The 72,089-nt window shown below is 43.9% G+C and overlaps 3 protein-coding genes across 5 annotated transcripts in view; 2 read left to right on the forward strand and 1 right to left on the reverse strand.

The window, feature by feature from the left end:
• The window catches only part of kdm5c (lysine demethylase 5C), a 23,926-nt gene extending 5,989 nt beyond the window's left edge, over positions 1-17,937 (forward strand). For 2 of the 3 annotated variants that reach the window (XM_083768895.1, XM_083768894.1), the window contains exons 7-29: positions 1,568-1,630; positions 2,699-2,822; positions 2,998-3,302; positions 3,750-3,908; positions 4,000-4,119; positions 4,573-4,731; positions 5,279-5,460; positions 5,773-5,935; positions 6,401-6,520; positions 7,311-7,505; positions 7,650-7,831; positions 10,014-10,138; positions 10,250-10,397; positions 10,656-10,746; positions 10,914-11,296; positions 11,662-11,800; positions 12,056-12,235; positions 13,748-13,867; positions 14,579-15,325; positions 15,620-15,662; positions 15,763-15,962; positions 16,163-16,351; positions 16,802-17,937. In XM_083768895.1, coding sequence (XP_083625021.1) covers positions 1,568-1,630; positions 2,699-2,822; positions 2,998-3,302; positions 3,750-3,908; positions 4,000-4,119; positions 4,573-4,731; positions 5,279-5,460; positions 5,773-5,935; positions 6,401-6,520; positions 7,311-7,505; positions 7,650-7,831; positions 10,014-10,138; positions 10,250-10,397; positions 10,656-10,746; positions 10,914-11,296; positions 11,662-11,800; positions 12,056-12,235; positions 13,748-13,867; positions 14,579-15,325; positions 15,620-15,662; positions 15,763-15,962; positions 16,163-16,351; positions 16,802-16,810 — 4,146 coding nt within the window. In that variant the 3' untranslated portion in view covers positions 16,811-17,937. The remainder of the gene's footprint in view (positions 1-1,567; positions 1,631-2,698; positions 2,823-2,997; positions 3,303-3,749; positions 3,909-3,999; positions 4,120-4,572; positions 4,732-5,278; positions 5,461-5,772; positions 5,936-6,400; positions 6,521-7,310; positions 7,506-7,649; positions 7,832-10,013; positions 10,139-10,249; positions 10,398-10,655; positions 10,747-10,913; positions 11,297-11,661; positions 11,801-12,055; positions 12,236-13,747; positions 13,868-14,578; positions 15,326-15,619; positions 15,663-15,762; positions 15,963-16,162; positions 16,352-16,801) is intronic. The other variant, XM_083768896.1, reaches the window with a different exon arrangement.
• Positions 17,938-21,363: 3,426 nt separating this feature from the next.
• Positions 21,364-47,622, reverse strand: LOC310861466 (PDZ domain-containing protein 4-like; the record flags this gene model as incomplete). The annotated part of the gene is made up of 9 exons (XM_083768911.1): positions 21,364-23,118; positions 23,338-23,687; positions 28,475-28,576; positions 31,210-31,272; positions 31,377-31,475; positions 31,877-31,964; positions 32,591-32,880; positions 33,393-33,470; positions 47,563-47,622. The coding sequence occupies 9 exons, from the start codon at positions 47,620-47,622 to the stop codon at positions 21,432-21,434; spliced, it is 2,817 nt and encodes a 938-aa protein (XP_083625037.1). The 3' UTR covers positions 21,364-21,431.
• Positions 47,623-62,170: 14,548 nt separating this feature from the next.
• LOC310861483 (protein-serine O-palmitoleoyltransferase porcupine-like) lies at positions 62,171-71,086 on the forward strand. The gene is made up of 15 exons (XM_083768944.1): positions 62,171-62,233; positions 63,937-64,079; positions 64,495-64,687; positions 65,111-65,154; positions 65,560-65,741; positions 65,862-65,992; positions 66,431-66,451; positions 66,792-66,806; positions 66,916-67,041; positions 67,129-67,229; positions 67,683-67,759; positions 67,909-67,972; positions 68,819-68,904; positions 69,276-69,386; positions 70,075-71,086. Exons 2-15 carry the CDS (start codon positions 63,944-63,946, stop codon positions 70,174-70,176), a joined length of 1,389 nt encoding a protein of 462 aa, XP_083625070.1. The 5' UTR covers positions 62,171-62,233; positions 63,937-63,943; the 3' UTR covers positions 70,177-71,086.
• The last annotated feature ends 1,003 nt before the right edge of the window (positions 71,087-72,089 follow it).

A 72,089-nucleotide genomic window follows, 5' to 3' on the forward strand; every position in this document is an offset into this window, starting at 1 on the left:
GTATATATTGAAATCAACAGCAACTACAGAAATGTGTTCCTCAGAGTACAGGTCTCTACCAGTTCAGGTAGTAGAAGTCAATCTTAGTCAATCCGTATGGAATGTAAAAAAATCTGAGACCCGCGTTGATCACATGACTAAGAGATAATGTGTACCGGTTTGCGTGATGTTTTGAGCTTTTAGATTTACTTTTTTCACTGAACACCAGCATAGGACGTAAGCATAATTAATTATAGGCCTGGGCTATTTGTTTTTAGTTTTCGCCTATAGCAAAGGAGACTTTTTACCCATTCCCAATTTCATAAACCCACTAGGCCACTACCTATCATAGCAATCTGACGAATGGGCATTGTTATTGCTAATTTCTTTGCTATCATTCCTTCGTGAGCATTATAAGTGGTCGTGTTTTGAAGAAGCACATGTAGTATTTGTATAGTTCCCTAGCCTAAGGCATTATATTGGTAATTCTAAACACTTTCACAATTGGCCAGAATTATGCCCACAAACAATTATCTGAAACAATGTCCAGTTATGACTTATAAATCTACATTCTACTGTAGTTAAAGACAGACATTTGTCACTTTTCTCAAACTAAACTGCCAGTTCAAACTGGGGAAGCTGCACAGAAAACTTGAGAAAAGTGTCTAAACGAGAAGTTAGTGTTACATTTCAGTTCAGCTCCAGCTTTAGAATCACAAGTATTTGAGACAATAAATCTCCTTTTTTCTTTTTACCACATTAACCCTATCATTGTGGGCATGTCACATTAGGTGAAAATAGCATGTATAATAGCCCTGTGAGCTTGTAGATCTTTTCTGCACAGATGGGCAAAAAGGGTGGGATTAAGTATAGAACACTGGGGGACCCCAGTTATCACCAATGCATATAAGGTTTTAAGTGGTTAAGGTAAAAGGAGACAAATGCAATGTAACATTTTCCACTACCATAACCTCATAAGACAAGCTATAGTTAGCATTTTCTAAGAGACCTTTTAGAAAAACATGGGGGACCTTTATCATTTTTGTGGATATCTTTGCAATATTTAAATGTTAAACATGTTTTAACACAGTCAGTTAACCGCATCTGTTGGCCTGGGTGAAAAGCTGTATCAGAGTTGTAGGGAAGGTAAAAAGCTCCGATGCAAAGCCCTTATGATGCTTCCTGAAGGTGTCCTGTAATCTCCTCCCTACACGCAAGCCCCCAGTAAGGCTATCCAACGTTGAAGATGCCACTACCTACTGGCGAAATGTGGAATTGCAGCACTTTCATGGAGGTGGACGGACGTTCATGACGTCAAGTGCGCAAGCCCGGACCTCAAAATTGAGGTCTGGGTCTAGGCTAGGCTAAACTTCCGCTCGCTCGAGCCATTGAGTTATAATTATACTTCCGGCAACACCACTGAAATTAATAGCGGGAGGGGGGGGGGGGGGGGCTAACCCTCCGGTTCGGTCTCTATCCTTTTATTACTCTATGCCTACACTGCCTGACTCTGGTTTGGTCTCTACCTCGCTCTCATTCCCTTCGCTCCTCTTGTCTTAGTCTGTTGTTGCTGTTGTCTTCCCTGCAGGGTCCAGAGGAGCTCACCCCTCCCCATCCTCTCACCACTGGCTCTCAGCTCCTCGCTGCAGCGGTACAAGCTCACTCTCCGCCCCTCTCTCTCTTCTCTCTCACTCTGTTTCTCTGTCTCTCCTAGCACTCTGAGTGTGTACTCCTCTCTGGTGGAGATGATGTGTAGCTCTTTATTATTATTATTTTTTTTTGGAGAAGAAATAAATAACGATTTGGTGTAGAGGGAAGTCCCTGGTCAACACATTATATAGGGTATACGTGGTTGAAATGATAATACTGCATAAACTTATTATACCATCTTTGATTTCAAATCAACAGCATATATTGATATATTAATTTCAGCTTTTAGCAAAAACACAGCTGTTGCCTATAATAAGATCTCAGGAAGAAGTCTGTTTTATATGAAGTTATAAATGTTTTTGATAGTTTGGTATTGCAAAGTCTTAAAGTAGTTGTAGTCACACTACGGACCCCTGACACCAGCAACAATTATGGATTTCTGATCGCATCTAACATTCTGTCTCTTTAACTTGTACTGTACTCTATCTATTCGTACTTGGCTTGAATGCTTTCTTGCTGGACAGTCTGTGTGCCTCTCTATACTGCTGTTATGCCTTGCTGTCCGCCCACTGCTGCAGCATTGTGTGGCTGCATGCTTGAGTGCATGTCACTCTCAAAACTCAGTAGGTTCAGTTTGTACATGCTTTCCCTAAACCAGTGAACACTGTCTCTTGAGAAGATGCGTGGAGGTGTTTTGTATCTGAACAATGTGCCCCTCAGCAGTGCCAGTGATGACTGAAAAAGATGATTACATTTCTTCTTTGACAACTAGGTATTAACAAGCCTCCTGGCTTCGCAAGGTGTATTTAGTGTAGCTTGATTGGCCCTTCTCTAGTGAAGAGTGGTGCATGTTGGTGATTTAAGTTGTGACTGGTGGTGGGTCTTAACATTCTAGCTGTGCTAATGTTTCCCTTCCATTCTAACCTACATAGCGTCATCCCTCGTTGTGATGCAGTGTTCTAACTCTGTTCTGTTCATTGGCCCAGGCCCTTGCTTTGCTGTCTGTGTGCTTTGGAGAGTTGTGTGTGTGTGCACACCCCTCATGCTGACCACTTGGTTATGCCTACAGCCTGAACCAACTGAGGAGGACATTGAGAAGAACCCAGAGCTGAAGAAGTTGCAGATCTATGGGGCGGGGCCTAAGATGATGGGACTGGGCCTGGTGGCCAGGGAAAAAGGCTTAAGAAAGAAAGGTAGAAGGTCTTCTTTTGGTGTTGAAGGTTGTGCAGTTGATCTTTCGCCCCCAAAAAGTCCTAACCTGCTTGGTTACTGTTGTAACTACTACAAGCCGGTTGTAGCCTTTCACAAATGACATTTGCTTTTAAATTGACTTTCACTAAATGATGATGACGGCTGTTGTTTTTCCAGATGATCTTCCTCAGACTGTTACAATTAGGGACATTGCGTCTCCTCCAGCAGCCTCTGTCCCCAGCGGTGATGCCCCGGTCACAGAGCCACCAACTGCAGCAGCTCCAGAGACGCAGGGTGACGATGACAGCGCGTCCTTCCTGCCACCGCCTCCTGCTACCATCACCGTTAAGACGGAATCCAATACTGAAGTGAAGATGGACGACGTAGAGGAGGAGGCTGTGAAGGACGAACTCAAAGAGGAAGATGATGGACCTTGTACTAAGATGACCATGAGGCTCAGACGCAACCTCGGCAATCAGTTTGTAAGTAGAACAGACAATGGCAAACGGTACATGAGTACTGTTGATTATCTTCTTGATGATTATTCTGTAGACTACTGTTTTGTTTAATCAAATAATCTTGAAGTGCGTTAAAACCACCACCAAATAAATAAATATATACTATATATTTCTTGGTTCCATATTACAAAATGAAACATATTTCTTACTGCTGATTTAAATGTATTGAACAATTTCAAGATGTCAGTTTGGATTCACATAATGTGTGATGAGCATTTGCCACAGTTTTGTACTTATCTTCAGTTATTTTATTATGTCAATGAACTGCACAGATTGACAGATTTGTTGCAGCTCTAAATGCCCCTGCCTGCAGGCTCCTTCAGCAAATCTCTTCCTTGTAAAATATATGAGGCGGATTCTCTTACACTCTGGTTGTTTCGTTCCTCTGATCTCTCCTCCTTTTTTCTCAAGGTTGATTCGTTTGTGTGTCGAATGTGTGGCCGTGGCGATGATGATGAGAAGCTCATGCTGTGCGACAGCTGTGATGATAACTATCACACCTTCTGTCTACTGCCGCCGATCACGGAGCCTCCCAAAGGAAACTGGCGATGCCCCAAATGTGTGGCAGAGGTACAACACTTGTCTCAGTACTAGGTGTATTATATTTTGTTTTTTTCTTCCCTTCGTCAGCTTACATTGTGTTTTCTCTGGTTCTCCTCAGGAATGTAAAAGGCCAAACGAAGCATTTGGCTTCGAGCAGGCGACAAAGGAATATAACCTGCATACCTTTGGCGAAATGGCAGATGCTTTCAAAGCGGATTACTTCAACATGCCTGTCCATGTAAGGACAACACACATGCACACAGTCTGTATTTCACCTCACTGTGGAACATTCTTGACTGGCGATAGTGTTGACCCACTAATCGTCCCCCAACTAAAGCAATATTTTGTTGTGAATGTTGAAATGGTAAACATGTGTAAACAGTCTTGTCCAAAATTGGGTCATCCGATTAAAGTGGAACTCTGCTGATATTTAATGTGAATCCTGTCAGTCTGTTGTGAGGACGACGGGTCACAATTTGACATAACGCTCAATACGTTCTCTGGGTCGACAGTTTGCTCTTTAAAATCACTGGAGGCCTATGTGTAATTGTGTTACAATGAGTTTTACTTGGGCTGGTGGCATATTTGCACTGCAGGCTCTCTAAAACAGGGGACATAACACTAGAAGGATTCACATTAATTCCTCTGTAAACGCACTGGATGTGAGAGACTGCGTGTTGTTGCGTTGCAGATGGTTCCGACAGAGCTGGTGGAGAGGGAGTTTTGGAGGTTGGTCAGCAGCATCGAGGAGGATGTGACGGTGGAGTACGGAGCCGACATACACTCCAAAGACTTTGGTAGCGGTTTCCCCATGAACACCGGCCAGAAGGACCTCACAACAGAAGAGGAGGTATGTGAAATGGTCTTCAAACGCTTCATCCAAATTGCTTTACGTTTAAGCAAGACTTCAACCTGCTCACCTGAGCTAAGTTGCTGCCTCACATACGGTATGCTTGGATTCTTTAAAAACGGTCTATTTGTAACTGTTGCTCTGAGAAACGAAATAAACTTGTCAAACAGATGTTAGCAAGTAGTTGGCCTACAAAATTGATTTGTATCCATTATTGTGGGCTTGTGTAGCGCGTCCACTATTTGTTATAGTAATTATTCCCAGGGCCATTTTCCCTCTGGGCACGTCATGTGGCTCATCATCGAGTAGAGAGCTACTCGAGCGCACACTGTTTCTTCAGGAACAGTATTTTCTAGTTTGTATTATTGTGGCTTTAAATTAGCTACTGTTGTAAACGATAGACAGGATGTTGAGTAGGGTTCCACAGTACACGTTTCCAGAATTTTGAATTGGCCTTTACAATTTGTCTTTTCTCAGTTCTCTGATAATCTTGTTTGATTGAGACTTAAGTAACCCTAGTGATGCTGCTGTCTTTCATCTTCATCAGGAATATGCTCGCAGCTGTTGGAACCTCAACGTCATGCCAGTCCTGGAGCAGTCTGTTCTGTGCCATATCAACGCAGACATCTCTGGGATGAAGGTGCCCTGGCTCTATGTGGGCATGGTCTTCTCAGCCTTCTGTTGGCATATCGAGGATCACTGGAGCTACTCCATCAACTACCTGCACTGGTAATGATCTCACATGGTGCCTACCCGACATTTAGTCATGTACTAATGATCTCACATGGTGCCTACCCTCCATTTACTACAAATGATCTCACATGGGGCCTACCCTCCATCTACTGGTAAAGATCTCTCTGTAATGATCTCTCAGGGTGCCTAAAGTAATTGTAAAACTCTTAGTCATATGCATTCTCTGAGTTAAATGAATACTTCAGAGTTCATGTTTGTGCTGCTGGCTGTAGAGTAGGTGCTATCTACAATCCATAGGAAGGTGAAAGGTTGTTGAATCCAATCATTTCCTCCTGTGGTGTTGTCCAGGGGTGAACCCAAGACATGGTACGGAGTTCCCTCCCACGCCGCTGAGCGACTTGAGGGAGTGATGAAGAAGCTGACTCCAGAACTGTTTGAGTATCAGCCTGACCTCCTCCACCAGCTGGTCACCATCATGAACCCTAACATTCTCATGGGCCATGGTGTGCCGGTAGGTGTATACACATGCACGCATGCACGCACATATTACACACTCACGCACACACGTCCCACTTGTACACACACACACAGACACACACACACACACACACACACACACACACACACACACACACACACACACACACCATGATGCATAAGAACATCAAACTTAATTTTGACACCATATGTTGTATGTTAACCCTTTTTGGGCGGGAACCCCTTTTGGTGTTAGCATCGTGTTATGCTTTAGCTATTGAAAAATAGCAGATCTACAACCTCATACAAGCTTGTAGCACGCCACCGAGTGGCGCGCTACAAGCTTGTAGGTCTGCTATTTTTTGAAAAATCGAAGAACGACTGACATAGAAACATAACATTTTCAGAAAACTGTCAGGATGTCAAAATGGGTTGCATGCAAAATTATAACACAGGCATTCTAGCTCCAATCACTGACATCCATGCTTTTGATTGACAGGTTGTGCGGACCAACCAGTGTGCTGGAGAATTTGTCATCACCTTCCCGAGAGCCTATCATGCCGGCTTCAACCAGGGATATAACTTTGCCGAAGCTGTCAACTTCTGCACTGCAGACTGGGTAAGACCATACACATTCTGACAATGACACACACACTGCTGTGTCCTCAAACTCAACACACAACACGTCACATTCAGAGGTTGTAGAACTATTTTTGGCGCCCAGATGTCCCCCTTTGTGTGGGACAGTCTCTTTTCCAAGACTTTTCAGGCATCCCACAAATTGAGACCATGTCCCACTTTATGACTGGCAGGCATCAGTGTTCAAATGCCCTAATAGTTAGTCGCCTAATAGTTGGCTTTCTGTTGTAATTTAAGCTCTCAAATTGCAAGATTTGTTTTTAAGCCCATTTAAAATACCATGATAAATATCCACTAGGCTACAGTACCATGTCACGCATGACAAACATTTGCATTTTAAAACAAAATGTGAGGACGCCAGAGGGGTTTAATAACAAAATGATAGGCAATATTAGGCCTATGGTCGAATATTATGACATAAGGCATTTTAATAGCAACCTTAGTGTTAAGTTGCTAACCCCGTCCCATCCCCCATCCCACTTGTTCCACACAAGCAAGACTTCTGTCCCTCCGATGAACAGTCTGGATCTGTTCACCCTAGCGCACAACTAAGTATAACTGAAGGCGAGACTCTGTTTTCATGGTGTTTCGCCAGGTCGACTTGGTTTTGAGATGAGGTTTCGCCATAATCTCTGAGAGGTTATGGGCTAAGATTAGGTTTAGGCATAGTTTTTGTGAAGTTAGGGTTTAGGCACAACCTGGGGAGACACCAATGAAAGAGAGAGTCCCATAACTGAAGCATGCTCTGGCCTTCCCTCCTCTCTTCTCAGCTTCCTGCGGGTCGTAACTGTATCGAACATTACCGCCGCCTCCGGAGGTATTGCGTTTTCTCTCACGAGGAGCTCACGTGCAAAATGGCGGCTACCCCAGAGCGGCTAGACCTCAACCTGGCCGCAGCGACACATCGGGAGATGCTCATCATCGTCCAGGAGGAGAGGAAACTACGGAAGAGCCTGTTGGAGAGGGTGAGCTTGCTGCTGGAGTCCACCCTTGGCAGCAGGGTTGTGATGCCTACATACTTCAACTACTTTAAAAAACAACAACAAACGTGTTCTATTCATATTGTGTGACGAAATAGTAACCCATGTAAAACCTTATTTGACCACCAGGGCATTACTGAGGCAGAGAGGGAGGCATTTGAGCTGCTACCAGACGACGAGAGACAGTGTGATTGTTGCAAGACCACCTGCTTCCTCTCCGCTCTGGCCTGCTCCAACTGTCCTGAGCGCCTGGTCTGCCTCTATCACACCCAGAACCTGTGTAACTGCCCCACAGATAAACTCTACCTCAGGTATTCATCATCATTCACTTCATGCTCTCGTAACAGGAATAACAGAGAAGTTGATATTTTATTAACAAAGTCATTACCACTTTTTGTACTAGCTCCCTAGCAGTTTTATTTCTGTCAACACCACAAACCAACTGAGACATTGAGAAGACTAATAATAATAACTAGAATTACTAGTGGCTGGGCTCTGTGCTGCTAGTGTTGCTCTATGGAGCAGTGTAGAGTAGGCGTGTCGCAGGCTGCCTTAGAAGGGCGCGTTCACGACATTGAGGGGTAAGAAACCATGCCGGTCACGTGGTTCATGTAACGCGTGTCACTGTGAAGGACTGGCCAGTCTGGCCCCAACATGACGATTTTGACATAGGCTGTTGACTGTTGAGCTTCGCAACAACAGCGTGTTTCACAAAAGTAATATTTGCAAAGTAAATAAGACATTTGAGTGAATGCAATGTAGCCTATGTTAATTCTGGGAGCGTGCAGAAATTATTTTGCATAGAGATGTGTGGTAAAAGTGTGCTTCGGTCGGAGATAGACGGCGGATAAACGGCCATGTGCTCGTGTATAGTGGTGGGGAAAAAAATCGATTAGTCAATTAATCGCGATGCCATCATGGGCGATAATTAATCGATGCACAAATGTCAAACATCGATTATATAATGTATTTTTTTTACCGGAGCAAAAGGCCGGAACTAATCTGCGACTGCGCTGCGTCGTCGTACCGGACTGTTACTTTAGAGTGACGCACACAGCGCTCGCACACGCTTTAGCTTTCAACAACCAAAACAACGAGTTACCAACGCGGAGGGGAAGAGAAAAAAGATGACAGAAAGGGAACATTTTGGATCGTATGAGGTTGAGGGGACACGAGAACTCGATAAAACTCACACCATCGACCGCCTGTGAAATGTGGCCGAGATGGGACGATGTAGTGTGGCTCCAAAGTGCTAACATGGCCCGGAATCCGTCGCTCCCCACGACCGAATGTGAACGTAAATCCTTTGCAATAAAAGTGCCGATGGACTTCGTAATTCTAGTCGCCTTTTCTGAGTGCATGGGCAGCTGTCCGTGTGTTCGGGATCGGGATGGTTGTCTTGACTGCATCTCTGGATGTCAGTGGGCAATATGGTCTTGTACACGTTGTGAGTTGTATCGAGTTCCCGTGTCCCCTCAACATCATAGAATCCAAAATGTTGCCATACACTTGTAAAATACTTTAAACCAAATGCTCCTTAATGTGTGCAAACAAACAGAAAAGTGCAACATATAGTCTCAAGAACTGACCCAAAGCTTCCTTAATGACACTTCAGTAACTGAAAATTAAATCCCTGAATAAGGAAACAAAGAAAAGCACCTTTTTTGTCCTAACAAAGAATAAAGGCAATTTGACAGAGTGCTGCTGACCTCAACCGAAATCCTGCCCATGTATTTCTATGACATGACATCTTATGTCATTATTAATATATATTTATTGTATGCTTGTACAAACTCATTCTTTTTTTTTTAAAGAAAGCTGCTTATTGCTGTTCTGTATTTGGCCACGGTCACCCATCTGAAAATATTTTCTTCTATGGACCCCCCCAGAAGCAAAGATTCGAGTTAAAAACATGCACTGTGAAAGAATATATATATTCATAATCATTATAAAGCACTTTGTTTATTAGTCACACAGTGACTGAGTGATTAACAGTGAGTGATTAATCATGATTAATCGGGATTAATCGAATCGTAACATAGCCCAATTAATCAGGATTAATCTGGATTAATCGAATCGTGACCCTCGGAAACGATGTGTAATCGCATCGCCAGGTACCTGGCGATATCCGCCACTACTCGTGTACCCCCTGTCTATTAGGGTAGCAGGATAATATTGTTATTATATTATTATTATTATTATTATTAACTGAGACATTGAGAAGACTAGAGCTCCTATGAGTATTTCATGGAGGCAGTTTCTGAAACTACACAAAATGTCTTCCTTTCCGTTTAAAGTTTTTGGTTGTGGTATTTTGCCTGTAATTCGAAACCTCTTTCAATGCTGGATAAAAGCATTGAGAACTGTGTTTCCCACCTGCTCCAGATACAGTGTCTCACTGCCTTCCTTGTTTGGCTTTTTAGTCACCCCTCGAAGCACAAAGAGGCCATAGCCTCTCTGACTTGACTGTTATCATCCCTCTTCCCTCTGCAGGTATAGATATACCCTGGACGAGTTATTGGCCATGTTACACCGGCTGAAGGTTCGCTCTGAGTCATTTGACTCTTGGGCGAATAGAGTAAAAGAAGCACTTGAACAAGAAGAGGGAAACAAAATAGGTAACGATGAACTCACACAGTCCATACATACAACACCTTAATGTCTATGCAAAAGGATGCTTTAAGATGGTTAAATGACATGCAGTGACACAAAGTGGATTGGAATTGCAGGGATCGATGATCTGGAGGCACTGAAGAAGGAAGCAACGGAGAAGAAGTTTCCTGAAAACGAGCTCCTTCAGAAGTTGAACACTATTCTTAAAGACATTAAACACTGCCAGCAGTCGAGCACTGAACTCCTCAGTAACTCCAAGACCAGGTAACATGCCAGGGCTGTACATTAACATATATCGATACTGTGATATATGGTTTTAATAAATTAAGCCATATTTTATAGCCAATCTGCAAGCTCACAGTGCGTTACAACACTGTGTGTTGGGAGCTTCTAGATGGTCTATTATAGCTTAATGATGGCCAGAAATATTCACACTCTGGATCCCTGAAGGCTCTCAGACTTATCACATGACTAGCCGTGTCTGTTGGCCTTTATTTATTTAGTCACACACTCTGATTTCAGTGAAGGCAAGATGTCTCTGGCAGAGCTGAAGTCCTTAGTGGACATGATGCAGAACCTGCCCTGTGTGATGAGTCATCTGGAGGAGGCACAGGTGAGGACAGCACATTTATAATAAAAAAACTTTTTAGTTTTTAAGCATTTGAACCCTATAAATGTATAAACCGTTTCTGTAAAAAACCTTTCAGAATTAAAAAAAGAAAAAATGCCGATCACTGTTTTGCTTCATAAAAAAACAAAAACGTTATGTTTGTGTTCCAGGCGATCCTGCGGACAGTAGAAGAGTTTCAGGGTAAGGCACAGCTTCTGGTTAACACCAGAGACTGGAGGAGGGAGCCTCAGCCCCCGGAGCAGCTGAAGGCCCTATTGGAGCAGGGGGCTAACCTGCCTGTGGACGTCCCAGAATGTGAGTTGCTACGGGGGCTACGGGAGCAGGGCTGCTGGCTAGGCGAGGTGAGGCGGGCGCTGGGTGCGGAAGGAGGCGAAAAGGGCGAGGTGACCTTGTGTGTCCTGAGGAACCTGATGGAGGCCGGCTGCAATGTGCCCCAGAGCGTCTCTGTGGAGACGGCTATGGCCGAGCTGCAGGAGCTGCTGACCATCGCAGAGCGCTGGGAGGAGAAGGCCCAGATCTGTCTGGAGCAACGGTGAGACAAAACACACACATACACTCACAAGCACACGCACGCACACACTGGCCAGCCTGTGACATTAGTCATCTATGATGTAAACATATTACTCCAAACTTGGGCAAGGTTTCACTTTCGAACTGATCTGAGCTCCTTTGATTTAGATTATGAAATGAAAGTAAAATATCTTCCTACTTCCAGCCAACATTTCGCGAGATTAACTCACACCGGCAAAAACAATGTCCCCCTTTGCCTTCGGCCTGGCGAGGATAATAAAGTTTGATTAATAAATACTGTGCATGTGACTGTCAGGCTTTAGTCAGTTGTAAACCAGTGTAGCTTGTTGTGAGTTTCAGTATTTGGTTCTGATTTTGTGTTTGCAGGCAGAAACACCCTCTCTCTACGCTGGATGCCATCGTGAATGAAGCCCAGCTGATCCCTGTCAAGTTGCCCAACATCCTGGCTCTTCAGGACTGCTTAAGCAGAGCACGCGCCTGGGTCACAGACCTGGAAGAAATTCAGGTTAAAACATACTTAATACACTGTCAATAACATGACTGTTAAGCGTCGTTCAACGGTGTATAAAGTAGGCTTTACTCTGCCTCATCTGGCTTCTGTTCAAAATCACCTCTATTGTTTTACTCTGCTGTAATGACTAACACGTGACTCATAATTGGGTTGGAGTCTTCAGGATCATTTGTCACTGGCCTTTTAAAGTCAGTTTAAAGGGGAATCCTGGACAAATTGATGGAAATGTCACGTTACATTTTGTTGCAGAATGGGGAACACTACCCGTGTCTGGACGACCTGGAGGGTCTGGTAGCCATCGGACGGGACCTGCCGGTCTGCATGGAGGAGCTACGGCAGCTGGAACTGCAGGTGGCCAGTGCTCACTCATGGAGGGATAAGGCCACCAAGACCTTCCTGAAGAAGAGCAGCCAACACAGCCTGCTAGAGGTCAGTTATCACCCAGCGCAAAAACAGGTTTCAGAGGCAAGGACAAAGAGCTGCTGTACAAAAGACATGCAACAGAGAGAGAGAGAGAGATAGTATTAGTGCTGCCTTGTTGCCTGCTAATGAGAGAGAGAGAGAGGAGAGGAGGGGGGGGGGGGGGGGGAGAGGGGAGTTGCACCACTCAGTTCACAGTCACACGGGTGTGATTATTTTCATAGTTTACTTTTCCGTGATTATTTTCCAAACTGTTTTGAAATTACTTTATATTCTTCCAAGATATGCAGATTAGTTTTATTTTACTTATTGTTTTCCAAAAAGACATCGCACCCGTGCGAACGGAGCGGTGGAACTATACTTTTATTTTTTATTAGAGATGCACAATATAATCGGTAGTTTATCGGAATCGGACACAAAAATCGGTATTCGGTATCGGATCTGTCTCAAAATAATGCAATTATTTTCACCGATATTGATGACTCAATTATAATGTGACCGTCAATTGCTAAATTCTACATTAGTGTACTCATCTCATTCAGTAGTGAAAACAGACAATTGGAAAAAGAGTATATTTATTGTTTGATTGAATACTTTATTAACATGCTTTGGGCCAAGCACCTAGGGCCTAGGCTTGTTTCCATTGTGGTCCTCTGTATAATGTCAGAATCCGTATTGGCAGATATGACCCTGCAAATAATCTGATAACAGTCATAATTCCATAATCGCACACCCCTAATTGTTATAGTTACTGTGTATTATTAAAGCAACAAGTCACGAGAGGTCTCAGGTTACCGGGTATTTTACAATGGCTCGGAGGTGTAGGCAGCTTTTTTAAGAAGCTGCAGGGTCAATAGGTCCTACACAGACAGTGGTCAAAGGTCCTACTCAGACAGACATTATTGCGAACGCAGTGAGCCACTTACTATGACAGCAAGGGCTGAATGTCTGTGTGTGTGTGTGTCTGTGTGTGTGTGTCTGTGTGTCTGTCCCGCTGTTACACCACCCGCCCGCCACCAGAGGGCGCAGCTGTAGCACACACACACACACACACACACAGGGCGCAGCTGTAGCACACACACACACACACACACACAACCACACACACACACACACACGAGCTGCGTTCGCTTCCCGCGTTTGCGCGTCTTACTTGTGTATTCAAACGGACATATGGACAGACAGACGCACACATGGCTGTGCATTGGAGACGGTGTGCCACCGCTAAAAGAAACGGGAGGGTGATATGTTCCTATGTGCTGGTGCAGCACCTGTCTGCAAGGAGTGTTGGGCAGTAGGAGTAGGACGAAGGCTTTAGGTCTTCCCTGGTGGGGGTTCCTCACTGGCAGGTGAATCGTTAGGATACGACAGCAGTGAGTGGGAGGAATCAATGGGCATAACGACCAAAGCCTAACGTCCCTATTCATTCATATCATAATAGGCGATAAAATTGATTAAAGTTTGCAGATCAGCTATTGTACAGTACAACAAAGAATATTGAAGTCCATTGTTGCCTTGCAGGTATTATGTCCCTGTGCAAAGAGGAAGGAGCGGGTAGACGGCACGGAGCCAGTGGACGACGACTCGGACACCAACACTCTGGGCCTCTCCGCCCAGGACCTGAGGGACCCTGGAGCCATTGTGAGTCATCCATGTTCTCACTCTAAGCATAGTGGACAAACGTTAAATCATGTGATGTCTGGTCTTTTCCTGTCTTTGTTTATGGAGTGGATCTGTGTGTGTGTGGGGGGGGGGGCACAATCTCGCCAAACACTGGACTAATAAGTCCTTTACACCGGCTTCTTTAAGGAGTCCCAAATTAAATTATTATTGACATGAATTCATACATATTTTAGAAGGTAAAAGCAGATGCTTAGGCATACATAGAAAATAAAGTTTACATCTATATAAATGATTAAACCCAGAGAAACTGACCTGCACTTCTTAACCACTTCTTAACCTTTAATCCTCAAGTCTCTATTTTGGGCATGTCATTATAAACAATAGCTTTTTTGCTACGTATGTGCTGTATTTTAAGTGTACCATTACTATTAAATAAGTAGAAAAGGGTGGTGGATAATATTGGGAAGGTACAGGAAGGATGTGTCTAAAAATGGAAACGGTATTGCTCGTCCAAAAAAAGGTATGCTGATGTTAATTTGTGGGGGGACTGGAAAAAGTTCAGTTAAAAAATTAAGCTTATAAATACATAGATAGAGCTAGGTTAATTTATCAGAAACTAATAGGAAAACTGCACAGGATGAAATGTATTGTGACTGGGACGAATAATAATGAAGCTGTGCATTGTCTCTATGCTGGGCCTAACATTGACCTCTCTCACCCTGACTGTAGGTGATGGCATTCAAAGAAGGGGAGCACCGGGAGAAGGAGGCTCTGTTAAGGATACAGAAGGTGAACATGTGTAAATCTGGACTTGAAGCTACGGCGGCTCACACGGGCGACAAAGAGAATGGCAGGTGGGAAGACGCCATGGAGCTCGATGCCTCCAGCCCCGCTCAGAACTCTGTAAAGGAGAACGGCAACGCCGGCCCGCCACAGTCGGTATGCGTGTGCGGCGGGCCGCCACGCGACCCTGAGCACCGATGCCACCTGTGCAAAGACTGGTTCCACGGCGGGTGCGTACCCTTCCCGCCCCTGCTGCCCCTCACGGGCCCGATGCCCGCCAACCCCCTCTGCTGGTGGGACTGGGACTCACGCTTCTTATGCCCGCGGTGCCAGCGATCGCGCCGGCCGCGCCTGGAGACCATCTTGGCCCTGCTGGTGGCGCTACAGCGCCTGCCGGTGCGTCTCCCAGAGGGGGAGGCGCTGCAGTGCCTGACAGAACGCGCCATCAACTGGCAGGGCCGCGCCAAGGACGCACTGGACATGCCCGAGCTGCAGGAGGCGCTCAAAAGGCTGCAGGAGCTCCGGGAAACTCTCTGCCGCCACGAGGTGAACGGAGGAAATGCAGATAAGAACCAGGCAGAAAAGAAGAACGGGGTGATTGTGCTCTCTGACTCGGAGGGCGGAGAGGGAGAGGACGACGTTATCGACCTGACAGAGTCGCCCAAGAAGGACAAGGAGATGAACGGCACACAGGTCTGCTCCTTCAACCCTATTTTGTACATTTTCTAAAACCGCAAAAGTACAAGCGTTACAACGCGTGTTGTGAAGCTTGCAATCTATTTATGAACATTTTAAGTGATTAAGTGATTAAAACTAAATCACCTTTTGTCCTGAATTCCCACTTTGTCTCTTTTTTTTCTTTTCATTGCCTGTCAAACACTTTAAGATATCCAAAAGTACTATACAAATACAATAAAGATTATTCGTATTCATTTTCTACCCAGTGAGTTTCTAACAGTATCACAATGTTATGTCTTGCCCCCGCAGACTGGATGTAAAAATGGCATCAGCAAAAAGTCAGATGTTACAGGTGAGTTACGTGTATTTGATAGAAATATGCCTTGTTTCGTTGTGTGTTTAAAAGCATCTGATAAACGTGCTCCCTCTCTCTGTCTCTCCCTTCCCACCAGATGTGGCTTCTCTTCTTCCCCTGCTGCCGTCGTTGTGCGGCCAGGTGGTGGTGCTGTCGCCATCCACCAGGAAGCATTTGGAGGAGCTGCAACTGGAAGGGGACGTGTTGGAGGTGTCCCTGGACCAGACCCACACCATCCACAAAGTCCTGCAGGCCGCCGGCGAGCCAACCAGAGACGCTCTGCACTCTCTCATCCAGGTCAGTTATTACACCAAACCTTTTCATTTCCAGGACCCCCGGTATTAGGCCACGGACCCCCATAACACTGAGTGTGATTTTAGCTGGGGACCCCACTTACTGCATTAGATGTCCTTCTGATTTTTGATTAGCTGTCGGTAGTTAGTTGTAGTTATTGTTCTTTACTCTGATCACATACTGATAATGGTGTCCTCTGTCAGATCGAGCTACAGGAGCAGAGAGGAAGCAGCCGCGGACGAGCCAAGGACTCCAAGAGGAAGAGGAAGAGCCAGCGGGGGGGCAGCGGGGGGACGGAGGGAGACCCCCGCTCACAGGACGTCTCTGAGTCCAAGAAAACTCGCTCCCTCTCAAGCCCCTCCCCTCACGTACCCAGCCAGGTCCAGCCAGAGGTAACCACGCTCCCACCTCCCCTTTTTTCATACAGTTTTCTTTTCCGTGATTATTTTCCAAACTCTGTTTTGAAATTACTTTATATTCCTCCAAGATATGCAGATTAGTTTTATTTTACTTTACAATTTAGTCTCACTTTGTCAGATGTTCAGATATCGCCTCCTACTGTCTGGTGACATTTAAATTCAATATATGGACTACAACTGGATGGAAGGAAATTAAAAAAATAACAGCATTGCAAATCCTATGCAAAGTCAATGACATTAGGGCATATTAGGGTTTTCAAAGTAGTGGGTGTAGGTTTGTTGCAGCTGGTTTTCTCCACCGTTCAATCCTGTTTGTTGAATTTAGATTTCCTCCGAAATATCCAGTAGACATTGTTGTTTAATGTCTGGCTGTGCAAGACTAAACAACTGTTAATTTGATATCGTTCTTGTGTGTTTTCGCAGACTTTGTAATCGACGGTGGAACTCTGTAAAAAGAAGAAGAAAAAAACGGTCAGACTTTGAAGAGGAACCTCCGTGGAACCAGGAGCCAATGTCACGATGTTGAAAGAAGCAGGTCCCCCACCCCTCCCTCTCCACCCCTCTCACCGCATTTAAACACTAAGAGAGTGATCATTTCTGAGCCTCCTTCGTCTACACTCCAGACAAACATCCCCCCCCCCCCCCCCCCTTGTCTTCACACTCGTCTGACCTCCCGCTGTGCTCCCCACCCCTCCCAGTGATCGTGTTTAGGCGTGCACAGGGCCGATGTCGTAAGAAAAGGACAGTTTTATTATTGGTCTTAAGTCGTCTCCGAGGACAGCCAGTAAGCTATGTTTTCTGTTTTTTCCAGCCAGCTGTATTATATGATGGTTTAAAAACTGAGCCTGTTCCAACATGGGACAGTGCATTGTCAGGTCACCTGAACCCCTCTCAAGTAGGAGGGTTTTTTGTTTATTTGTTTGTTTTTGAGGGGGGAGGGGGTTAGACTGTTATTTTGGTTTTGTTTCTTGGGGCATGATTTCTACAGCTGAAGGTTTTGACAGCTCGATCATGTGCTAACACTTGTAATTTGTTTTTATATTATATATATATATCTGGTGTTGGATCAGGCTGTTTGAAGGTCACATGCTCTTTGATTATGCCCATACAATACAATAAAGTTTTTTGGGAAGTGTGGAAAACAGGCATTCATGTTTTTTGGTGCTACTCTCCCAAATGGATACCTTTTACCTCTTACCTCTTACCTCTTTATCCCCTTTGTTCTTCTGTCTCGTGTAAGGACACGTCACTTTTTTTAAGGCATATTTGACCCCCGTCCCTCTTGACTCTGATGTTTTATTCTGTCCTTTACTATCTGACCCTATGCACTTCTCTCTCCCTCTCCCCCTCTCTCATTCTCATCTAAAAGTAACTTCACATTAACTCACTTTATTGAATTTTATTTTGTTTCCTGGGTTCAAATGCTTATATTATTATTATTGTTATTGATATTGCAGACACACGGTTGTCATGAGTTTGTGTATAAACTTTTCATTTCATTGTTGCCTTTTGTTTCTTTTCACTCTTGTTAGAAAATAAAGGTTTAGAATTGTTTAGGATTTTGACTCTGTTTTTCTTTTCCACTTTAAACCTCTTGTCAAGAAGACGAATACAAGATGAGTATATGGGTTAAATGGTACAAACCTAAGATTATTGCCAGTAGACCATCTATTAATTAAATTAAACTGACAACAAATGATGTCTTATGCTGAGCCGACGGAAACTAGTGGAGGCAATTTAGCTACATAACAATTAATTAACCAATAACCTGGTTGAAGCTGTAAACGGAAATTCCCCCATGGGATTAACCCATTTTGGACGGGAACCCCTTTTGGTGTTAGCATTATGTTATGCTTTAGCTATTGTAAAATAGCAGATCTACAAGCTCATATCGCGCCCGAGTGGCACGCTACGAGCTTGTAGGTCTGCTATTTTTGAAAAATCAAAGAACGACTGACATAGAAACATAGAACACAGTTCAAAATGGGTTAATAAAGTATAATATATACATTAGGATGAAGACAAAGATGAGCAGGGTGAAGGAAATGAGGAGAGAGATGAGGTTGTGTTTCTAAGTTAACAATGTATTGCTTCCTACCGTAAAATCACAAAACATCTTTCAAGTGAGCCAACTTGGCCCACTCTTAGACCTTTTTCAATGTTCACCTTTAATTGTCCCCATTTAATATACAAATTAAGTTTATAAAGGCATGATAATGAGTCCTTTATATGCACTATACAGTACATTAGCATTCAAATAAACGTAATCAGATCATTTATTTTACCCTATAGTCTATATTATGCTAACACCATTTTTGGGTCCATGAATTTTGTCATTTTCAAGCACAAAACTTCTATTTTTAACAAGCATTATAATGGAGAATGGCAAAAGTGCAAACAATGCAATTTTGAGGTCAATGACCCTCAAGGTCACCAGAGGTCAGTCAGAAAGTGTTTCCACGTCTGAAATAAAACCTTGGGGTATATGTAGATGATGCACTGAGTGAAAGTTTATGCTTTAGTCATTAAATGCACAATTGGTTTGCTTATCTGCCCCACTATGATGTAGATGAAACGTGTTGACAGACTACAAACCACTCACATGATCATTTTATTTAGAAAAATCTTCCACTGTAAAATGCCAGACATTGAACATCACATACATTATTGAACAAACAAATGCACAATTTATCTACTTTAAGAATTTTACGTTCCTAGAAAGTCACATCATCACGTCCACAAGTACATACACCTAGTGCTTAAAAATGCTTAATATTGAACATGCATGTTAATTGAATACCAAAGGACCAGACTTTGTAACTTCATATTGTTTATGAATAAGTCACGAAGAGAAAAATCTATGTAACATTGTTACGCTTGCAAATTGAATGTATTTATGTAACACCTTACAAAATGGCTGACACCCTAAGTAGTTCAAATGTGAGCGACAACACAGCTGAAGAAATTGGAAGCACTGAAATGTGCCTGAAATGTACTGTAATTCTGCAAACTGTTAATAAATATTTCAATCAATCAATCAATCACTGATGGACAATGTGGGGAGGGGCTCCAAAACATTCACTGTCTCAATAAGTTTGTCAAGGTGTAAGCAGTGTTGCTGAATTCTCTTCATGACTTTTCAGCCAGAGAGGGCCAGCACATTCACCTGCTCTTGCTTTTGACGCTTTTGACTTTTGCTTTTGAAGTGTGGTGATTATTTTCTACTATCCAAGTCATCCCGTCAGTAACAAAAAATGTATCAGCCTGTAGCCCTCATTGCAATTAATATGAAATAGAAATGCTTTTTATGTGGTTATTTGATAGCCTTTATCATTTTAAATTCTTAAGAATTTGTGTTGGCAAGAAGTTAAATTTAGCGTGATCATACAGTTATCGTGTTTTATGCTTTACCAATATTAGTACTAGGGCTGGGCAATATGGCTAAAATCTAAATATATTTTTGGCAAAGGCAAAGATGGCAAAGGCAACTCTACAACTCTTGCTGGTTAAAACAAGGAAAAGACATTTGTGCCATATTATATTAGGATATCCAAAATCCCAGACGATATCTAGCCTCATATCACAATATGTTCATATTTCCCAGCCCTAATTAGTACCTCATACTGAATACTGAAAGCATTGATGTCCAGATCATCTTATTTCTTTGTAAAGGGAAATAAGAAACTGCATTGATTGATTGTAATCTCACTTCTTTTGGCAGGTGACTGTTGGAGCTCACCACTGAATATCTACTAGTTGCTTCCTGTGCGTATCTGTCATTTGCTCTGTGCTTCAGTGCTTGTTTCATTAGTTGTATGTGCCCTGGTAGATTGTTATGAAAAATGTGTTATACAGTTAGACTGCCTATAAGGAAGGCACCGTTCAACAATTAAATAATCATTATCAAAAGGCTTCTGTGACCTGAACATCCTCTTAATGTCTCCTTCTGTACAAACGGGACAGCACTTGTAAAAGACAAGAATGAAAACAATATTGTGTCCAAATGGCAAACTTGATAAATTAGCAGAAGACAGTGGCAGTGATTCAGGAGGTAAAGCGGTCATTAGGGATCCCCGACCACCTGACTTCGACTGTTGAAGTGTCCTTGAAGGCACCGAACCCTTAACCTATAAGTTCTCCTGATGAGCAGGGTGGTGTCTTGCATGGTTGCTTCCTCCGTCTGTTTGTGAATGGGTGAATGTGACACACAAAGCGCTTTGGAGAGAGGAATTAGAATTTGATTTGAGAGGCGTTATAGAAATTCAGACCTTTTTCTGTTATATGGCGACAAGCCGCACGCTTTTCATCCTAATGTTCTGGCAGCTGCATTGTCTTGTTCTCACTTGAGTTTATCTCTGTTCTTGTCAAGTTCTTATTGACATGACAACACCAACAGCTTGCAAAAATGATGGGTGAATGTTTATTGAGCCACTCTCTCTCTCAGCCTAATTTACACCACACGACGGTGTCACTTGCCGACAAGGGCCGATCTAAGATTAGTTCTTGCCGACCCTGACAGACAGGGGACACCTTCATGTGATCGAGTATAATTCAGGTTTATTAAACAGCAGCATATCCTCTGCTTCATGTACAGCGGTAGATCACAGATGGTGGTATATTAATTTGCGTTTGCCGCAGCCTCCTGGGTGTTCTTCCCCTTGAATAACTGATCCATTCAACATGCTAATATCCTCCTGCAAATCCTGCTCCCTGCCTGTTTGTGAGTCTCTGCCTCTGGTGCATTGATCATGATCTGGATCAAAACACATGTACAAGTAGGCCTATCTGCTTAAATCGCCGGTTCTCAACCTCAGGTCTGGGGACCACCAGGGCGTCAAAATGGATTCTTGTGGATTTGTCACTGAGAGTATACAAATTTAACCGTTCCATTTGTACACTCTCAGAGTTGAATGAACACAGATTGTGGTCCCAGAGATAAAAAACAAATCGTATCAAATGGGGGACCTAATGCATATTAAGCTGGGGGTCCTTCAAATGAAAAAGGTTGAGACTGTCTTAAAGGAAAACACCTCTCTCTCTCCTCTCCCTACGCTCAGACTGTGGTGACGGACAGCAGGGGATTGTAGACCTTCTTCCCGTCAGCGGACCTGCTACCATGGGCCAGCAGCTCCTGGATGGTGATCCAGTTGTCCAGTATCCGCCGGCTGCGCTTCTTCATGCTTCGCCGGTGGCAGAGCTCCAGGATGGTCGGCCCCTGCTGCCCCGTGGCGGCGCTGCTGCCCTGCTCCCTGCTCTCCCGCTCTCTCAGGCAGTCCAGGCGGCTCTGCACCATGAACTCGCGGCGGCGCCGCTGCTCGCGGGCACGCAGCAGCTGCTGCTTGCGCTCCTCCTTGCTCCAGTAGCGGCCCATCTTCATCTCGCTCACGGCGTCATCGTCCGTCGTGGTGCCGCTGCGCTCCTCCCGGATCTTCATGGCGCGCGCCTTCAGGAGGCGGTCACGCACGGGCCGCTTGGCCACGTAACGCGAGCCGTCACTCCGGATCTTCACCTTCCACTCCATGCGGGCGGGCGAGCCGGGCAGGAGGGGAGGAGGGGGTACGGGTAGCGCCGGGCCCTGGGGGACGTCTTTACACGTGCTGCCCAGGCTCATGGGGCTGCCATCGTCTCCGCTGAGCAGGATCCCCTCCCTGGCCGGGTCCCTGGGTGTCAACAGACCGTCATAGGGGGAGGGTGACCTCAACTGCATGCAGCTCTGGTAGCGCTGAGGCAGCTTGGTGTCCATCTGACGACGGGACAAGTAAGGGCTGTTCTCCGCACTGCGTCCCCCTCCCGTCCGCTCCGCCGTCCCGTTAGCCTTGGGGTTTCGCCGCGCCCCCCCATCTGAGGCCCTCCTGGCCCCTGGGTCCCGTGACAGCGAACGGAATTTTGTGCCGGGGCTAGAGGTCTTGGCGCCCTCCGCCCCTCTCCTGTGTGCGTTGGGAGAGTAGAGCTGGTTGAGGTTGGCCTTGTCCCCCCTGCTTCCCCTCTCTTTGTGCCGACTGGACGCCGGGAGCCGCAGGGTGGCGGAGGGGAGCGACTCGGCCCCGTCCAGGCTCTGGGTGGAGGGCGAGGGGTGCTGCTCGTTGACCAGGGGAGTGCTGCGGCAGCTCTCCCCTCCAGTGTTATAGGCACTGGTGCTGTCCTTGTCCGAGCGCTCCCTCTCCGGGAGCTCGTTGATGTCTGACAGCGCGTGGTGACAGGACTCCTCACTGGCCAAACGGCCGGCTCCTCCTCCTCCTACCCCGGCGGCGGCCCCGCCCCCCTCCTCCTCCAGAGGCCAGGCCTTCAGACAGCGCTCCCTCAGCTGCTGCATCTTCTGGGCCCTCAGGATGTTGCGGCACTTGAACTCCAGGTGGCGCAGCTCCTCCTCCAGGAGCGCCATCTCGTGCTGCATCAGGCTCTCGTTCCTGTTGACGTCCAGCGGCGGCACGCCCCCTCCTTCCCCCTCTCCCTGTCCCGCCAGGAGCAGCAGCGCGTGGCTGTTCTTCTCGTAGTAGCACTTGATCTCCAGGAGCTCCCGGTAGCGCTCGCACTCCTCCTCGGTCAGCCCCGGCATCATCATCATCCTCACGGGGTCTGCTGCCGTGGTGTAGCAGCCCCTCTCCCCTCGGTCCAGCCCCTCGCCACCACCACCACCCCCCACCACACACTCCAGCCCCAGAAGGGAGTCTGTGCTGAACTGGAGGTCCCGGGAGTGCAGCAGGGGTGGGGTGTCCGCCCCGCGTCCCGAGGACAGGAACCTGTGCACAAGGACGTCACATTAATCACATTTTAAATTGAGTGGAAAGCTCACAACATGTTGCGATGAGCTTATAGATCTACTATTTCCTCGATTTTGGCAACATTTAGAAAATGTATGATTCATGAAAAATCTTCAGTAGAAACAATTCTGATGATTATGTAAAAATGTAAAATAATCCTGTTTAGACAATGATGTAATAATTGCAACTGGCCTATACCTGCGCATGCTGCCGGGCGTGTTGGTAGCGTTGGTGTTGGAGGCGGTGGTGTGGTCATCTCCCAGGAGGTCGTGTTCTGAGGACTCCTCATAGCGCGTGCTCTCGTCCGTGCGGCCCACGCCGCTGTCCAGCTCCTGGCTGTTGCTCAGCACCGTCTGCAGCAGGTTCGAGGAGTCTCCGTTCAGGGGACGCCCGCGGACGCCGCCCACCCCGCCGCCACCCCCTGATCCGGTGGCCGGGATGGAGGAGGGGGAGGTGGCGTTCCTCAGCATGTGGGCGCTTGGGAGATGATGGACGCCGTTGTCCAGTGACTCCAGTTCCAGCTCGTCAGGGTCCAGCTGGTTGTCGTTCTGACCCGGGGTCACATGGTGATGGTGGGGTGTGGAGGCAGGCGTTCCGTTCCAGGGACAAAGGAGAGACAGAGGAAAGTGATGTTAGAAGATAGAAAGGAAACTGTTGAATGAAGAGCAAACAGACATGATTAACCACATAGCCCGGCCTATAGCATCCCTATTCTGGTTATGTCATCATAGGCGAACATACAATGAAAATAGCCAATCTACGAAAAATAATAGCCAATCTACAATAAAAATAATAGTCGGCTGGAAGGGGACCAAGTACAAACCCCTGGGGGACTCCGGTCAATAATAGAGTATAAGGTTTAAGTGGTTATGTTATGGTGCTGCGTCAAACCAAACTCAGCTTCTTCTACACAACGGTAGAGTCTGTTCTCCTATACGGCAGTGAATGCTGGACCCTGAAGCCAACCCTGCAGAAGTCTCTCGATGGGTGCTACACCAGAATGCTGCGTGCAGCACTCAACATCAGTAAGAGCACACATGTTACCAACACAAAACTGTATGATGGAATGCCAAGGGTGAGCCAGAAAAGAACAGCCAGGAGAATGAGACTAGCAGGACACTGCCAAAGACACCAAGAGCTGCCAGCCAGCAAACTAGTGCTGTGGGAACCAACCAACACACGGGCACCGGTCACAAGGACGTCCCACATTAACATATGTGGATGTACTGTGGATGACAGACGGCTCGTCTGAGGACGACCTTGAGTGCTGTAGTATAAAGACAGTATTGATTCATGCCACTAGATGGAGCTATAGCAGTGTGAGACATTTTGCTGTAGGACTGGTCTGTCTGGAAAGTGAACTCGGATAAACACTAAACAGACTACTGAGACTAGTTTGTTTACAATGACAGGACTTTTTGTTTCTCCAAGCATAAATAATTTTAATTGTCTGTTTAGTATTTTTCTTTTTGTTGTTGCAGTTGAGAGGTTTCAAAAATGATCTTTGCAGAGTTCCTGAACAACAGTCCATGTTGTTGGGTCTTTTTTCCATGCCCCTGGGAGAAGCTGATCAAAATTTAATGCAAATGCTCGGGATTAATTTGGTAAACATTCCTCCCTTTTCTCAGTGGAATTGATCTCGTCTAATTTATTTGATTCTGATGTGAATTGCTCTCAGACCGTGAGATGAGAACATTGATTATCTTCATCTTCATTCTTATTCGAGCAGCTTCCTTCCTTCCTTCTCTCTCCCTCTCTCTGTCCACCTCTCTCTCCCCTGACAGCAGATGAAGCCTTTAATCTGCTCATATCGTTCTCTCTAATGATGCTGCCATTACCTTGTCTCGTAGCCTACTCTTGCACAGTGCACACTGGACATAACTATAGAGCTTAGAGCTACAAGCCCACGAGGCGTGGCAGCCGCTGAAGCACCCCCTCCCCCCAGGCACATCCCCCCCTCGAACAGGAGGGGGGGAAAGAAAAAAGGAAATTAATATATATATATATGAATAATATAAATGTCACGTTATTATTTATATAAATAAAAAGTGGACTGGTTGGAGGATAAAATAAATAGTATTCTAGTTAAACTACACTTTGTTTTTGGTTTGCTTCTCTGCTCTGCTGCTGACGCTATTTCCGGTTACCTTTACGCACGGATTTGAATTTCTCCGGTCAGCCTGTGTGTTGTATGTTGTTGTTGTCAACATATGACTCAGAAGAGAATGAGTGATTTCTTTGGTGGGTCCAAGCCCAAACCAAGTCTAGTTCATGAACCCTTCATGAGTGTTCAGCAGGGGAGTGCTAACGTTGAGAAGTTGTCGGAGGAGGAGGAGGAGGAGGACAATAATTAAAAATAACAACAGCAGCAGCAGTGTTCAGCCGGGGCCGAGCTCGAGTCTACCTGCACGCGGGCGGCCACGACCCCTGCACCTGCAGCCATGAGCCAGGCGACTACCGTTATTACCCTCACGTACATAATGACATTTTGGACAAGTAACACACGTTGGATATACAGTAAATGCCATGACGAGCGAATTAACTACCCCGGAGCGCAAGAGCACATTTGGGGTTTAAGGTAAAGCATCTACTATTTAACTAGTCTATATTATTTCTCTAATAGTCACTATTGCAGTGAGAAATAATATAGTATTTACTAATTACTATGGCCGCCGTGCCAACTGAACTGCTGAATGCTGCTGCAATTTAATGTTAGATATTAGATTCTGACGGGGAGGGATCTATATGATGAATGATGACATACTACAACACCCGGGGTCGCCGAGCCCAAGTGCTGCGCTGTCAGCTCGCCTTTTGGATAATAGGGCTTAGTGATCAAATAAAAATCCAATCATATTCTGTTTTCATTCATGTCATTAATTGTACTGGGTTCGATCCTGGTTCAGGATAATTAATGTTACACTATAGGCTAGCTCTGGTCCATAGCCCTAACATAGCTAACATTATAGGCCTATATTGATGTGATTATTGCCTCACTATTATTATTGCACTGAGTATATTGTGTTCTCACGGCCGGCCCAGGCTGAGCTGTGCTGTGCCAACTGTTGCTGAAAATGTTATATTTTTCAGACTATCCACCCCCTTTAACAACTTTCAACCTGGTGTCCCTATTTATGGCATGTGATAATTATTTGTACAAATTAAATAAATAGTGAAAATGGCTTATCTACAGGCTCAGGATGTGTAGCAATGCAACATGTGGGCTTGTACAGTAAATGAGCTATTTAAGCCATTTCTGAAATGCATTTTAGTGGTCAAAAAAAGAAAACCAATGTAATTTATTGCAATGGTTGCCAGTTTTATTCCAGTGAAGTTGTACTATTTGCCTATTCTTTATTGTGTTCTATGTGTTGGGGGGGGGGGGGGGGGGGCATTAAAAGTGATCTGCACAGGGGCACTCATGGGGGTTAATCCGGCCCTGGCTATAATTTATATATTTTGTTTTGATATCGGCGCCTTGCCAATGTCATGTGTAGCCTAAATAGGCCTTTGTTATAGGTTTGTTCATATACATGCACGCGCATTTTTTTAAACTTTATTCCAGTTAAGTAAAAAAAAAATATATACTTTAAAATTAGGGATGTCCCGTTTCCGATCCGATCTCGATACCACAATTTCTGTGTTTCTGTGAGCCACAATTTCAATTTCTGTGTTTCTGTGAGCCGATACAGAATACAGATACCAGCTCTAGAATAATATTTATAATTTAAAAAATATCTTATTTAGAAGTCCACCGACCGGGAATAGTGTTTATAGCTATCTAGCTATATATCTGTTGTGTTTATAGCAGACTCCTCACACAAATGTGCACTTGCAGTTTGGGCAACTCCAAAGCAAACTCCACATGCCCCAACATTTTAATTACCTGCTATAGTGTCAACCCCTTAACCCTGTGTCGGATCGGTGGTTAGACTGGCATATTCCCCGATAACGATATCACCCGTTATGACCAAATGAGGGCCGATCCGATACCGATACAGTATCGGGACATCTCTACTTAAAATAATAGTACTTGAGACTGAGTAAATGTACTTTACAGATGTAAATGAAAAGAGACGGTGATTTTGCCAAATGTGGATATGCATGACATACAGCAGGCTCATGCATATCATAAATTGAATACAGATAAATCTCCCCAGATACTGTAATAGTACAAGGGCATTATTTAAAGTGAAAGTGGTGTGTGTGTGTGTGTGTGTGTGTGTGTGTGTGTGTGTGTGTGTGTGTGTGTGTGTGTGTGTGTGTGTGTGTGTGTGTGTGTGCGTGTGCGTGTGCGTGTGCGTGTGCGTGTGCGTGTGCGTGTGCATGTGTGTCTTTGTCTGAGAATCACATTTTAATGACTGCCTCTTAAATCTGCCCTCTGGCTCCTTCTGCACAAATGTGGCTGGCATACAGATTTGTGCATTCCAAATGCGCACATGCGCATATTGGTGCGTGCGTGCATGTCTGTAAGTGTGTTAAGTATATGTGAAAGACCGAGTTTGCAGTCACTGACAACCCATCTGGCGCTGCATTTAAAGTGAGTGTTAACAGGGCTTTTGCAGAGGTGTGTATTGCGTTGTGTTGTGCGGTCGCCAGTCGGGTTTGCGACCTTCAGGGAAAAACATTCTCCAATTCCCCTCGCCTTCCAACGGTCTCTCTATCTCTATCTGTTCTCCTGGCTCCGTTCCATATGGTCTGTTCTGTTCTCTTGCTGTGTTTGTGTGCGTCTCACCTTTCCTGTCTGCATACACAAGTAAAGTAGGTAACAGAGGGGGCCTCAGGCAGCCATTTAATTCCACGGTGCAAACACTGACACAGTTTTCTGTGTATCCCTGTGGTCTGGTCCCTGTGTTTTGATGCGTAAAAGTGCATGCTGACCCTTCGCTTAAGTATGATTAGCTAGACGGCGGTGTCACGCACTGGAAATAGCAAATTTGGTGGGTTTTGGTGTGAGACACCGGCTAATTCAAGCCTTTAGGTTAATATGCTTTGTGCAACAAGTGTCAAATGATGCCAAGTCAAGCCAAAATGACATGGGTGTGGCATACCTGGAATCTTAAGTTCTTAAGTTAAGTAATAAGACCTGGTACTTAAGACACGCAAAATACAGCCCACATTTCTGTTACGTTGTTTGGGACACACCGGCTGCATAATTGCTGATACTCATGTCGCCAAAAATGTTAAAAACTCTCAATGGTTACGTAGAGTATGTTTGTTGTATTGGTCTTGGACAAATTGGAAGGAGAGCATCCCCAAAGCAGCATAATGACAGCGTGTGGCAGTGAACCTGAGTAGATAAGAAGGGTGACGTGTCCGGCGTTGTGTCTCTCACCTCTATTTCGGGCCGAGCGAGGAGCAGAGAGATGTTGGTGCTGTCCTCTCTGGTGAGAATGGCCACGGCTTCCTTCCTATTCTGGATGTCCATACCGTTGATCTGTCAGAGAAAGTCATCAGAAATCAGTACCAGCGGTGCCTTCCTGGAAAGTGGACTTTAAACAGATGGTGGTGATGATGAATCAGAAGCTACAGTATACTTTATTGTCAGATGTCACTGTAAAATAGTTATTTCCATTCCAAGTTATCACCTACAAATATCATTCAGACTTTAAAATGTTCCTGTGAAAGATCTAATTCTAATTCTGTTTTAATGTCTTTTTATTATTCTCTTTCAACTTTTTCTTTCCACTCGTGAATAAAAGATTCACTCTGCTGCTCACACCCTCAGTGATGTTCCTTAGATCATCAGGCGTTTCGGGGTCTTTCAACATCATACACCTTCCTCAGATGACCCAGCAGGCAGAGTTGATCAGACCCTGGCTTGTGTCCCAGCATCATTGGCCCACTGATCGCTCCTCCTGATCCAAAGCCATCTGGAGGCTATCTCTCTGCAGTGGATTTGATGGCTTGTCACTTTGCGACCTGTGATGCCAAGTAACGTGTACTGTACACACCTTGCACAGTGCACGGCCAGCAAAGCCTCTACCCCCCACTTCAGAATGCCTTCCAGCCTCTTCTTTGGCATTGCTCCACCAGCTCCTGGTATACTTGGACCGCTTCCGTTTGTTCGCATCCTCTATGCACTCCTCCCAAGGAACTGTCAGTTCTGTCAGTAGCACCATCCTTGAAGAAACGGATGAAAACACGTCTGGCCTCAAGGACGTTGTTGTGACGTGGTCTGGAAACTTGAGTTGCTTGCTTGGCCTGCATGTCGACTGGCAGCTCCCATTCCAACGCTGAGTTGAGAAGGCCGGCTGCTGATGTGGGCTGTGACTGCAGCTGCTCAATAGCCCTGGCGACAGCCATGTCCATGTTGCCATATTGTTGCTTGTTGTTGTTATTTACTCTTAGCCTTAACCCATTTTGACCTGAGATCAGATTAAAAAAATGTCTTCTACATCCTGACAGTATTCTGAAAAAGCTATGTTTCTATGTCAGTCGTTCTTCGATTTTTCTAAATTAGCAGACCTACAAGTTCGTAGCGCGCGCTATGAGCTTGTAGATCTTCTATTTTTCAATAATAATGCTAACACCAAAAGGGGTTCCCGCCCAAAATGGGTTTAAGTAGATATACTTTGCACCTTTTGCACCTGTTTCGTACCTCTGTTGTATTTATAATGTATTATGCTTTGTTTTCCCTGCATAATGTAATATAAGGTATTCTAAGTCAGCTTTTCTTCTTTTAAAAATTGGATTATTGTCTCCACCAGGCCGAAGGCATGTGGGGAGAGTATGTTTTGCACTCCGTCCGTCCGTGTGTCCGTCCGTGTGTGTGTGTGTGTGTCCGTCCGTCCGTCCGTGAGGAGCTAATCTCGGCCACCGTTAACCCGGTCGATGCCAAATTTTGCACACACACTCCCTGGATGCCAACGATGAACCTCTGCCCCAAACTTTCCACAACGGCCTGTTATAGCGCCACCAGGAGGCCGCTTTGTGCTAAACAAGTTTTTGCACAGTACACCTACAGATTTTGTCCAAACATCACGCAAATTGGTACACAGTCTCTCTACAGCCATTCAACCAAACCGGTCTTTCACATTTCTCAGACTCCATCCTGATTGGCTAAGATTGGCTTCCAAAGTTCACAGGAGTGCTCAGTTTCAAACAAAATGCTGCAAATCATGAACACATCGCGGGATTTCCGTGAAATTGTGCACCCACATTCCCACTAGGCCGAGGACAAAATGCCACATGAACAATTTCAACTCAGCCTCAAGGTGGCGCTATAACTGGCCGAAAACTGTTTTTACCTCTAACTGCACGGATCTGTGGATAACTTTGTATGCCAACTCCCTAGAGGCCAAGGAAAAACCTTTGCCTGGAATTTTTCACATCTGCTCTTTATAGCGCCACCAGGAGGCCGACATATGTAAAACACATTTTCTATTATTACTCCTTCAGATTTTATCCAAATTTCACGCAAATCGGTACACATGATCTCCATAGTCATGTGATCAAGACAGGTTTGTTTGATTTCTCATATTCCATCCTGATTGGCTAAGATTGGCTTCCAAAGCTCACACGATTCGTCCATTTCGAAAAACCCCCACAAATCACAAACACAGTGTGCAATTTCCATTACATTATACACGCACATTTTCACTAGGCCGAGGACGACATGCCACAATTTATTCCTCAAAATCAGCCTCACGGTGGCGCTATAACAGGCCAATTCCTGTTTTTAGCTATAACTGCATCGATCTGTATACAACTTATGTATGCACACATGGAAAAACATTGTACCTGCATCCCTCCAATACGAACCTCCGGCCCAAATCTTCCTCAACAGCCTGTTATAGCGCCACCATGAGGCCACAACCTGACCTGCCCTGGTGGAGACCTGTGCCGATTGGCACTTTGTCTAGTTATTATTATTATTGTATTTACATTACATTGATATGTATTCATTAATATGCAGTGTCCCGTATAAGTAAACAAATAAAGTAAAGTAAAAACTGTCTTCACCACAGGTCTGGTCATGCCAGCCAACGGTTGCTGGGTGAGATCGGATGTACATTATAGGACTACCACACTATTACATGATAGGACTACACTATATCTATATGTTACCTGGAGTATTCTGTCTCCCTCTCGGATGCGACCATCCATGGCAGCGATGCTGTTTGGGTTCACCTATAAAAAGAGGCAAATAGGTCATTGGAAATGTTTTTATGACATCAAACAATGTCATTATATAAGACTGAAGCTGATATGTGTACTGTATGTGTTATCTTCACCTCTCCAACATAGATACCCAAGTCTTCCTCGTCATCGGTTCTGTAGCACACTGTTAACCCTAGTTTATCCTGCTGACGAGATTTATAGAGCTCCACCTCCTGGAAGGAAGACAGCAACACATTTACACACCAGTAAGACGCCTGAGGGCAATGAAGCGCCTGGGTGACAGCAGACTGCTGGGCGAGCGCTGGCGCTTTTGCATGTGGTCACAGTAACCACTAAATGTCTGACATTTGTAACAAAATAAACCGCTTGAAAATTGGTTGAAAAATCGGCGCGTTATGGTGATTTTAATTGTGGAGAGATCTCCTGGCTTAAATAGTAGTTACATGGGGCATACATGGGCATTAGGAGGCTAGGAGCCACAGCTTGACACTGACAATATGGTGGCCGCATTGACTTATCGCTTTAGTGTGTACAGCAGCAGCAACAACGCCGTATCCAAGACTCTATAATATGGTATCTGGATGTGACTGTAGAACACTGAAGGGTTCCTTGCCTCGTATTCCAGGTCATCCTGTCTGTCCACCTCATGCTGGCTGATGTCAAAGTAGTCGTTGGGTTCATAGTATTCTGGCTCTATGAAACTGCAGAGACACACAGGACATGAAATTTCAACCTGAACTCCAGTTCTGCCCAATACAATGGTCATTCACGTCCATATAATTACATGTTACAATAATGCATGATCCATTAGTCATACATTCTCTCTCTCTCTCTCTCTCCTGTCCCAACATACTGTACATGAATTGGCCTTGAATCATTTCATAGATGCCCCCTGTTCTCCATTTTCCACACCCCTCCCACACTAAAATGCAGCTTGGTACAATACAGTAGTTGAGTCCAAACTCCCAAAGGCCAACAAGTAATTGGGACAGGATTTGAGGGTTCAGGGTACAGTACATGTGTCTTGGTGTGGATTTCTACTTTAAGGGGGTCCTTGCAAAATGCAAATAAAACATTTTACTAGTTACTAGACTCCTAATATGCCATAGTGTTGTGGTAAATAAGTGTCATACATATTCTGGAGACTTGGCATTCAGTAATTGGATAGGCTATTATGGTCAAAATAAGAATATTATAATAATAATATAAAAAAAAAGAAAATCGAAAGTTTCCACGGACAAGACCAAGTCTTTGCCACGGACACATTGATGACCCCCTGCCCTCTCTCTATGTATCTCTATGTCTCTCCCTCCCCCTGTCCACTCACAGTTCATTGAGCAGATATGGTGGCAGTAGGGGTGGCAGTGGAGGGGACGGGGGTGAATGAGGTGGGGGCGGGGCTGCACAGGGATGCATGCTGGTCTTGCCCAGAGTCAACATGTGCTGGAAGCTGATGTCCGTCTGGGTGCAGCTGTCCACGCAGTCAGCCGCCCCCATGGTCACGGGGGCCACCGGGAGTCCCGGGGCCCCAGCAAGGCGCGCCCTCCGCCGGGCCCCTCTCCTCAGCCCGTTGCACAGAAGGGGGTTCCCCATGTCCAGCGTGGGGTTGCCATTGAGCTGTGGAACACAACCACAGCAAAGGTTAGATGGGGTCGGCGGGAAAGATTATCTGAGGACTCAACTTATGGGTGACACTTTAAGTGCATCGCTGAAGAAGACATGTTGACAACATGATGGAGACATGACACCACATCAGCACTTCCATCAGACAGCAGGGGTTAGTAGTCGGTAGGGACGCACAAACACAGTGCAGCGAGGGGATACTATGGCTGCGAAATGACACATACACACGCACCCATGCACACACATGCACCCATTCACACACACACACACACACACACACACACATACACACAAACGCACACACACACATGCATACACTGAAGTGTGTCCTGAGGACAGATCAGTCAGACAGACAAACTAAAGGCTAGCTAGAACAATGCACTTCGACAGACATATACTGTAACTGTGTGACAAGTCTATTCGAACAGACAACCAATTAGCTCGGCTTCCGCCGTGCACACAAAACCTCTGAAAAGAGGCGGCTACATTTAAAAAGGTTGAAACACGGAGTAACAGAGAGGAAATACTGAAACCTTTAATCGACCATCAGCATCAAAAGACAGCATGTTACTGATGTGACCCTTCTGTGGAGAGAGGAGGGGGAGACGGAGGGAGGAGAAAGGGAGGGAGGAGGGGGAGACGGAGGGAGGAGAAAGGGAGGGAGGGAGGGAGGAGAAAGGGAGGGAGGGAGAGAGGAGGGGGAGACGGAGGGAGGAGAAAGGGAGGGAGGGAGGGAGGAGGGGGAGACGGAGGGAGGAGAAAGGGAGGGAGGGAGGAGAAAGGGAGGGAGGGAGAGAGGAGGGGGAGGGGGAGGGGGAGGGGGAGGGAGGAGGGGGAGGGGGAGGGGGGAGGGAGGAGGGGGAGACGGAGGGAGGAGAAAGGGACGGAGGGAGGAGGGGGGGAGGGAGGAGAAAGGGAGGGAGGGAGGGAGGAGGGGGAGACGGACGGAGGAGAAAGGGAGGAATGAAGCAATGATACAGTGGAAGATGCATAGCTTTCATACCTTCTAAAATTACAGTGAATTGTATTTGAATTATAATTCTGTCCACTCTATAGGCCACGTGATTGATAGCCTCTGTTACACTTGGAGCTCTCTCTTCACAGGGGCTGACATGGTCCACATCATGTAGGCCACACATTTCCATACAGCACACCATCGCCTGTTACCGGCTTACCGCCTCAACGCCTGTATACATTTTTTGTCTGCGCTACATCCCGCAGCTGAACAACACAATTCCTAAATATCTCTGTGAGACGTGGCCCCCTGTGTGGGCTGGATCAGAGAGAGAGAGAGAGAGAGAGATAGGAGTGGTGAATGGGGAGGGTTCAAAATAAGGGATTAGTCATGAGGAAAATCTGCTTGAAGCAGTGGGGTGCTGGCTCAGGGTGACACTGCTACTGATGCTGGTCAATTGAAAGAACGGCCACCTGCGTTAAACCGGTCTGCTAAAAGGTGAAAGATAACCACCTCCATTAACACAAGGGTGAATATATTATAGAGAGGTTTGTCCTCATTCGTTCACTCGGCACATTATTTCTAGGTTTGCACGTCAACGTGTCAAACGCACTCCAAGTTGATTTCCTATGAGACACTAGTGAGACAGATGGTTGAAGCAGAGCGCTCTAACTGTTGTTGTAACAAGCTACAGGCACGAGAGCGTGTGTGTGTGTGTGTGTGTGTGTGTGTGTGTGGTGCCACGTGTGTGTGTGTGTGTGTGTGTGTGTGTGTGTGTGTGTGTGTGTGTGTGTGCGTGCACACTATCATTAAAAAACATTTTTAGAGAGGTTTACAATTAGAAAGGTTATGGTTAGGATTAGCCTACATATCTACAAGCTGACAACACATCGACACGTTGTCAGCTTGTGTTCTCGGCTTTAGGCAGCCCTAAAGTGTTGATGTCCTCACAAGTATAGTCATACAAATGTACGTACTGTATGTGCGTGCATGTGCATGTGCATGCGTGTGCGTGTGCGTGCGTGCGTGCGTGCATGCGTGGACACTCATGGAGGCAGACAGCCATTGTGTTGTGCATTCATGGTGTACACACTACACACTGACCTTGGCTGTCTGCATGCTCTCCACATCTTTACAACCTCTAACACTGCCTCGCCCTGCTCCATTTTCTTGTCCTCCCTTCAGTAATTGTGTGTCAAATCAATGTTTCTCCGTGTAGCCAACCACCTTGCCAGATTTAGCTACATTATATATATATATATATATATATATCCTTGTTAATGTGGTTACCATGCATTACCATACATACCAAAAGGAAGCGTATTCAATGTGACCAGAAGCAAGGATCAAACATAAACATTTAAACATGCACCGGCTTAAAAAACATCTGTATTGTCAGGTGGAAACCTTGTATGTGCAGTCATTGTGCGCTTAGCTACTCTCAATTTCACTATTAAAATATCAAAAATAGCTCACAACGCGCCACGATGCGAGTCATGCAATGCGTTGTGAGCTTGTATACATTTGCTATTTTCACTACTTTTGTGCGTATGATGAAATTGGACAAAAAAGCATAAAAGGTTGACAGATGGAGATACAAGGTTTCTACCTGAAGGCAACAATTCCCATGCCTTCCTTGACACACCCTCTGGTGTTTCTACACTTTCATTTACAATTTCCCGCCATCTGCCTTTCAATTCTCCCACCCTCTACCCACCTCTCTCTCTCTCTTTAGCTCTCTGTTCTCTTCTCCATCCTTTCTCTCATCCATATAGTGTAGAGAGACTGTGTAGATTCTACATATAGTCTCTCTCTCTCTCTCTCTCTCCATGCTGTCTCAGCAGTTCTCTCTCTCTCTCTCTCCCGCCCAGCCCCTCCTCTCTGGAGGAGACAGAAACAGGCTCCTATGTGTTACAGCCCATCCCTGTTTGTCCTTCCTTTACACTAATGGCCCTTCATAAATCTCCACCGGCTCTCTCCAACCTCTTTTAACGAGTTCCTGCAGTCCAACAACAAATAAGACACTTCCTCTCTCTACATGACCTTTGTGTTATGGGGAATTAATGCTGTTTGTGTTCTGCTGGAGTGTGTGTGTGTGTGGGTTGGTGGGAGTGGGGGGGGGGGCAGGGGGGAGATAACACAAAAACAAAATCACCGCGGCATCACAACGTGGTTTTCATTTGTTTTTCTTGTGTTTTCTATCTCATCCTCTCTATCGTCGCTGTCAGGTGGACAGCTACATATGTCCAAAACAAGTACTTTTCAGAATATGGGGAGAAAAACAACCTGTTCCAATTGCTCCAATTTTGATATCATTTATTCGCAAACTCTTGTTAATAGGCTACTTTTCATTGGTTCACTGTTCATTAACCGATTCAGACCTGAGGACGATTCTACAAGTGCATTCTAAATCCTGACAGTTTTCTGAAAAACGTATGTTTCTATTTTTCATGTCAAGGACCCCCAGAATTATCTGTATTTGGCCATGAACCCCCATCTGAAAATATGTTGTTCCAGGGTCCCCCCCAGAAGCAAAGATTTGAGTTAAAAACGCTCTGAAAGAATATATATTCAAAGATTTGCATCACATTTTCACGATTTTTCAGATCTACAAGCTTGTAGATCTGCTTGCACTCGGTGCCGCGCTATGAGCTTGTAGATTTGCTATTTTTCAATAGCTAAAGTATAACATAATGCTTAAAACACAAAAGGGGGTTCCCTCCCTGAATGGGTTTAAACCCAGATACACTTACACCTTCACTTTCAACATTTCCAAAAAACAAATAGTAGATCTACAAGATCACAACGTGTCAACGAAGAAGGGCATTAATTCTGCTGCTATGCTCCCTCCCTCTCTATCTACCTCATTCTTACTAATACTAAAAGCATGAGGCATCTATTGTTGCCCATCTCCACAGCATGAGCAGTGAGGATCTGTTTATTCCTATCAGCACGAGGAAGCAGAGATACAGGCTATTAGTGAGAAGCCCAATGGCCATGACTGACAGGTCTGAACACAGTCCCAGAGGGAGAGAGAGAGCTAGAGAGAGAGAGAGAGAGCGTTTGCTGCTATTTGTCCCAGAAAGTCTTATACCAAGTGACACGTGACTGTAAAATCCTGAAAAACATTGCTGTTATTTCTAAAAGCTTTATACCAAGTTAACCATTGCATAAAATAACCTTCGAACAGAAAATTAAAATTCACATGGTTTCTTAGTCGCAATGAGACATACTGTGTAGTGTGTATTTGATTGGATAATGGATTGGATAATTGACACTATTTGACACGCTTTGTATGTTTTCCCATGCCAGTAGTGAAGTGCATTTTTTAGAGAGAGAGAGAGAGAGAGAGAGAGAGAGAGAGAGAAGAGTGAAAGAGCTCATTCATTATCAATGAGATGTTCTGAGAGCATTGCTTTGAAGATGACCTCATAGGCTGATGATTATGTGTTAATTGCAACCAGTGTGTCTTACCTGATGAGGCATGCACTGCACATTAACCATGACCTGCGCTACCTACATAGGTCTCTAATAGCCTATCTATTGCATGCCAAGGTCTATTACTTTACAGTATACCATCACTGTCGGGCAGAAACCGTGTAGGCCTATCTCCATATTTCAACTTTTTATGTTGTTCCCCCCCCACCCCATACATTTTTTTTCACTTAATTTTTATTGATGAAAACAAAAAACAAAAAAAAGACAATACGAAAAAAAGAGAAAGACCAAAACAAAAACAAGGCTGCATTTTTCATATTACAAGATACATTCATTGAAATCCTCATGCATTATCGCTAGTAGATCCCACTTTTCCCACTTTTTATGGAACTTATCCTCTATCCTGTTCTTTCGTTGGTGCCCACCCCGTAAATGAATGCCCCACAGTACTTCATACTACAAAAATAGCTGCCACAGCTTGTGAGCCTGCTATTTTGGATTAAGTTTTTGGTCATGAAGTGTGAGTCATAACGAAAGAATAAGGTCGTGAATAGGCTCCAAGCTGTGTGTGTGTGTGTGTGACTGTGTGTGTGTGTGTGTGTGTGTGTGTGTGTGTGTGTGTGTGTGTTGGCTAAGATTGGCTTCCAAAGCTCACATGATTGGTCTGTTTCGAACAAAATGCCATAAATCACAAACAGTGTCCAATTTCCATGAAATTATGCACGCACATTTCCACTAGGACGACATGCCACTATTTATTTCCCAAATCAGTCTCACGGTGGCGCTATAACAGGCCAATTCCTGTTTTTACCTATAACTGTCGACAACTTATGTATGCGCACTCCCTAGAGGCCATGGAAAAATGGACATTTTCCCTGCATCCCTCCACATCTGCCGGTTATAGCGCCACCATGAGGCCGATTTCTGCAAAAGGTTTATGTTAGTCGCACAGATTTCATCCAAATCTCATGCAAATCGGTACACATGATCTCTGTAGTCATGTGATCAAGACGAGTCTGTTGGATTTCTCAGATACTACACTGATTGGCTAAGATTGCTTTCCAAAGTTTTCAGGAGTAGCATGTTTTGTACAAAATGCTGCACATGTCCTGCTCATCCAGAATTCTATCCTCAGAAATGCTATGAATGATCTGGCTCTGTATTTCCTCAACAAAATGAAGAAAATTGTTGTCTCTCTCCCTGCTTTCCCCTGAAAACTACTGTACGAATGTTTAATGTAGGTCTATGAGCTCATACTGTATATCATTGCAGAAACCTTATATCTCTATATTTAACATTTTTATGTTTTTTCCATAAATTAATGCGATACTTTGTCGTAAAAGAGTGTTACACAAAAGTGTTGTGAGTTTGCAGATTGGCTATTTTCACTATATCTGGACAGTTTTTACAGTGATAAATGTGCGTTATATTGAACCAATGAAAAGTATTAACTATAACTTGAGAATAAAACATAACTACATTGAATCCACAATGTAGTTAAAGGAAAACAGGTTATTTCTTTTCTCCATTCCCTGAAAACGGAAAATAAACGGTTTTGGACAGCTTTCCACCCGACAGCTACGATATTAAACCTATAAAGTGAAGTGTATCCGACTCCATTTGCCTAAACAATTCCTAATTGATTTTCCAAAACAGTAGCCATGATCTCTGCCTACGAAGGCAGATATGATCATCTGACTACACAATACTAAAAAAGATGATATAGTTACCTTTAGGTTAGGCAAGGCAAATTCATTTACATAGCATACACAAACACAGTTTTAAATGCTTTACATAGGTGAGAGATTAGGACGTGGGCTCTCATCCCCACATACTGTATGTTTCTGCGTGAAATGGGTTTTGAAATGCATGGAAACTCCCTGCTGAACTGAAGCCTCCAAATGTATGTTCATCCGATCACAGCAGGGGGTCAGTGGTGGAGATGAAAGAGGCAGAGTTCAAAGGACTGAGAGAAGAAAACGAACGATAGATGACGATGTCGAAGGAGAGAGAACGGGGAGACAGGGCGGTGAAAGATGGAGGGATGGAGGAAGGAGGGGAGGAAAGCATAATGAAGCATGAAAGAATCAAGGAAAACTAGAGAGGAAAGCTTTTAAGGAAATGTACACACATACACACACACAGAAACCCATGGGAAATAATTAAGACTAATTATGCCTAATTAGTTTCTATTTGAAGTACTTTTAAAGAGCAAATTAATCTCTTATGTACCGTATGTACCATGCAATGGACAGAGATTAAGAAAATAAATAAGACAATAGGACAGACACTCATGCCTAATTTATGCTCAGCCAGACGCACACCAAACATAACAGATCCACAAGCCCACATTTGTAGTCTGTTTTCCGGCTTAAGAGTAAACAAATACACACACAGCAGCCTGATATAGTCATATAGCCTGGAGTCTGTTGAAAATAGTATGCACGCATGTACTGTACGTGTGCGCACACGCACGCTCATGCACATGCCCCGTAGTTTCCAGCCATGGAGTGTTTTTGAGTGGCATGCCCTCGACATATTGAATTGTACTTGGTTTGGTAATTGATTTTTCTCATCTCACAGGCTCCGAGGGGTGCAGCCTTCACCTCTTCACAAAAATCAATTAGTCCCGAGACACAGTGGAGCTGCGGCGATAACCCCACGTTGTTTCATATCACGGCCTACTTTTAAATACATTGACACGGTGTGTCGTCAATATTAGGCATTTTATGAGAACGATAAAAAAGTATAGATTTTTTCCGGTTATAGGCCTATTTTTAGCCAGGGAGGGCATCTGAACCAGGGAGGGACGTCGCAATTATGTGGTCAACATACTATCCAGAGTGTGGCCGCCGCCCAAAGAGTATTGATTTAAAAGACTGGCTCAAACATTCAGGGAAATAGATGAAGTTAACAAACCTCAGTGGGAAATGAAATAACCCTATCAATTTAAACAGCTTCCATACTGTACTCTACTGCAGCATGTGTGCATACTGTACCACATATAGTGCATAGGGCAGTCCATACAGTACCACTCATTTGACATGATGTAATGAATGGGGAATGACTGCCTCTCCATCTCTAAGACCTGACAACTGTGAAGGTCTGGAACACTGATGCACGCACAGTCGCACACACGCACACACACACACACACACACACACAGCTACAGTATACATTACATACACAGCAGCACTATGTCCAACAACATACAGTAATGAGCTGATAATTCAAAGGATAATGAGTTGCTGTCAAGTGATACAATTAATGGGAGTTAACACTACTGTACAAGGCACTGCACAATATATGCACGTGCACACGAATGCACACACACGCGCACAAAGGAGTATTCTGTGCAGTATATGCTCCATCTGAGACATGTGAAGTCTGAGTTATACATGGCTGCACATTTTGGCTCGCCCTGAAAATAGCAGATCTGTTGCGACCGGGTAGATCTGCTCGTTATAAATCAGGCTTGGCACCAACGTCTTCATGGGACAGCATTCTAATCTCTAGGGTGACATTGCCACATAATTGTGTGAAGAAATGTATTTCCTGTCCTGGGTATGAGTATTGAAAGAAAATGAAACTATTGGGTGATAACAAGGTATAGCCTATAGGTTAAAACTGTGGTTGAATATTTAACCCTGAAATGTAGTGTATGGAAACAAATGTTTTGTTTTGTGTAGTTGTCACTAGTTGAATATGCTCATTCATTTTCTGTTGACAAGGTTTGATCATAGGGATCATTATAGTTCCAGGAAGTGATAGGTACCAGGAACAGCTATAAAAGTACAGGAAGTGAGGCAGCCAGGGGTTCCATTTTAGGAATCATAAGCAGTGTTTGGTGGTGGTTTGTCAAAGAGACTCATTGAAGGCCAATACTAAACCAGAATCAGAACTTGTTAACCCACTGAGTAGTTCCCCCTTCACCTTTGTGAAGGGGAAGAAAGGAAGTTTGGTCGAACTTCCTTTGTAAATGTCTCAATAGATGCATACTCCATGCATAAGTCCTGGATTGTAGCTTTAAATATGTGGACAATACATTTCAGTGTTGTTACTATTTGGGAAGTTGTCATAGGGCGTACTGAATTTAGCACACATGCGTACTCGTGCACACATAATCATGCATTTTACTCATGCAGTTTAGCGTCAGTGGGTCATTAGATTGTATTGATTCCCATCTGTTTGCACAGTGTGCGTGTCAGCATGTATCTTCATGACAATGTGGAGAGAACACAAACACATTACGCTTGTTTAACGACGTTAGTTGCCACGGAAACCGTCTCCCTGCACTCAGTTCTGTGTTGAAAGGGGAGAAAAAAGAAACAACCACAAACAAATGGAGGACTTTGGACTTTGCAATGATGTGTAAGATGGAATGCCTTGCCTAGAGGGGTCTGTGAGTCGAAGGATCTGCAGTTTAACTCATAGCTCTTCAAATGAACCACAATGTAGGGCTGCAACTGTTCCAATTAATCAAATCCTTTTTGGATGATGTTTTTAATTTTGTACATGTATATCAACAAATCGACACGAAATTCGAATGGATTTAATAATCTACCAAAGTGAAGTGATTCATCATTTAAGCTTATTACCAAAATAACAAAAATTACTAATTTTTGTATTTAACTTCTGTAAAATATATATATATATATATATATATATATATATAATGTATAATTAAAAATTTCTGTCAAAAATGATTGTTTTATTAATTGTTTTTTATACATATCCGATGAAATTGATTATTTTGATTAAACAGCTTTTGCTTTGACGTGAGTCGTGAGACTGTCTGGTCTGTATGGAAAGAGTGGGTTCCTCTTGTCAAAGGAAAGGAACTCATGCATTTTACATTAGGCCTATGCTCCACGCAGGCTGTGTGGAATGGTGGCGGTACACGCCCAACGTGCACATCTCATAAACTCTGACTCCCACCACAGGCCAAACGTGCAGTTTAACACCGACCGTATTTATTGTCTAGTAAAAAAATAAAAACAGTCGCTCAATGGGCTGTTTCTACTTTTAAGCTGTAATTAAGCGTATCTGTTAGAGGACAGTGCAGAACAAAGCAGCAAACCTCACATGTGTAGTATTTTGAATAAGGAATTGTGATTACATTTCTACCACTTAAAAGAAAATATTCTTATATATATTTCTTATATTGTCTGTTTGTACAATCTTTGTACATTTTCCCTCATAATCACATGCCCAAAATAGGGAAGCCAGGTTGAAAGTGGTTAAGATGCCACACTGTGCAAGTGTGCATGCTGTGTGCTTTAATCAAGCACCTGCACAGCATGAAAAGTCCTCATTACATGTGAATAGTAACAGAGAATGAATTACATGGCTGCACTAATTATTTGTGAGAAAGGGGGGGTCTGGAGTCTGCTCTTACTTCAGAGTTTTTATCATTTTATGTTAATCATTTTTATTTCATTTTCTACCATGGAAATGTGATTTTATATCGCTTACAGTTTAATAGTCAATTGCTCACACTCAACATGCAATCTTAGTGGTTCCAGGCAATATAACCTCTGGTATGTCTCTTCTTGCAAACCAGTCTGTGGTTTCTGTATCTACATTTGCTTGGTGTCTTTTCTCTCGGCCATATGTGGTTGCAGGCTAATGAAAACACACTATGTGCAACGTACCCCCCAGTTCCAGTACCCTGTCATGTCTACTTGGACTTACACACAGCAGCTTTGTACAAAACAGAGCCTCCCTAATGAATGACCACGCTCGCTGCAAGCTAGCTAGTTCCTGCCCAGCCCCCTCCAAGAATCACTAATCAACACCCCAGCCGTCTAGACATCACAGAACAACTGTGTTGCTAGAGTGACCTACTCTAAAAGAACAACCTTTCAACGGTGCAACCTTGGAAGAGAGTTGAGTTTTGTTTTTAAACCGTTATTTATCCAGGGTAGGTTTGCTGAGCACAAACGCTCCCTCTCAGAAATGCCCGCAGCCCGACTTATACTGTCACATAATTGACACACATTCACACCTGCATCTCCTCGCTGGCATTGCCCCTGCAGACGTGAGACGGGAAGCCACCAGCCGAGTAGAGATGACAAAAGCTACCAGCGATAAACGCCACCTCCTTCACCCCCGGCCCAACGACCCAGTCAAGGAGAAGCTTCCTCAGCCATGTCCAGCCCCTTACAACATCTCAGGAAGAAACCAGACTCCAGCTATGTACAACAAAGCTTGAGAACGACCCCCCTCCTATTGACATGGGAATCCCCTCCTCTGAAGACCTCCCTTCTGGCTCAGAAGCACCATCTGTCCGGTGAGAACAGGAACGGGGCGATCAAAAGCTGCTACAGTATGGCCAGATGGGGTTACAAAACCAGCCCAACCATCTGTGAATGTGGAGAAGAGGACCATACGTCTACTACCCAAACCTTGCAGCTTAAAGATTAAAGATCTTGCAGAGTTCAGCTATAATGCAAAAGACTATGTAAAGAAATGGGAAACTGTCATCTAAGCTTCAAAGACACGAAAAGAAGAAGAACCTGGGAGCTGCATGGCTTCTGCCCAGTACAGCCACAGTCTGCCCAGTACAGCCACAGTCCTACAGTGTACAGTAAAACAAGAAAAAAAATATATATATATATATATATATATTAAAAGTAGAATGATGGTGCTGATAGGATCAACGGAACAACTGAAGAAAGCAGATGAGATCTGTGCACTCAAAGATCAGGAGAAGACATAATGTAAATTTATTTTATTGTAGAAAAAGATAAAACACCCAAAACCTACATTGGTGCCAGAGCACAGATCAATGTCGCACGAGGGGCATGGAGGCACGTGAAGCGCCGTCGCCTTTGGAGATAGAACTGGGAGCGATGTTAACCTAGAGCAATGCCACGGAAGAGGGGCGCATGGAATTAGTCACAATATGACTAGTAGGTGTCACAACAATCAACCCCTGTTGGGCTGTTGGCTGTCTCCCATCATGTCTCAGACTACAAACATACGGTATACTCCATTTTACCTCCCTCTCTTGCACTCTTTCCCCAGAGGTCTGAAGTCACTCAAGCTACCATATATGCCATACATATGGTGGTTGAGGTACTACAGTTAGCACTGTTGCTGTACAAAGAACCTGTTAAGTCCTGTATGCTTCTTTAGAGGTTCTCTACTGGTTTTTCAGCTTAGTTTAAGCACCTCTACTGTTTTATATGTCACAGTACGACTGGAAAACCGGTCAGGTTTCACAGACTGAAGGTGTCTTGAGCCACGTGAGCCACCACTGAGTGAGCTCAGGTGTGCGAGTCGCTGTGCCGAGCGGTGCTTCTGGGGAAGCCCGGGATCTAACTGGGAACGTTCCGGTTCACAAGAGGGCCGATCTACCACCTGAGCTACTGCCGCCCTATATTAGCTGCTATAGAACCTTTAAGATAGGTGCTACAGTATACAATATAGCATCAAGAGGTTCCCCTTTGCGAGCCAAAAAACTTTTGGGTGTGATTTAGCACCATTTATTTTATAGTATGTATTCATCCTTGCTCTATGAAGCGCTGAAATCGTATTATTCTGGCAGTATGAGAGCAAACGGCAGAAAAATTGCCTTCTCCGTCTCTGAGTCACTCCATCCTCATTTTCATATTCTGTCTCCCCCCAAACCTCCTCCCCCCCAACCTTTCTTTGACTCATTACTATACCCCTGGCTGTGTGTTGTCTTCTCTCTTGGCGCTGCCTCAGGCACCAGACGCAGCTAAGCTCACTGACTCCAACATTACGGAGGCTCCTGGTGTCATGGACACTGAATAATGTCTCGCTGCACAACGGTGAACCCTGCGAGTGTCTCTCCGCTGTCGTAAGGGAGAAGATCTAGCACAGGGTTTATTTCGGCCATTACGGGGGCTTCCTTAAGCACTGAATACATCCACACATGATCTTATCCACCTACACACTGTTCCCAGTGGACCGACCGCGGGTGCTGAGGCGGTAACCGTGGCAACCCTTCTCCACCATATAACTCTTTGGGCCAGCTATAACAATCCATCCATCCTCCTACATCTGCCCTGCTCACTCTCTTTCACTGTGTTGTTCTGCATCACTCCGAGGCAGCATGATCTTCCTGCTTTATGCAATTTAGCTCTTTTCTACTCCCTTTGATCATAATTATTCTATGATTATTATAATCGCCGTGACTGTCATTACCATATTGGCATCATCTTCTCGTAATTATTCTGAATAAAGGAACTAATAGGATTATTCAAGAGACCATGATTTCCACATCGATTTTAGGTTAATGGCTGTACTACAAATGTTAATTAAAATGAATACTTGGCAAATAAGATAGTAGGACAGGATGTCAGGAGAGGTGAGATATATAGTACTGTATATCACATGTTGTAGTGTACGATTCTTTTTTTAATCCCCATAATTGTGCATTCATTTTGCAATGGGGGTCGTTGCCAACTCATTCTAAAATCCAAATGAATATAGTAGCTTTCATCTTGTTACTCCCTGTCATCTGCCATGTTCATTGTTCTGATTAAATAGTGCAATTACACAGCAGTCATCTCACTTTGACAGAGATGTTGTCCTTGACGCCTTCATAATTGTGTTTGAAATCTGTAATTGATGCACGTAATTTGTTTAGGATTTAAGTGTGCTGTTGGGAGTGAACACGTGCATTGTTGGAGTTTAATGAGTGTGTCAGCGTGACGCGTCCTGTAGGACACCATGACAACATGTGTCAACATTAAGACGCTTCACTGCAGAGCAGGACACATTAAAGGGTTATTTCACTTTTTGGGGGTATTTTTCTACATGGACATTAAGTGAACACACCAGATGTCTTTTTTTGGGAAGTTGTATTTATACAACGCAGTTTCGGGAGAAGAGACCTCCTTCCGCTTGACCTTGGCTTAACCACTCCTCCCTCATTATCAACAACTCCTTCCTCCTTATCAAACTCACCTGCCTTTCATTATCACCCAGCCAATCCCCAGTGCAATCACCACAGTATAAATACACCTGCGATCTCTCAAACAAGTTGTTTGTTCTGCTCCACGACAGACCAAACATCGGTTGTGAGTACTGCACATGTAGATTGGTTATTTTCACTATTCTTCAAAATCGTCATCCTCCTCCAGCCCAACCTCCTCCTTCCGCCTCGATTCTCTAGGAATCCAGGGGGGGGCAGTGACGGAGCAGAGACGACCAACCGCTCATTCCGAGTAGAGCAAAGATGACCGCCAGCTCCAGAGACTATGCCCCACCCTGAGTCTCGCCCTACCTTGGGTTCCTCACTCCACTCCGCATTCATCTCATTCTGTTTCAATAAACTGTTAATCTTGAGCGAAGGTGTGGTCTCTTACTAGTGAAAGAGTATTTAGATATTTGATATTCATTTTAACAGACATTTTATCATACAAACCCATTGTAACTGTTAGATTAAAGGGCCACTTCACCCCTTTTGCAACCAGAGCTTATTTTAATGATGTTTAGGAAACACTTTCCTGGGGTTTGTACTGTATGTGTGTAATATGGTTTCTTTAGATATTTTAGTCATGACACCATGTTCATGACCAAAAACAAACCTGTCATGAAAATGTGGTCTCACTTCCTTCCTGGACTACAAAGTCAGACCTCCATGTAGCGCAAAAAAAAGAATCTTAAAAAACCCAAAAAGAAAACGTCCCTTGGTTCTGGTTACTGATATTGTCCTAAATGCGTGAGGAGACTTTTTTTTCCTTTTTTCATCATACATTTCTTTCTCCCCCCCCCCCCCCCCCCCCCCCCCCGAATTATAAAAAGGTAATTGAAATAACATGGTCTCCTACACACAAGGAGGACAATGTCAGTCACCAGAACCAACCACGTTTTCAATTAACTGATTTCTGATGAAAATAGAGTTTGAAGTTACAATGGGTGTGTATAAGAAGTGGGTGTGGTGTTTCTGTTAAAATTAATATGAAAAAAAACAGTGACAGTACAGTACAGTAGAGGGACCCCACACGGTAACTCAACCCATTTCTCAACCGTTCCGGACACGGGGCGGCTTGCCGGAACCGGGCTGGCACCCTGGGCACGTTCATGTCGGTCTGGAACTTCCGGGGACCCCCACACGGAGTTGCACCACTCACTTCACACGGGTGTGATTTTTTTATATAATTGGTGTGAACTCTACCACTTGACTTATATACTGTAACTATATAATGATTTTTAAAACTATATTTTTATAGCTAGTTATAGTGCTTAGTGTGAACGGCAAAATAATGCTGAGAGAGAGAGAGAGAGAGAGAGAGAGAGACACTTACCTGGAACATGACTCTGTATTGATCCTCAGGCTTCTGAACCACACACATGTTGCACCCCATTGTGACCTTTGACCCGGTGCCTGGGCTGGGCTGTGCAGGTCCAAATAAGCCAAAACCCTCTCTCTCTCTCTCTCTCTCTCTCTCTCTCTCAGAGTCTTTGTCTGTGACAGAGCCCCTCCTTCATCCACAGTGTTGCGGAATTAAACTGTAAACCACTCTTCAAAGTAACACAAAGTGAAGCCGTGGCAGATTAGTACAGAGAGAAGTGAGTTTCTCTGTACGGCGCGTCACCGTTTCATCCTCTCACCGTGAAATTCCAGTAGCATAATCCAAAGATAATGTACATGTACCAGCGCTGCAACCCAAAGTCCATCCATCCGCCTGTTTCTGTCCCCATCGCAGACATAAAACACCTTGTTTGAGTGATCGTGCATGGATGCCTGCAGGTCGTATTTATGTAGCAGACGACATCACAACCTTCGTTTGACTGATGTGCAAAGGGCAAGGATGACAGATGAATGAATGGGATCACTGATCCGAGAAAGATGGGTTTTTAATAATATCTATTAGGCACCCCCTAGGACCCTTAGTGACGGTCCAGTGACTTATGAGATGTGATCACATCGTACAGCAGAGAACATTCTCCTTTTAGAATGATCTCTGGATTTGACACGCAATGGGTTATCATGCCCCCATTCCTCATGCATAGACACACAAGTACTTACTTACTTACTTAGACACTTACTTTTACTTACTTACTTTTACTTACTTACTTCACAATCACATTCACTCTTCCAAACAGGACTATTTAAAACACTTTAACACTTTAAGTTTCACAGACAAACAACTCGCCTTCTCTCTGTCTCTCTCTGTGTCTGTCTGAGGCTTCCACCTCTCCTGCCCTCCACTCTCCAGACTGTCTGGAGCTCTGCTGGGTCTGGTCCAGTGAGATAAGTTCTCCTGGTCGGGACTCTGCTACACTCCCATCAGGATCAATGGACTTCTAAATGCCGGCTCCCCAGTGACTTCAGGGTCAAGGGCACTTCATAATTTAACTCCATGGAAACTCATCAAGTAAAGAGATGGTGAAAGGTTGAGTGGGATTGTTGTTGGTGCTGAATGGTGGTGGTAGAGGGAGGGGTGCTGTGCACTAGACCGTTTAGCAGGATGTTTAAGCCCTTGCTGTGGGGCTAAGATAAGCTATGCCTCCTGAGAGACAAAAGCCAATAACATGCACACCTGCACAGGGCGTCAAAGTAAGACGATAACACTGGCTTCTCTCTGGGCGCAGGGCTACCACACACACCCTGCCAAGCGCTCTGGATGTGTCAGCACGACTGCCACCGAGGGCCTCTTAAAATACAAAGAGGCTTTTCGTAGCGCATGTCTGAATGCAAAATGTACGCGTTTAATATCCGTTAGATGCTTGGCAGTGGATGTTGGGAGGAAGGCAAGTGCCCAAGAGAACGCCCGTTGAGGAATGGAGGAGATGAAATGTTTAATCTGATCTGGTGTCAGATATCATGACAAGTTGTCGCACTTTGATCCTCTAAGTCACATCCTTTTCCAATCATCCGTACAAGGCAACAGCTTACATTGCTCTGGGGTGAGCGCGAATGATGGATTATAATTAAATTAGTGACCTCTTACAAGCAGTGACCAGACAGCCCTCTAACCTGGCCAAGTGCTGAAATCAATATCACACCCACGCGCTGATATGCAGCATGCTGTGATTGCACGGTCATTGAGAAAATTACATTAGTTACCATCGAGACCACCAGCTATATTGATGCTGCAGCTGTTCAACTTCTAAAACGCACTTCACCTGAATTATTTAATTTGTGCACAACCAGTGCCGGGGGACATATTCACTGACGATCTTTGAGAGTCTTTCTCAGTCCCCCTTTGTAGTCTCCCTTCTCTTTAAAAGATTATTTCTCAGTCTACTGAAGTGATTAACCTCCGTTTGCATCCCTCATGTATAATTCATATTTGAGTGGATTGAAAGTTACAACAAAGCCTCCTCTGGCAGCAGAGGTCACTTCACTTTTCAGTCGCCCGAGACTCATTACGTTGGTTCAACCTCCAGTCAGTTTATTGGTTCTCTGGAAGTGGCCCAAAGCCTCGCCTGACAGCTGGAGCCCTGGGTTGATGCTGCCAGCAACTACCTGTTCAAAGTGATAATCCTATTTCTCCAGGCTCCACTACACCTGTAACGTGTCCAGAGGCTGAGTAACCTCACACCTGGCACTAACACACACACACACACACACACACACACACACAGACACACATACACGCACACACGCACACACACACACACACACACACACACACACACACACACACACACACACACACACACACACACACACACACACACACACACACACACACACTCACTCACTCACTCATGCGCTAATGGAATTTCTCAATGAAAGGACCCGAATAATGATCAATCTTTTTTTACACCGCACAGACAGAGAACACAACACTTTGGGGCCAGCGGAGCTACTCCCTTGTGTCAGACGCTCTCAGCAGGCACTACAGGGCAAACAAGCGTGTAAAATCTGGCCAACTGCTCGTCTGCTCCTCTCCTCTCTCCTCTCCATTTCCATCTACTGTCAGTGTCACCATCACCGTGCCATAGATATGATTAGCCTCAGCCTGAGTAAAGAGCACGCCTCTAAGTGAAACCAAGAACGAGACACACAGGAGACGCTGAAGTGAAATGCGGGGGTGATGGATGATACATCACAGTCTACAGGTATCTTCCAGATTGAAACATGAGGCGTGTTTTGCTCCGTGTCTGTGTCCACACAGGAGAAACAAGAAGTTAGTCCATCTTCCATCCGTCTTCCAAGAAAAAATTTAAATTGAAGAATGGGAGGCAGTTAGTTAATCCTCTTTTGTCTACAGGTCATTCTGAGTAAAAACAAAAAAGGAAACCGTCCACATAGGCAGGTGTTTGTGCTTCAGGTTGTGTGGAATCAAAGCGTATAAAGAGTGTATAAGTGAGTATTCCAGGTGGTTTTGCGTGCTGTGCAGTGCACTCTGTTCTCAGGTCAGTCATAAATCACCATCAGCAGCCTCACCAGATGAGATAAATCACTGACGGCTGATTGGAGGACACTTCTTGGCTTCTTTCCTTAGGCGCGACGGTAAATGTGCTCCCCCTCCCCACACCCACTGCAGCGTGGAACACAAAGGCGGTTTCCCCCAGCGGTAAGGGAGCATTCTGTTCTGTACGCTACGCCACTACTAAGGCTGAATTCCTCTGGATGACTGGATTCGACACTGTAATCTCCTCTCTCTCTCTCTCTCTCTCTCTCTCTCTCTCTCTCTCTCTCTCTCTCTCTCTAGGGTTGGGCATCAACCTCCTCTCCCAGTACTCTTTTTATTTTTTTACACACACCTCATTTGCTGTCCCACCCTCTCTCTTTCTCCCTCCTCCCCTCCTTTCTGCTTTCTCTCTTTTTCTTCCAGGCTGTGTTTCTGTCTACACTCCACAGAGCTCTAACTAGAAAGCCAAATACATCCCAGTAAGAGTAGTCAGGAGAACAACAACAAGTGAACGTGCTATCAAATTGTTGATTCACATGGCAGCAGATGAGTGTGGAATAGATTCATTCATCTTGTAGCGGACACGCAATCCTGTGTGTTAATTTCATTCAGAGAGGGTGCAAATGAAATGCAAATGTAAAGTAAACACTGGGATTCTCTGTGAGAGAATGGGACATACATTATTCCAGACCCTCTAACTGGCTGTGAATTTAACCAGATGCTGCACTGCCAAAAAGAACAAGGGTACTGTAAGGTTGGGGGGACAAGGGGAAAACAAGTGGATAACAGGTGTGACAGGATTCATTTAAAGATGAGGACAAGAGGCGACAGATGAAATGCAAATAAGTGTGTGACAGACAGTAGGAGGCAGCGATAAGAAGTTATGAACAATAACAAACGATGGCCTCTAATAATTTTATTTTTCTGTTGACCCCATTGTGGCTTTTCCTCTAGTGTCACCCTTTGGCCAATTTCTATTTTGGAGCATCATGGGCTCTAGGGGCTGCTAGTGGGGCTGTTAAGTCTTGTTTTGTTTCTCCTGATGTTTCAGTAAACGATGTGTCTAAACCGTTCACTTCATAGTTCAACTTCACTGTAACAAAACATTGCTCACACGCTTACAGTGACACCGCAGAATTACTGAGACACTGACTCCGTGGGGAAGAATTACAGTAAGCAGATTAAAATGTAGCTCTATTGTTATAATATAACAATAGATTATTACTATAATTCACTATGCCTGTGTCTGTCTACTTAATCATATTTTTCCACCTGAGAGTTTTCTAGTTTCTGCTTTTCCTTTTAATATCTCACCCTTTTCATGTTTTCTGTCTGTCTGTCTGTCTCTATTCCTTTGTCTCTTTCGCTCTCTGTCTAGCCTCGATCGGTACCCATGCTTTTATTTTCGTTCGCATTCTGTCTCTCTCTTTCTCTACTCTTCTCTCTGCCTCTCTTTCCCTGTAGTCATTTATCAGTTGGCCAAGGACTAACTGCTCCTCTTTTGTCAGCACACAGCTCTCCAGTGTTCCTTAGCTTGTGTCCTACACTGACATGCATGCAGGCACGCACACACACACACACACACACACACACACACACACACACACACACACACACACACACACACAGACACACACACACACACGCGCATACTGTACACACACACACACACACACACACACACACACACACACACACACACACACACACACACACACACACACACACACACACACACATATTCACTCCTATTTCTGCTATCTTCTGGAGCCAATTTGAATTGTGATTTCATGGATGCTGTGTGGTTCAACAGCCTTCCAGTCACAGACATTTACCATTCAGACTGCAGTGACTTGTGTGTGTGTACACAGCTACACACGCACACACACCCTCACACACACACACACACACACACACACACACACACACACACACACACACACACACACACACACACACACACAAAACACTGTACTTGTGAGGACATCAAAATTGTAGACAATTTTATAAATAGCGTTTTTACCATTTTCGGGGCAATCTCTTACTCTAAGCCTATAAGCCGGTGTTATACGACACAATTTGAGCTTGTAGATCTGTTATTTATGTATGCGACACTGACAGTTATAACTTCAACCAAACCCCTAATTCTAAATGGCTTATCGTTACCTGATGCTTTCCTGATTTTAAGTCTAACACTATATATTTTTCCACAAATAAAACAACTGTTTCTGCATGCAGAGTCATATTTCATTGTCTCTTAATCCTGTCACAATATGTTAGTCTACTTTAACTAAAAGGTCAGAACTGAGTCAAACTGTCCAAAATATCCACATGAGGAAACTATATAGGTCATCTCATTCAGTGGACCAATCAAAGGTCATCTCATTCAGCTGGACCTATGAGAGGTAATCTCATTCAGTGGACCAATCAAAGGTCATCTCACTCAATGGATTTATGGACACAGCAGACGACTTTGTTTACAAACAATAGACACCAAGGCCTTTTGCCTGCCTGCCCAACACGCACATTTAATTCTGGGTTGACAGTTCATGTTCACTTATGGCAACCCCTCCTCCACACCGTAGAGTATATTAATAGATAAGAGACGGCACCCGGAGGAAACCCTGAGGCGAAATGGACAGAGTGTTTTATTGGTCACTGTACTGTACTGGCACACCCGAAATCATCATATATACAGTTAATATGTGCGTGTGTGTTTGTGTGTGTGTTCGGTTGCGCACAGGTGGTGAAAAACAACCATATGCTGTTTTCGTGCTAAGACCCAGCCACCCAGCCACACACATAGCTCCGTAAGGGAGTGGTTGCACCACTCAAAAACCATCCAAGACAATGCATGGCCCTTACAGATTTTATTTTTATGTTTTTCATCATTTTCCTCTAGTTTCACCCTTTGGCCAATTTCCATTTTGGAGCAGCATGGACTCTAGGGGCTGCTAGTGGAGCTGGTAAGTTTTGTTTTGATTCTCCTGATGTCTCAGCAAGCCTACGATGTGTCTAAACCGTTCACTTCATAGTTCAACTTCAGTGTAACAAAACACTGCTCACACGCTTACACTGCAGACTTACTGAGACTTTAATGTTGTTTATTGTTGCTACAATGTTGAGGCACTTTAATTTTATACAAACTCCCACTGACGAATATACAAATGTTGTAGTGTGCTTTTGCCAAAGTGTGGGGAGGCATAACAAGCACTTGTCTGGAAAAAGAAATAAATAGAAAATATTATACATGACATGAGTATTATTATGCATGAGTGAGAAACAGAGATTCAGCGTTTGACCAAGACTCAGCATAGACTAGGGAGGTTTTAGTGTTGTTCAGGTCGAGGAGATAATATGAAGGGGATAGGGAAGGAGATAGGGAAGGAGAGACAGACATGGTAGACCGACAGGTCAGTGCAGGTAGACAGACGGGGTACCTGTCCTGTCCTGCCTGCCAGACAGACAGACAGACAGACAGACAGACAGACAGACAGACAGGGCACTAAGAGCATGCAGTGCAGTAGAATTCTAACAATGTGCTCATAATTTATTTAATACTGATAATACACTTGTTCTCAGCTTTTGTGTGTGTGTGTGTGTGTGTGTGTGTGTGTGTGTGTGTGTGTGTGTGTGTGTGTGTGTGTGTGTGTGTGTGTGTGTGTGTGTGTGTGTGTGTGTGTGTGTGTGTGTGTGTGTGTGTGTGTGTGTGTGTGTGTGTGTGTGTGTGTGTGAGAGAGAGAGAGACAAAGAGACAGGGAGAGAGTAGTATAGATGTTCCTATAGTGGGTGTGCCGGTGGTAGAAGCCCCCTGGAGCAGCTTCATTCACATTCTGCAGGAGTCACCACCCGTGTTGAAACCATTCCAAAGCAAGGAGATGCCATGAGATGCTGCAGAGATGAGATACTGAGATGAAAGGATGTATATATGGAAATCTAGTCTCATGGCTCTGGACACGGTTTTTGTGTGTGTGTGTGTGTGTGTGTGTGTGTGTGTGTGTGTGTGTGTGTGTGTGTGTGTGTGTGTGTGTTGGGGTTGGAATTATCAAACATCCTAAAATATTGATGTCCTCACAAGTACAGTTTACCAAAGTGTGTGCATGCGTTGGCCGCAGTGGAAGGAAATGTACAGTATGTTAAACATTTAAGTTTAGTGTAACTATAACGAAAATATAATGCAGGGGCCAACACGAATTTCACAAATTGGTAGCACCTTAGATGACTGTTTATATTTTGGTATGATATATCTTCCAATTCAGTAGCTTAATGTTATATGTTATACAGTGACGATGCTATGGCTGAATTTAGGCCAAGGAGTGTTGACACGTCACATGCTACTTAAAGCATAATGAAATTTGGAAGGTTTTGACTTACCTTAGGTGGTACCAAAATGTGTCTCGGGCCCCTGGACTAATAGGCGATCTAAGCTCACAACGCATCACATCGCACCGTCTCGGCCCCTGGACTAATAGGCGATCTAAGCTCACAACGCATCACATCGCACCGTCTCGGCCCCTGGACTAATAGGCGATCTATAGGCTCACAACGCATCACATCGCACCAGCGTCTTGTGGGTCACCTGGATGTGCCATTTAGAGAAGATTTTGACATTTTGCACCAATAAGACATCAAACAAAGATATTTTCTCTTAGTACAATCTTCCATGCCATGAGGCAAAACAACAAGTGTTATGTCGTATACTCACTTAACCTGAATCTATCATTCAATTATATAACACTTCCTCCCCGTGCATTCTGTCTCCAGAGTTCAGTTCGCTCTCACTGGCTCCGAAAGAACTTGGCCAGCCATGTGAAAAAGCAATACAAGCAGGAGAAGTAAGTGGCTTACTGAGAACTGCCTGTGGCATTTTAGGAGAATTCACAGATAGTTGTGCAAAAGAGTAAAATGAGGAGACAGATCGAGTAGGTGAGGAGAGGCTTCAGCAAACATTAGATATAGAAGAGAGAGAAGAGATAACATACAATGTCAAGGGGTTGAAAATGGAAAATACAGCTGCACATTTTTGGAGTATCTCAGCATAGCAAGGGGGAAGGAAGGTGATTACCACTACGCCATGAGGGAGGATGAAGGCTTAAGTCTGATTTATACCTTGTCGTACAACAGCGCCGAAAGCTGACACGACACATTGTGAGCTTGTAGGTTGACAACACGTCCTGGCTGGACGCAACACATTGTGAAGTTGTAGGTTGGCCATTTTCTGTGTGCGGCACACTCTATTTTCACGTGATCACAATGTCTCTCAACCTTTTCAGGTTCCCTTCTGTTTGGCTTTCCCGTTTTCTTTTGACTAATTGGTTTTAAAAGAATAAAAAAGTGCACGCAATGTGGTGTCAATGTACACTGACATTAGCCTGACACATATTTTTTGGGCGTGGCTAGCGTTCAGGGCTGGGGCCAGGCTACACTGACATACCATCTATGCTTGCACATTGGCACACCCATGGCTCTGGACACACCTAAGTGTAACACATCCATTATTAATTTGATTATCGGCAGATGTGTTGCTTACTAGTCTGTTTGTTTGTTTTTAATCAGTAGGCTGTAGTTTTTTCAGTGGACTGACCTCATGCTTCCTTCTATGCATGAGGAGTCCAAGCTGCTTCTTTTCACCTGACAGGGGGAGTTTCCCCGGCCGGAAGTAGTACGTGGAAGGAACACGTTATTCCGACCATGTTCCTTTCCCCTCCATCAGGCGCCCCGGCTGGCCAGGGGGAGGCAGTTTAGAGACCAGGATTACTGCATGTTTTTTGTGAGGGTACCTACCTTAGGGGACACGGGGAGAACACGCAAACTCCACACCCTTTCGCCAACCCCGCCTCGGGTATGGGAGGAGAGAACTCGCCCCCAGCACCCTCAGCGGGAATCGAACCCAGGACCTTCTAGCTGTGAGGCAACAGCACTACCGACGGTGCCACCTGCCCCTAGGTAGTACAATATTGAATAAAGAAAGATTTGGTGGAAGCTAATTTAATTACATAATTAGAACATGTCTATAGTAATATAAGTCAGATTGTGTGATTCCATATTATTCCGCTCATTGTGAGTCTTCTCATAATGAAACTTTCTCGTTATATTGTCTGTCAAAATACAATATTACTGTTATTACTGTTTCCATTTATCTCGTTAATCGATTAATCAAGTTATCAATAACCTGAAGCAATATCAATATCTTTCACACACATCTTGTACATCCCCATCCCACTCGCTCACATGCATTACACACACGCACACACACACACACACACACACACACACACACACACACCTTGACACATAATGAAGAGAGAACCAACAGAATACCCCATTAACCCCGCCCCCCCTCCCCCAGTCCCCCCTCATGTGATCTCACCTAATGGGCTCCCCAGTGGTAGTCTTCTGTCTAAACGCCTGCAGCTTTGATGTAATGTTGCATCTCTGCAGAGGAATCATCATCACACGTACCCTTTCTCTATAGAAAGAATGAGATCAAGACAGAACAACAACAGAGTTTTTATTTTTTAATTAAACCACCGTTCTACCGCGAGGCAGTAGAAATAAACACATAAATAAAAACCCACCCTTCCTCCCTTCCCCACGGTCGGTCAGGTGGGAGATATTTCCTCCCACATACCCGTGGTTCTGCTCCCCCTCCCCTCCAGGCTCTACCAAATCAATACATCATTAGCTGCCATGTCCTTCACCCCATTCCTCATCCAGTAGGCCCACCACCTTCCCTGAGTACTCCTCACCCCCTCCAGTAGACCCACCACCTTCCCTGAGTACTCCTCCTCACCCCATTCCTGAGTAGACCAACCACCTTCCCTGAGTACTCCTCACCCCATTCCTGAGTAGACCCACCACCTTCCCTGAGTACTCCTCACCCCATTCCTGAGTAGACCCACCACCTTCCCTGAGTACTCCTCACCCCCTCAAAGTCCTCCGTGTCCTTCTGTCTTCCTTCCACTTTGTTTAAAGTATTAAAAAAGGGGGATGAAACTCTAGACTGATTTTGTAGTTTGTTTTCCAGTGCATCTTAAAAACTACAAAACATGTCAGGCTGCACAAGACTGACCTTATAGTACACAGTGTCCGTGATGCAAGCAAAACAGCTGCAGCTAATCAAATTAATAATGGGTGTGTCAGGTGGGTGTGCATGACCCCCTACAGTGTACCATAATACCAATAAGGTGTAATTAGCATAAGGTGTAGGTTAGCATAAGGCAGTGGTGGTTGGCAGACCACAACCTTTTAAAGGCACAACATCTGTTAAGGCGAGCAAGATCTACCATAACCAGACAATGCACACCGGTGCCATTTGTGAATATATGAATAATTTCATATTAATAAGAAAGGTAAGACTATCTGCAGAGAAAATTGTGTTGCACAGCAAACAATAATTTATGGGACTAACGTTTTGGCTAATTGGTTTTAAAAGTCAAGATGACGAAATAAAAAAGTGCACGCTATTGTGTGTCAATGTACACTGACATTAGCCTGACACAGAACATATTTTTTGGGCGTGGCTAGCGATGCAGGGCTGGGGCCAGGCTACACTGACATATCATCTATGCTTGCACATTGGCACACCCATGGCTCTGGACACACCTAAGTGTAACACATCCATTATTAATTTGATTATCTGCAGCTGTGTTGCTTACTAGTCTGTTTGTTTAACCTGCACTGGAAAATAAATGAGAAAATAAGCATATAGGGTGTCATGCACCTTTATAAACCCTATATATTTTACTGTTATTCATCGTATGACGAATAACAAAAATGGCATATCTAGAAGCTCACAACGCACTGCAAAGCATTGTGATCTTCTAGATCTTCTACTTTTGATCATTGGTTAATATTTTTAACTTAAAGGTTTTACATTTTAAATGACGTTCTTCCATTTCTTTCCCCCACTGAAGCCTAATTTATAGTCTGAGGCATGGTGGCGCTTGCCGAAAACAGATTTTGAAGATCAGCAAGCCACACTGTGTGTGCGTGTGCATGCATGCATGCATGCATGCATGCATGCAAAATTTAATGCGTATTAGTCAAAGATATGGAGGGGGATGAGGGGGCCAGAGAATGGAAGAATACGGGGGTTGTGCAGCGGAGGAAAGAAGGAAAGAACAGAGCGAGGAGTGGAGAGAGAATGTGAGAGTGAGAGAAGGAGGAGGGGCGGGAGCCGGCTAGGTGAAATGAATGTGTAATTGCGTTGTCGCGACTCAACCCTTCACCACGGCGGAGGAGTGATGGACGAGCCCCAATCCCTCCCTCCTCCTGGATGTGGTGCTGAGCCTGTGGACTGCTGTTACTGTTGTGTAAACAGAGTATGCTGTCAACATCAGTATGCAACCGCCAGCATCACCACAGCCTCTATACGGCCCACACTGTCTAACACCTGATGTGGGAATAACAGGCAAACATTAGGTCAGGGCAGGCGGTACCTAATTAGCGAATGGGCAGCATGTGTAAATACAGGCCATTCTGGAGGGAAATGGTAACTATACGCCTTATGCCACCTACACGGTCTACACACCAAAATGACATACGGTGAAGTTAGCATTTTCTCTCTCTTGATAACTGAGAATACTGTCTTTTTTATTTCGTCATCTTGACTTTTAAAACAAATTAGCCAAAACATATAGTCTAAACAATTAGTCATACCTTTCTTATATGAAATTATTCACTTATTCTTTGTTAGCCTATAACACAATGTCAAAGTGGCAGTGGCCGTGTACATTGTCCGGTTATGGTAGATGGCAGATGTTGTGCCTTAAAAGGTTGCCAACCCACTGCCTTATGCTAAATAAATACACATTATGCTAATTGCACCTTATGTATTCTATAACTTATGGTACTGACTGTAGGGCAACTACAACTATGCTAACTTATGCTAACTATACATCTACAACTTGTACTTCAGTCATGGAGATGAACACTGCCTCAGCCTGCCTTCTGAACAATAGTCTGTCTACTACCTCTGCTCCTCTGCTTCTGCCCTTCTACCATGACCCCAAAACGGGCCGACCATTTCCTTACAAGCCCACCTTTCCTATGTTATTTTATTCACACCCTCCACCCTCTACCACCCTATGTTATTGTATTCCACCCTCTACTCCCACTGCCTTCATTCTGATTTGGATGGAATGCCACCTCAGCACAGATGGCGATGTCGGTCTCTCTGGAGTGGTGACAGAAATGTAAAAACTAATAATAAATGTGAAGGATAATGAATATCCTTCATAACTTTAAGTCAAATAGAGCGTGCCTGTGGAATCTAGATGGTTCATCTGTCTGCATTGCGTCTCTCTGTCTCTCTCTCCCCCTTTCTCTTTAACATACAAATACACACACACACACACACACACACACACACACACACACACACACACACACACACACACACACACAATTGACAATTGATTCCATAATTCTAATGTGACTGCTCTACCACACGAATTGGCAGGACCAGTAGTCCAGATGGAGAGGTCAACTTGAGAAGAGAAAGGGACCATGCCAAATTATTCATTTTCAGGCATCAGAGCAACATAGTAGTATTGAGCCATGCATTGGACAATCCAATTTGGAATATTAAACTACTAAAGTATATTTCAACCGGTCAATGCGATGTTATAATTATAAAGGAGAAGCATTTTCAAGATGTCAGTACCAGAGAACATAAATAATGTTGAAGTGCATCATGTCACACCAGATCCATGTGTCAGTCCTGGTGTCACAGAACCCAGAGGAAACACACTCTACTGGAGCCAATCCAAAAAACCTAGTTAATTTAACAAATTTGAAACATTTGAAAACTATGAGCTAAATGAACACATGTTATTTTACTGTCTGGGACTGTGTTCTTTATCTCCGTGGACATGTGGGTGAAAATGAAATTATATTGATTAAAACCCTCGGAAGCAGCATGCATGTCAGATCAATTTCCAACCTTGAATCTGGAGTTCAGTCCATGAGAAGTGAGTGAGTCCCAGTAGCGCTTAAGGCTTACTTAAAATAACATTGTAATAAATCTCAGCTCAGCCCTGAGGGTCATATTGGGTGTTTATCATAAGAGACAAACTCTCATAAATCCTTGATTGTGACTCTTGAGACTGTGAGACAGCTAGTCTTCCTTGCATAAGAAAATTATGAAGCAAAAGAATAAGAAATAATATAAGAAAATTTGTCAGAGGAGCTTACCAGTAGGCCTTCCATCCTGGTAGGCCAAATCGATACTACAAACCCATAATGGTTATATTGCTTTGTTTCATGCTGTATAAAATAGTTCTCTTGTGAAAAACGATAGGCTACTACAGTACTACTGGGTGTTGAAGTGGATTTCGTTCTTTAATAGAGGGAAGTGTGGTTTCAATTTCTCACATTAAACAACACTGACATCTATCGGTTGTGGCTGAGAACACATGCAGTCACTTTACTTTACTTAGTCCTGCCCTTACTGTACACTTTGTGTACAGTAGCTCTGGTCCATAGCATAGGCAGCACAGAGCTAAATCCTGTAATCTGAGTTTTTTTTTTCGCCACTAGGAAATCCTGTGACTCCTGTCCTATAAGCATGTTTAGTAGTAGCCTAGTACTAGTATTAGCCTAATATTAAAAATAAAATCTGAGAATTTTTTGAGAGTTGTTCGCCTCTTGACATTTGTGTTGTTACAAAATTGTTGTCAGAAAACAATAACACTGTAGGGGTATGGGAGAACGGGGTAAGATTTGCCAGCGGGTAAGTTGAACCTAACCTGACTCTGTCAGTGTCTTTTTAATTGATGACTACAGGGAAAATTAGTTCTCAACAGGCCCGAAAATTAAGGCCCAGCCCTACCTGGGCCATCATCAAACCATGCATGTACACTCAAGACACTGCCCCCGCTGCCACCCGTAGATCTCCATACGGAGCTGACCTATTCTGACATTCCATATGTTGATCCTGTCTGTCTGTCTGTCTGTCTGTCTGTCTGTCTGTCTGTCTGTCTGTCTGTCTGTCTGTCTGTCTGTCTGTCTGTCTGTCTGTCTGTCTGTCTGTCTGTCTGTCTGTCTGTCTGTCTGTCTGTCTGTGTCTCTCTCTCTCTCTCTCTCTCTCTCTCTCTCTCTCTCTCTCTCTCTCTCTCTCTCTCTGTCCTTCCTTCACTAGGCTAACTACATGAAGACTTGCAGAGGTAATATAAATAGGTTATCTGGCGCCATCTGCTGGCGGAACTTAAAAAGAAAACATGCATGCGCGTTCACGTGAAGGGGAGTTGGATTCTGACGGGAGTCAGAAAATGAACACCGGTAAATGATTATGATTGGCGCACGAGGCTGCCACTGTCGGATCCCCCACAGCACCGTCATCGAATCCAAGACAGAGGATTGGCTAATGGTGCGTGTCTCTCCAGCGGTCCACTGGTCCTGATGCTGCTGTGTGAATGGTGCTCATCCATCCACATCCAGATAAGCATCAGCTGGACCGAACCGAGTGTGCATGAAACACAGACAGACGTCTCCAGGCTCCAGCAGCACTGTGCGGTTTATTATAAGGGACTTATAATAATAAACCAGGTAAGGCAGCAGGCTAGTCGTGCTGCTTAACGGAATACCAAAACGCTTCTTTGAGAGGGTAAGTTAGCAAGCCGCTGTCCGTGGTGGTCAGTTAGTTAAGTGGAGGATGGGGGGTTTGCTGCTCGCTAACCATTCGCTTACATTTTTAGTTCGTAGTCCGACGGTGTCGCCAAAAAGAACTGACCTACAAGCTAACAACGCGTCGACGCGCTGTTAGCTTGTAGTTCTTTTTTTGGATGCGAGTAAAGGGACACATTCACGCGATGGACTAACCTGTTAATTAAGCTCAAGTATATATGTTGATGGCAAAACGATAAATCCTGCCGACTAGGTTAATCAAGCACAGCAAGCACTTAGCCTATCAAAATGATCAGTAGCCATCTGTAGCCTATAGGTTTGGGCTGCAGTGCACGCCAATCTATTTCAAGTTAACCGGCATGATCGCTACGGTTTATCGTGCAACTGTGATCACAGAAACGTCCACGACAGCTGCTGGGTCGACTGCATTGCGGAGAGAACATGCCTCATAGAAAGGACACATATGACATATAAGATGAAATTAATCGGTTCAGTGCTTTTTCTGAGTCTGAGGCGTAATGCAGGGTGTTTTTTGTGGCATATGGTCTACATCATGCCTACAGTGTATTATTATTACTGTAAGATTATTTGACCACATCCTAGTGATTTTTGTAATGTGATTTTCACCTATTATAAGCCTATTATCAATGCTAATATGAAGCCTATACTAGAAGATGTGTTGTCAGTTGCTTTATATTATGTTATGTTATAGCTATAGTCATATTGTTTGATAATATATAGGCTACACACATGACATAACATAACAGATGCTATGGGTTTGATGTTTCCCTGCTATCCTTAGCATTTTATAGCACTTATTGTCTCCACCGAGTATGTTAGAGAGTATGTTTTGCACCCTGTCCATCTGTGTATGTCCGTCCGTCCATGTGTCCCCGCCGTCCGTGTGTACAGTACAGCTAATCTCCGGCCTGTTAACCTGGTCGATGCCAAACTGTGCACACACGTATTCACTCCCTGTATATGCCAACCACGAACCTCTGCCCCAATTTTTCCAGAACGGCCTGTTATAGCGCCACCATATCTTTGATCTTTCATATTCCATTCTGATTGGCTATATATGATTGACATCTAAAGTTTGCACGACTGGCCTGTTTAGAACAAACTGCCGCAAATAACAGTGTCCGATTGCAGTGAAACTGTGCACACACATTCCCAAAAGGAAAAAAGAAATGCCACTTGACATTTTTCAAATCAGCCTCATGGTGACCCAGTTGTGTCTTTAAACGCACGGATCTGAGTAAAAGTTTGTATGCACAATCCCTAGAGGCCAAGGAAAAACGTCTGCCCTGCATTTTTTCAATCTGCCTTTTATAGCACCAATAGGAGGCAGACTTATTCAGATTTAACCAAATATTACGCAAATTGGTACACATTATCTTTATAGTCATGTGAGACAGGTCTGTGTGATTTTTTTATATTCTCTTGTATATTCTCTATAAGGAGATTTTTTTTTTTAAACTAAGGGGTCTAAATATTATTATTATTATTAAAGTTGTTTGTTGCAGGGTTCATGCCATTTACTCAGATCCCGCACTTTTGTTGGATGACAGCAAAAGTGCAGGATCTTTTGCTGTCATCCAACGCTCTCCCTCTTGCTGGGATAATTCAAACGTGAATTCACTGAACATAATTGTGTCCTGTTTCTCTGCTCTTTTCTTTAAGTGGAGTGATGGGAGCATTCAGTCGACAGGAGTTCTTCCAGGAGCTGGCCCAGGGCTGCCTGCTGCCTACAGCCCAGCAGGGCTTGGAGCAGGTATGGCAGCTGCTCCTCATCTGCCTGGTGTGCCGGCTCCTCTGGATGTTGAGTAAGATCCACTACTTTATACTTCTATTCCACTACATCTTAAAGGCAAATGTTGTACTTTTACACCTCTATAATAATTTGAAAACTTTAGTAACTAGTTACTTGCTTGTAGGCTTGTAGACCTGCTATTTTCTTCTTTTAAAGATTTATTTTTGGACGCCAGCGTGGTGGTTTGCTATTTTCAAAGGATCTTTATACTTTTAATTAAAACCTGTGAAATGGGACCCTCTGCATAATGAGTAATTTTACCTTTGGCACTTTAAGTGCATTACTTTGGTACTTTTATCTGAGTGCATTTTTAATATCGAACTTGTAACAGATTATATTTCTACAACAGGGTATTAATACGTTTACATATAGTAAATAAATGTGTGTTCTTCTTCCATCACTGATTATTTGTCTCTCACCTCAAACAGGCCTCCCGCCTTTCTTGAAACACCTGAGCACCGTGGCGGGGGGCTTCTACGCGCTCTACCTGTTCTTCGAGCTGCACATGATCTGGGTGGTCCTCCTCAGCCTGCTCTGCTACCTCATCCTGTTCCTGTGCCGTCATTCCAGCATCCGCGGCACCTTCCTCTCCATCACAGTCCTCATCTACCTCCTGCTGGGGTGAGAGAGCCCTGGTGTCTGAGTGCCAGTCCACTGTCTGGAGCTATATGTTTCTCAGCCTGGGTTCGGGGGCCAGGCTTCAAATAGGTTCAAAGATTGCAGATCTATAAGCTCACAATACAGTATGTTGCAATGCGACTTCTTTGTGAGCTTGTGTCGGCTATTTTTGTTTGTCATCAGTAGCCTATGGAGATGAAGTGGTAAAAATGTCTGGGTGTGTGCATGCGTGTGTATGTGGGCCCGGGTTGAGTGGTCTCAGCTTTGTCAGGTGTAAAAATAAATCATGGTTGGGTTGGGAGCTACTGGAATAGAGATCAGTTCTCTGTCTGCAGTGGAGGCTATTGATAAATCAAAGCCGTTGTGCTGGATTGTGGTGAAGGCTTTATCCAAACTGAAATAATTGTTTTTGTTTCATTTGTTCAGAGAGCTTCACATGATGGACACGACCACCTGGCACAAAATGAGAGGTAGGCTCAGTTCTGGAGGCACTTAAGCCTAATTCATATACAACGGTGTTGCTTGCCGAAAATAACAGATTTCAGACAAATAACACCATCGTGCAACAGAGTAACCACTTAAGTCCTATAGTGAGTCACACAGCAATGTGATAGATTCGATAGCCAAATTCAAGCTCACAATACGTTGAAGCCATGCTTGTAGATCAGCTATTTTAGGTATTTCTTTTATAATGTAACATTTACACCTATTGACATACACAAAATAGGGATGCCAGGTTGAAACTTTAAGATTTACAGCATTGAGTTCTGGCCGTACAATGCAATTCTGCTTACCTCAGATTTCCATCTACGCTGATGGATCTATTGTGCAATGTGGTCAATATTCTGAACCCTAATGGGTGTTCTTCCTCCCAGGTTCCCAGATGGTGGTTGCCATGAAAGCCATCTCTCTCGCCTTTGATTTGGACAGAGGTGTGGTGACCAGTGTGCCCTCGCCTGTCGAGTTCATGGGCTACGTTTACTTTGTGGGTACAGTCATCTTTGGTCCTTGGATCAGTTTCAACAGTTACAAAGAGGCATTAGAAGGACGTAAGCTGGTAAGCATCATGTTTTGGGAGGCAGAGCAGACCTGGTTGAGAATGATTTAAAACAAATCTATACACATGTGGGTTGGCACCTCTTTTTTTAAATTTCTTTCTGTCTTTCCCCCGGGCCAGAGCTTGTCGTGGTTGTGGAAAGTGTCCATTTGCTGGGTGAAGAGCCAGGTCTGTCTGGTTATCTCCAACTGTGTTGCCCCCTACCTGTTCCCATACTTCATACCTATCTTTGGAGACAAGCTGCTGCGAAGGTAAATGGATCACAGCAATTCAAAAATCCTGGTTATTATCTACAGCTTTGATTGTTTTCTTGCCTAGCCTGTGTGGCGCTCCTCCTGTGTGAGGCCTAAATGCTCTGACGTACTTCGGTGTCGCTTCCCGAAAATAGCCTTATCTACATGCTCACAATGAGTTGCAGATGCAATATGTTGTGTGTGCTTTACATCAGCTATTCATCCGTTGTACGAGTATAAATCATGCTTAACTGTGGGTGAAATAACTTGCCAATAGATCTTCATGAAACTGAGATTGATTAGTTAGCTACATCATTAACTTTTGGTAATAATATCTCAAATAACTAAGGAATTAGAACAAGAGATGTTAATGTGGCAGGTCTTGCTCCTTCAAGTGGTGTTTGTTTAATTTGTGTTTTGTTGTTTTTCTTCCTATTACATGCTATATGACCACAGCAAAAAGAGAAGGAAGATCAGGTTAGTTCATTGATTAAACAACACCTTGCCACACAACATAAGCCACTATTGAGTGTTTGTATTCAGCAAATGGTTGTCCTCGCCACTGCGTGTACATCTCATGTTTACCAGCTGTGAATGTGACAAAATGGGAAATGGGAAAAGACAAAATAAAAAGTATTAACAAAAGCTTATGATTAAATAATAGCTACATTTCATCCATTATAACGCATTGTTCCTTTTTCTGAAAAGTAATACAAAACAAGGTTTCCGCCCAACAGTGATGATTTCTATGAAAAAGTGTGTGTAACTGGTGAGATCTAACTCAAAATCCTTTCTCTTCTGTACATTTGCTTCTCAGAGGTTCTATTGCCAGGTATGTTTGACAAAAGTCAACTCTAACATTTCACAGTGGTGTATATGCTATTAATTCAGTTGTGTTTCTGCTGAGTTTTAAATTTTGTGCATTATTTCTGTATCTGCAGGTGGCTGTTGTCTTATGAGAATGCAGTCTCTTTCCACTTCAGTAACTACTTTGTCGGTTACTTGAGTGAGACGACCACCACTCTGGCTGGGGCCGGCTTCACGGAAGAGAAAGAAAACCTCAAATGGTCAGAATGAGATTTAAATGCTGCAACAAAGAAAAGTGAATTTAATTTTCCACTAACCCTTCATAACACCTCTCTTTTGTATTCCAGGGATATGACTGTAGCCAAACCTCTGAATATCGAGTTCCCCAGGTCGATGGTGGAGGTGGTGACCTCCTGGAATGTACCCATGTCTCGCTTTCTCCACACCTGTGAGTTGGGAGAGTTGAAGGGCAAAGTTGCTGATTTTTAATGATGAATCCTGTCGTTCTACTGTGACGGAGGACTAGGGCTGCAACTATTGATATTCTTAGCGATGGAATATAAGTGATTAAATCGATTACTGTTGCAGCCATATGAAAATCTGACATAATGCTTTCTTATGCTGTCCTCTAAAATGCCATGCATGGGAAGTCTCTGTCACCTACTGTATATAAGATGACAAATTGAAATGTGTCATCTTATGTAGACTAGAGATATCTTTCACACACATTTCAATACATTACAATAGAGTGATATTGTTCAAGTTAGAAATCAGTGACTCTTCATCTTTTAATTGTAATGCTATGTGGAGTGTTTTGCATTCTTTTTCCACTATGAAGGAAATTACAATTTACTCTTTAAATAGACAAGGCGAAGCAAACCAGAATTGTCTCCTTTCACAGATGTTTTCAAGAGCGCCCTCAAATTCGGTACCTTCTCGGCTATCCTTGTGACCTACACAGCCAGCGCGTTGCTACACGTGAGCTTCATGTCTAAACAGACACCATTGCTCCAGTCCTTTTGTGTTCCATAATATTGTAGTACTACTTGGTACACGTGTACAGTATGTGCACCACCAAAATGTCCTTTAATTTATTGTGGCTCTTCTGTGTGTTTTGCGTTGGGTAGGGTTTGAGTTTCCATCTGGGAGCGGTGCTGCTGTCTCTTGGGTTCATCACATACGTTGAGCATGGTAAGTGTCTGTTTAATGTCCACTCCATTCCAAACAGTATTGTTGAGACCAAAGGTCGCAGTTTACTATGAAAACCTGCCAAACCCGTCCGTCTGCACATCAGTGAGCTGGATGCAATCCTCCCTGGAGGGGAGAGAACAGATGGTGGAGGTGAACAGAACACTGCCCCCCTTCCCCCTCCCAGTGAGCTGTGGCGTTCCACAAGGAAGCATACAGGCCTTTACTGTTCCTAATATATGTAAATGACATCAGCTTGTGACTGCAACTTGTTCCTGTTCGCAGATGACTCAGCACTGCTGATCTTGGACAGGAACAAACTGCAGGTTGAAAAGGCCCTCAGCTCTGAACTCGGTAGAATCTGTACCTGGCTTGCTGATAACAAACTATCTTTACACCTGGGAAAAACGGAATCCATTCTCTTTGGATCAAATAGTAATCTCAACAAGGCAGATGGCTTCTTGGTTAGAGTGAGTGACAATATTATCACACGAAAAGATGAAATTACCTATAGGTTCCATCCTGGAGGCAAATCTTTCCGGTGATAAAATGGCCACCAACGTAATAAAAAAAGTCAACCAAAGAACAAGAATCAAGATTCCTAATTTCGCTCCTATGCCACCAAAATGTGTGTCGCCCTACCAACAGTCAATAAGACATGCGAATCTGGCCAATGAACCCTGGCCATACCGGTTTTTCATTGTTACATTTTTTGATCAAAGTTGATCCCATGCAAAAGCGACAGTACTCGCCCAGCAGTCTGGGCGAGTTTACATTTTATGGATGTAAAATAAATGATTTGTGTAGCTTTATTTTAATGCTCTTCTGCAATGGTGTACTCTTTTTCAGTATTCCGAAAGAGGCTTGCAGCCATATTTGATGCATGTGTACTGTCAAAGAATTGCCAACCAAACTGCACACACCGGAACAAAAAGGTAATGTGTGTTGGTCTCTTCTCTTCTCTTTCCTTTTGTTTTCTTTAAGATACTATATTGTCTTGACTTTCATTCATTAGCAGTGATCTTTGCTGTTGTCTGTCTGAATACATGCAGAATATATTATCAAATCATCTTGCCTTCAAATTTCTACTACCAGACTGTCAATCACAGGAAGAAAAAACTCTAATTATCTATCGGCTCAATAGAAAGATGAATAGATTGTTTATTTTCACTTGAAAAGCAGTGGGGAGGAGAAAATAATAATAATAATTCTAAAAGAAAGCAGTGCACCATACGTACTGCTGAGTTGATCTTAACTATTTTTCTTAACTATAATTGATCTTAACTATAATTCCCTGTTTCTGCAGACACTGTGGGTGTACGTGATAAATACAGTGTTCAGCGCCTTGGCAATCCTCCACCTGACGTACCTGGGCTCTGTGTTCACTTCCAGCGTTGACTATATTGACGAGGATGAGGTGAGGTCGCCACACAGCCGGTTTTATTATATACCGGTACATTTTTAATAAATGTAAAGTATTAACAAGAGCTTGTGAATAAATAACTACATTGGATCGATTGGAACACAGGTTCTTTCATCTGGAGGTTTCTACCCTACAGTGACGATATGAGTCTATATTTATATACGGTGGCATGGCACTCACATCCAGTAGGACACTTGACAGTACAGTATGTGACATGGTAACGTCCTGTGACAGAATGTAACCTCAGCCTGGATATTTTTAGGGCCTGCTATAGACTGAAGAGTTCTGCAATTGAGCTGGCTTTCCAAGCTTACATAAATTATTATTATTACTGTATGTTGTCGCTGTCGGGTGGGAAAGCTTGTATGTTCAAAACTGTTACTTTTCAGAAACTGGAGAAAAATAACCTGTGTTAACTGTTAAGTCCAGTGTAAGGTCTTGTTAATACTTTTCAATACTTCTGACTTTTTAGAAAATAGCAGATCTACAAACTCAACGCACCGTGTCAAGCTTGTAGACATTTTGTGACATTTGTATAATGTAGCAGGGCATTAATTTATTATCTTGGCAACAGTCGAAGGTTGATAATGATTAATTTACAAAAAATGAAACAGTTGAAGCGTGGAGATACAATTTTCTGCACAACAGCAACGAAATAATACACATATATCTCTCCCGACAGGACGATGTAACGCATCACACCATTCAGAAGTGGTCAGAGCTCAGCTGGACGAGCCACTGGCTCACGTTTGGAAGCTGGGTATTGTATCGTCTGATCCTCTAGTTTCTGAGAGACCGAGAGAAAAGCGAAGGAAGCAATAATGAAGAGATACTGTATTTGAGACTGGCTCTCCACACCTGCACTGTGACCTTATACCAAGAGACTGGAGCCACCCTACATAGTATACACCACAGTAAAGCAACACCTCTACACAAACATGCAGCGCTCAGGATAATCATATTCTATCTACAGTATTAATATAACAACAACCCACTGTGGACTATTTTTGATACATTTTAAATAATTGCCTCCCCATTACATCCTTTGATCTGTGACGTCAACTCGCCGAGTTGTCAGCACCAGAAAGATGTCTCACTGCGAGTCGCAATCAGTAGCTAACAGCATGGTGGCCATCAGGCACTCTGTCATGCCCTCAAGTACGGTTGTCATTAACCACTTAAACCATATACAAATTCTGGTGAGTTTAAGTTTTTTAACCACTTAAGGGGTCTATACTAGGCTATACTATACTGCTTTTTCTTCCAAAATCTCTATTTGCCAAAAATAGCCGATCTGCAAGCTCACAGGGTGTCGTGAGGCGAATGTTCACCTCAGAATAGGGATGCTATAGGTTCAAGTGGTTAATTTGACTCAAGTGTCAGTTGTGCATTTAGATTTAGCTCACCTCGTGAGCATGGATAAGGAATACAAACACTTTACTTTGGAGTGAAACTAGCACAGTGTACGGATATTGAGGTGGAAATGTTATAGATTTTAATTGTAATTTTAAGAAATTAATATAAATGTATAACTATTTATAAATTTTAAATGCTAATGATGGTGTTTTACTTTGGAATGGGTGGTGGTATGTTCTTCGGTGATCCTAAAATTGTATTTTGTTTAGAGATGTTATTTGAGCTTTTGAAATACTGAAACACACTTTAATATTACAAATACAAGTTTATAATCAGAATATTTCATGCATTGTTATAGAGTAGATATATTTAAGCCATACTTCCGATTTCAAATAGCAAATTCAAGATACCATTCCATGTGATTTTGAACCTGAACGATTCAGCATTGTGTTTTGACGATTATACTGATATTGCTTTGAATAATGATACTTTTATGTAATTCACCAATACGAGAAAAATGACACAAGCTAAAAGACACTGAATACACCTTGTATGTGAAATGTTTTCTTTTTATACTTGTGCTGCATAGAACATGTAGCATTGATCTTAAAATACATGAAATGTAGTAATCTACTGTACCCATTTGAAATGATTTAATCATGCTTCCTGTAAATGTGTAGCTGTTGAGAGTGATCCATTTTTTATAAATTTTTTACCTGAAAATTGATTTGGCACCTTCATTTAATTTAAGGTGGTAACCATCAGTCCGATATCAGGTGCGAGAACACAGATCATATTGTACATATACTGGACTGCTGTAAGAAATACTTGTTTATTTAAATTGCAATTGTTATTTATTTACAACAAGAACGTTATGAATTGTTTGACAGTCAATCGTGTCATCATTGTCATGGAAGTTAAAGAGTTCAAGGGAGAAAAGGGTTAAGTCAAAGAAAAGGGGTGAATAAGAAGTGACAGTGTTCAGTTTGTTTGGCCTTGTTTGTTTGACCTCGCATCCGTTGCGGGGCATCCGACAAGCCGAGCAGAGGGGAGGGGAGGGGAAAGGGAATGGGGGAGTGGATGCAGAACAGGTTCTCTCTCTGCCTCTGTGTGAGAGGGTAGCAGATGTTTCTTTATAGTCCATTTACTGAGGCTGTCGCTTGCCAAAAAGAATTACCATAGCTTGTTGACCAAGCCAGTGGTTCTCAAAGTGGGGTCCCCAGCTAAAATATTCATTGGTAGGAAGTTAGGAACCAAATTAACTCCCGAGTGTGTACAAATATTTATTGGGAGTCTGTGGTCTATGCATACTAAACGGGGGATGTAGGGCCTACTTGAAAT

The sequence above is a fragment of the Protomyctophum parallelum genome (assembly GCF_964188405.1).
Source record: "Protomyctophum parallelum genome assembly, chromosome: 7".
NCBI classification, from domain to species: domain Eukaryota; kingdom Metazoa; phylum Chordata; class Actinopteri; order Myctophiformes; family Myctophidae; genus Protomyctophum; species Protomyctophum parallelum.

Excerpts from the sequence above, each read along its gene's own strand:
- LOC310861483 (XM_083768944.1), top strand. The coding sequence starts at position 63,944 with ATGGGAGCATTCAGTCGACAGGAGTTCTTCCAGGAGCTGGCCCAGGGC. Across the intron at positions 64,688-65,110 it reads CTCATCTACCTCCTGCTGGG|AGAGCTTCACATGATGGACA; the intron begins GTGAGAGAGCCC and ends TCATTTGTTCAG. Across the intron at positions 65,993-66,430 it reads GGAGACAAGCTGCTGCGAAG|CAAAAAGAGAAGGAAGATCA; the intron begins GTAAATGGATCA and ends ATATGACCACAG.